Raw genomic sequence first — 72,089 nt, 5'->3', positions numbered from 1 at the left:
AAAGTTTGACCAGGGTACTTCATACACCAGCTGTGCCACTCAACTCTGCCTGTATACAGCCATTGGATTGCCCAGTCGTATGAATTAGCCACTTGTAACACAATGACTAATTGTCCATTAACATCCTATAGCTATGACAACACCGGGAGAGATAATGTGTGGTGTGTACGTTCTGTACATCTGTGTATGAGACAACCCATATTTCACTTACATATAGCAACATCATACATAGCTGACACAGATTTGTGATAGATACACATGCAGAGGCTGTCCAAAGACTCATGATTTGAATCAGACCCATATGTATGTGAAGACCCAAGAGTGGATAACCCAAACAGTTGAAGCACAGGTGTTCGATTAACATGTACAAATATTCATCATAAAGCACTAATCTGCACTCAAACAGTAATCTGTGTTCACAGTCCATGTGCTCACTTATTCACACATACAACACACTAAATGCTGACCATCAAAGAATATAGTCTAAACTTGTGAAACAACATTATTTTTATAACAATAACATTTGAAACTAAAATCATCAATAATCTAAAATACTCTTCCTCAAATATCTTAAAAACTAATGTAAAATCTTAAAACCTATACATTTAAAAAAAAAATTTTTTTATTGATTTTCGTGCAATCATCTTACAACCATGCATCAAATATAAATCTCCAGTGCTATGGTTCTTATCAGGGCAACCTCGTCATTAGCCCACAACATCCATGCCCTATCGATCCCCCCCACCACCCCCTCTACCCCCACCCCCCTTGTCAATGTGCCCTCCACTGTCTCTCCTACAGCGCAGCATAAACCTTCGTGTGATTGCATGCGACTCCTCCTTGAACCCTCCTATTCCTGGCCCCCCCAACCAGTTGAGGACCCAGAATTGCGCAGGACATTGCATGGTGCCCAGGCCATCCCTCTACCCTCTCGGCATAGGCATTCAAACCCTCGCATGCTGTAGGTTGCGCAGGCCTAGCAGTCCACACCCCCGGCCAGTGTCCCCACAATCTCCGCCCTAGTCTCCCCTGCCTGGCTCGCCGGCACTTCCATCTCCTCTCCCTCATTAGCTTCCGACAGTGATTGAAGGTCCGCCACCAGCGCCCCCCACGCCCTGGCCGCCTCTAGCGCTTTATCATTAGCAGCACGTCTGGCTAGCTGTAATCTAAGAGACCCTTCACTAGTCGCCCATTGCTGGAAACACCCCCGCAATCTCAGGAAGCTGGGGCCCCCCCTAGATTTCCAGTGCAGCGTGAGCTCCCTCTTGGCCAGGATTAACCCCAAGTCGAAGAATTTACTCGTAAGTTTTGTGGCTGGAGTGTGTGGGAAGCAGAGTAAGAGGCAAGCCCCCATGCTTGCGTCAACTTGGCGGCCGGTAACCTCATTTAAGCAAGACATAACATCAGCCCAGTATGTACCAAGCCCCGTGCATGACCAGAACATATGACCAAAGTCAGCACCCTCTGCGTTACATCGAGGACCCCCCTATTGCGCCCCTCCAAAGACCCGCTGGATTTTGACTGGCGTACAATACGCCCTGTGCAGGGTAAAGTATTGGACCATCTGAAACCGAACATTACGCGTGCCCTTCCAGGCCCTACGCACAAGTTGAGGCCAGGTCGTCTCCGGTATCTGCTGGCCGAGGTCTCCCTCCCAGCGCTCCCGCAACCTATCTAGAGGTGGCGGTCCATCCAACGCCAGTATCCTGTACAGGCAGGTGATAGCCTTGAAGGTGCCAGCGGCCATCGTGATGTACTGGCAGCCCAGCGATGTGGGGGGTTCCGCCAGGCCCATCCTCCAGCGTTTCTGAATCCCGGACACCAGAGCCGCATGGAGCAAAAAGTCACCCCTCGGCAGATCGAAGGCCTCTTGTAGGTCGTGAAACGGCAGCAAAGTACCATCTCTATATAGGTCCCCTATCATGTGGACCCCGCGGTCCTCCCAGGTGGGAGGACAGTACACTTGCCCAAAGGGATCTCCGGGGCATATGGGGTAGGAAAGCCCGCCCGCTTCTGGCTGCGTAGCCAGCATTGGTGAAGGGTACGCTCCTCCAGAGTCAGCTGGTCCAACCGGAGCCCCTGCTGGAGCACAATGAAGGACAGGACATGTCGCTGAATAACTCTGCCCTGTGGGCCGTCTGGGCCCCTTAACTCCCGCGCCACCACCTGCGTGAGCCATTGTAGCTGTGCCGCCAAATAGTACCATTCAAAATCCGGCACCACCAGGCCTCCTTCCTCCCGCGATTTATGCAGAATGTTCAAAGCCACACGCCTCCTGCCAGAACCCCAGATGAACCCTATCACCATCGACCGCAGCATCCGGAAGAAGGAAAGCGGAATCCACACCGGTAGTGTGCGATAAAAATAAAGCAGGCGCGGGAGGACCACCATCTTCAACAGCGCTATCCGTCTGGCCACAGACAGTGGAAGAGTACGCCAAAACCCCAAACTGCCTCTAATGCCTCTCAGCGCTCTGCCCACATTCCGCTCATACAAGAGTGAGTGGGTGTGGTAAATGTAGACCCCGAGGTACGGTAGGCACTCCGATTCCCAGCGCAATCCCTCAAGCTCCGCAGGCGGAGCACAACGAGGGGTCAAGGGGAATAAGCAGGTCTTGGTCCAGTTAACACGTAACCCTGACAAGTCACCAAACTCTCGGAGCATGGCCCGTGCACCCTGCACCGAAGTCTCCGTGTCAGCCAAGTACAGCAGAAGGTCGTCGGCATACAAGGAAATACAGTGCGGAACGGCGCGCAGGAGCACCCCCTCATAAAATCGTCCCTGCAGTTCCCTCGCTGCCAGAGGCTCAATCGCCAAAGCAAAGAGGAGCGGGGACAAAGAGCAACCCTGTCGGGTGCCTCTCTCCACCAAGCATGTCGCAGATATTGAGCGGTCTGTGCGGACCCTGGCGGTAGCGGAGTCATACAGCAGCTGTGTCCCCCAACCCGAACCGACGAAGCACGCAAAACAGATACGACCACTCCACGCTATCGAACGCCTTTTCGATATCCACCGATAACACGGCCGCGCCCGAGGGGCCTTCCCCCTCAACTTCCATGACCCGTATCAGTCGCCTTATACACGTCGAGGTGTTCCGCGTGGGGATGAAGCCCGACTGGTCTGGGTGTACCAGAGTGCACATATGCACAGACAGCCGCGTGGCCAAGATCCTGCTCAGCACCTTATAGTCCACAGTGAGCATCGAGAGCGGGCGATAAGCCGCTCTTGCGGTAGGAAGCCCGCCCTTCATCAGTAACGGCACTATGATCGCCTCCCTTGCCGACGACGGCAACCTGCCCCGTTCCCACACTTCTCCATACACCTGCTGCAACTGAGGCGCTAGGAGGTCAACGTATGAGGCGTAGAACTCCACCGGCAGTCCGTCACCACCTGGTGTCTTCTTCCTGGCCATGTGTTTAATCGCCGCTCTAATCTCCCCCAGGGATATAGCGGCACCCAGCGCAGTCCCCTGTTCTGAGTCCAACTGCGGTAGCTGTGCCTCATCCAAGAAGGCATCCAACACGGCCGGGAGTACCGACAATCTGCTCCGATAGAGCTCCGAGTAGTAAGCCAGAAACTGATCGTTAATCTCCTTTTGTGAATAAACCAAGTCTCCCGCAGACGTGGCCAGCGACAGTATCGGCGTACCCCTAGATTGGGGGCTGGCCAGCCATGCTAACAGCAAACCGACCCGGTCCCTCTCAGCGTGCGCCCGCACCATGTACTCCAGATAATCAAGGCAGCGAAGCCTCTCAACTTGGGTGGCTACCCGCTCCTGAGCTGCCAGCACTTCCTCCCTACCGCTCCCATCCACATGACTAGCCTTCTCTGCCTGCCGCAGTGAGGCCTCCTCCCGCTCTATATCATCTAGCAAGGTCTTACGTATCCCCGGTGAGGACGAGAGGCACGCGCCTCGTATCACCACTTTAAAGGCATCCCACTCGAGCGCCCTGGTAGTCGCGGACCCTGCGTTCTTCTGAAAATAACGCTCAATGCACTCCCGCACCTCCGCGTTAAACACCGGGTCTTCCAGCGCCAGCGGGTTCAGCCGCCACGTGGGGACCGGCTGCCGCTGCCTGGGCCAAAGGACCGTGAGCAAACAAGGGTTGTGATCCGAGATGGTTCTTGCTAGGTATTCGCTGCTGTGCGTGAGCTCCTGGGCCCCAGGTGTACAGAGAACAGTGTCAAGGCACACGTGGAGGTCATGAGGCGTGGAATAAAACGAGTAGTCCCTGTCAGCGGGGTCATGCGTCCGCCAGGCGTCTAAGAGGCCCCACTTTTCTTGCCAGTTCTTCCGCGCCTTGGCCACCCTACACACCACTGATTGCTCCAGCGGAGGATGAGAACGATCCATCTCCACGTCCACCACCGAGTTAAAGTCCCCCCCCATAAACACCGTGCCCACCAGCAGAGTCGCCAACCTCCTCGACAGCGCTGAGAAGAACGCGGCCTGATCAAAGTTTGGTACATAAACACTGCAAAGCGTAACGTCCCGGCCATCCAGACGCCCCAGTACCGCCACAAACCTCCCATCAGAATCCACCACCGTATTCATGGGCTGGAAGGGGACACCTGCGCGCACCCAGATCAGTGCCCCTCTTGCATGAGCGGAATAGATAGTATAGAAGAGGTGCCCCCTCCATCGCCGCTGCAGCGCTTGCCCTTCTGCTTGAGTTAAGTGCGTTTCCTGCAAAAAAGCCACCTGGACCCCCCTGCGGACCAAATATGCATGCACCTTATATCGCTTCCTCGTGGAGTTGAGCCCCCGCACATTCCAGGTAACACATTTCAGTTCAAGTCTAGCGGCCATCTATAGGCCTGTAGCTGAGTCCAGTCCCATACAACCCTAGCGGCACACTGACAATCCCCTGCAACACGTAACAGCCCCAACTAACCCCCAACCCACCCACCCCAGAACAGGCGGCAAACAGTTGTTACCCATCCAAACCGTACCCCCGTCAACGAGGGAAACTCTGGGAACTACCAGAGACTCACAAGTTATGTGAGATAGAGGGGGTGACTCCACACCAGCCAGGCCAGACAGCAAGAGACCTACCACACCGTGATAGGCCAATCCCGACTAAATAAGGCTCACCCTCCCAGCAGCGCCTCAGACCAATTGAGTTCACAGTTCACTAGGGCCTTCATGCACCCCGGCAATACCCCGGCAAGACAGGAGAGAGTGTCCCTCCCAGCGCCCCAAAGAATGGTTCCCCATCATCCCCCACAATGTCGACCCCGCAGGCTTAGCATGCCCCCTTACTGTACTGTGCTCAGCTTCCTGAGTATCATTCGTCCATTAGTCCATCGGCCGTCTGTGGGGTAACCTGAAGTAGCTCCCCAGGGTCCTTCACCAAGCCCCCATCCGAACCTCCTGAGTCCGCCTCATCAGAGCCCAACCGGGAGCCCGTGTCCAGCAATGGGGCCTCCATCGTCACTCGGCCTGCCTCTCCAGCTCCGTCTGTGACGCCGATGGGGACCTCCTGTTCTGCACGCGTCTCCGGTTGCGCCTACTCCTGCGCGGCTTCGGTCGGTCCTCCGTCGTTACCGCCCAGGTACCAGCACCATCTTTGCCCGCTCGGTACCGTTCCAGCCATTGCCAAGCATCATCCGGTGTGTCGCAGAACGTTGCCACTCCATCCACCAGCACTTTCAGGCGCGCCGGGAACAGTAAGGAGTACTGCACTCCTTCCTCGCGGAGGGCCCTCTTGACCGCTAAGGAGAAACGACATTGTTGGACCTCCTGGGAGTAGTCGGGGAAAAGAGACACAGATGCGTTGTCCACCTTATAAGGGCCAGCCGACCTAGCTTGCCGCAGGATGATGTCCCGGTCCCTGAAATGCAGCAGTCGAGCTATCACTGGCCGGGGAGGGCGGCCCGGGGCAGGAGGTCGGACCGGCACCCTGTGAGCCCTCTCCAGTGTGTTGAAGTGCGTCAGGCCCTCAGGACCACCACATCCCGCAACCAGTTTTCCAGATAGGAGACCATGTCGCTCCCTTCGACATTTTCGGGCAGACCCACCACTCGGATGTTATTGCGCCTATTGCGCCCTTCTGCATCAGCCGCTCTCCTTTCCAGGTGCTGCACCCTGCGCATTAAGTCCTCCAGTGTGGCGTCCGCCGCTTTCTGGGCCGGTTCTAGCGTCTCCAGCGCCAGCTCCACAGATTTGACTCGATCAGCGAGCTTGTCGTGGTCCGCCTTCAGGAGGCCTAGGCCTGTGGAAACCTGCGCAATGTCCTGACGCAGCGCGTCTCTAGTGTCCCCTATGGCTTTGAGGATCTGATCCATCTGTTGCTGTTGTAGCTCCGTAGTCTGGCTGTCCGTCGGGTGCTGCCCTTGAACCTCAGGGGAGTCCTCCGTCGGGTCGGCCGGTACTGTGCCCGTTCCCTTCCGCGGCTTCCCCATGGCGCAACACTGGGTCTCGCCAGTCGAGCCAGGCGCCAAGAGTCAGTCATGCAGCGTGCCCCGTGTTGTAATGGGAGCCGCGTCTCCGCGAGTTCGGCCAAGCAAGGAGCTAGGATTGAGCATACAGGAAAGTCTCTGGGTGGTGCTGCAGGTCCACAGGCACTCGTCGTACCAAAAGGGGCACCGCCCGCCAGGTCCAACGTCAGTCGGCGAGGCCCACCAGCGACGCGGGACTGTCACGGTACCTCGACGGGCACAGGGAGATCCGGCCGGCAGAATCCACACCCGGGGGAGCCCAGTGCGACCCCAGGCCCCTCACCCGTGCACGCAGGGGGCCGCTGTGGTAAAGTCGTGTCCGCGGGCCAGCCCGGCTACTATGGGATGCTCAGAGGCCCTCCTTAATCCAGGGCCCTGTGGCGCAGAGACCAAGGCGCCACCACCCGAGTCCGCACCGGGTCAGAAATGGGCCCCCTGGCCCGGGCGCATTCAAACTGTGAGCCCGCCAGCCATCAGTCCCGCAGCTCGACGGCAGTGACCCCAGCAGGCCGAGCGCCTCTCACCGCTCCCAGCTCCTCAGCGGCTCCGCTCCCCGGCCGGGACCCACGGCTCCGGCGATCCAGCCAGCCGGCCGCAAGGTAGAACCACTCCTCTCAGCGGCAGCGCCCGCCGGGTCCGCTGCAGTCAACGTCCCCCTCCGGGATCACGCCGCGCCGCCGCCTGGGCACGATGACGCCACCACACCTTCTCACCGGGTGCCTTCGCTCCCGGTCATCGCCCAGTTGCCACTTAAATTACACGGGCACTAGTGCAGGGCGCCCGCGTCTACCCCCGCCAGGGGGCCGTCTCCAGGCCAGCGCCAACTGCCGCTCGTCCACGGGGGGCTGGGTCTCCAGGCGGCACCTCAGCAATTGAGGCCGGGGATCCGAGGGTCACAGTAGGCCTCCGGCAAGATGGCCGAACGCCGTAGACGGGGCGACTCTTAAACCTCCGGATTTGAGGCAGCTGAGGGTACCTCCTTGCGGACAACCGCTGCCGAAGTGCCCCGTGCCTCCTAGGGACCACGCTGGGTCGGCGGCGCCGCCAGGGAAGGTCTCGGACAGGATAAGTACCGAGATCGGCCCGGAGCTCGGGGCTCAGGCGACCATGCTCGGCGGAGTCCAAGCCACGCCCCCTCTTAAAACCTATACATACGAACTATGCCTAACCTACCTAACTTAACTTAATTATCCTAAGCTAAACAAGAATCACGTGAGACCACTAAACATCCTCCCCCACCCCTTAACACATCAATGCACAATAGACATACACATACTTATCCTATACATACACTGACTAGAAAAGTTTAAAACACAAATAGATTTTTCAACTCATAACCACACACTAATGCCCACTCTAAATATTATAAAAATCCTCTGTGATAAAAAAAGTTATTAATAAGAAACACCTAACTAACTAGCCTAACTAAACTAACTATGGGTACCTATATTAACAATCCTAACTCTACAATAAAATGAATCTTAATTATAAAAAAATACACAATATATATAACAATATCTACAATCAGCCCTCAGAACAGGCTGGCTGATTAGATGGTCCGGTGACTGCTGCATTGTGGACATTTTCTGAGACATATTGTCCATCTGTTTCTTCAGACCCTCCATCCTTTCTTTCAAATAGTCAACATCCTGGCTTGACATGCCATGTCCAACAGACTGTCCTGACGTGGAGGGGTGGGTACTGACAGCTCCTGGTGCTGGAGTAGGGGCTTTTGATGCTCCAGGATGCTGGCTGGAAACCTTGCCATTCTTGGATGGAACATTGGTGTTTTATACATTGGCTGCCTTCTGCTTGTCATTAACCCTGGGCATAGTTTGCGCAGTCCCGAGAGTGCGTAGTTGCTTGTCCTGCCTGTTTGTGATGTGTTTTTCTTGCCCGCGAACACGTTCTGCATGTTTGGGACGCTCTTTGCGTGCTCGGGGGATAGTATCTCGTGAACTTACCCATGCGGTCGCCTATGGGCTCAGCCATCCTGTTTTTCACTTGTCCCGCCCGTTCGCGATGCCCTATTTCCTGTTCTAGGTCGCATATAGTGTGTTTGTGATGCACATTTCATGTTCAGCAACGCGTCTTATGTGTTTGCAACGCTTTTTGTGTGCTCGGGGGAAATATCGCACAAACTTACCCACGCGGTTGCGATGAGCGCGGCCATCTTGTTTTTCACTCTATGCTATGGTTCTGGGCCTGCTTTTCTATCCTCTCTCTATCTTTGAAATCCTTAGATTTTTACACTGTTTTTCTGATCTTTTATATTTATTATCTTTCCCTCTCTGTCCCTAAATCTATATTTTGTATTTTATTTCTACTTTTACTGTGTTTATTTCAATTTTCTACTGTTTTATATTACTTTCTTCTTTAAGCTCCTACTTCTTCCCCTAACTTTATTTTTTCCTTCTAAATTTTCTTTTCCGCCTCTCGCTCACCCCAGAACCATGCCTAAAGGTACTAACGGCTCCAAGGACAAGGTGCCTGCACCCAAGAGACACCTGCCTTGCGGCAGACAGCGCCCTGCAGGGGTGCAGGCCCGGGAGGTTTTCGGCGAGGCGGAGGTGGCCGCCCTTGTTTTTTTTGTGCAGCACCAACTCCCCTTGACCTTGACAGCAGGCAGCAGACCTGGCTCTGGGTACCCTGCCCAGGAGCGTCACCGCCGGTGGGCGAAGGAGCACCGGGCAGTGTTTCAACACTCGTGTTCGGCGCACCCATAACCAGCTGGCCCAACGGTGGTTAGACATCTTGGACTAGGAGCAGGACATGCCGGACCTGCTAGGTGTCGAGGTTGTGGGGCTTGGTGAGTAGCTAATATTATATACTAGTAGTATAAGTATTGTGTATATTTTTTTTCCGAATAGCAAGTATACTTCTGCTTACATTGCAGGTAAATTATGTTTCAAATCTTCTGTGATTGTAGGACACAGGTGCTCCCAGCTACTCTTATTTGTTTGCAACTTTGCGCTTGCTTGGGCTGATCATGGAAGACTTTACTTAGAGAACTTAAGTTGGGTAATGCTACTGCTAGAGAGATTCCAGTCCTTCCTTTGTCCTCCTGTCACTAAGAAGAGATAGTGGTGGATGGATTGATAGGTTTAGTTAGAACTAGTTGGTAGTTTCTTTAGAGGTCTGCGTGACGCATCCTCTGTCACTGTCAGTGCTGCTTACCCCAGTGCTTAGTAGAACCTTTTGTAGTTGTAAGGATCTCACCGTTGTTTCTGCAGGAGCGTCCAGGAACCGAAGACAGGTCCACTACTTCCCACCAACACCACCGTGACTATCAAACTCTATATCACGAGGATGCCTGCGGGGAAGAAAGGAAACAAAACAAGGAATGGTTTGGGGAAGAAATCTTTGGAGCGATACCCTCTACTGGCTGGTGCAGCGATACCCTCCACTGCCTGGCTTAGAGCTTGGCATGAGCTGTAAGGGAAGGTGTGGAAAAGTAAATTTTGCCATGTTCTGTGTCCCTACGTGTCCTCCATCTTATGTTATGTGTGCATGATTAAATATGCATATGTATCCCCCATGTTTGATTAAAGACGCAATTACAGTTGTGTCCATTACTAGTATGCCAGTTTCCAGTTCTCGTGAAAGCTACGAGTATCAGGCCTATGTAAAGTTACGTTGCCACGTTTCTCAGTGTGCACGTTATTTTATTGTAAAGTCCCCGTTTCTAGGCCTCAAAAGGGCCCGGACACCAGATTCAGCTCCTGTCTTCTGAGTCCTCGCTGAGGAGCGATACAGCCCCCACCTGTATCCTCGACCCTTCACTTACTTCCTGCCTCACAGTGCCCGGCTCAGCCTGGCTCTGCCTCTGAGTCTGCCAAGAGTATGTTATGATTCTAGTTATCAGTCCAGCCCTCCTTATCTGCATTCCTAAGCTACTGAATCACATCAATAGTTTCCGTCATTGTCTAGCCTTTACGTCTCCATGTAAGAGAAATACTGCATTTAATGGTCATTTCATATTCTTCATCACGCACTACATGTAGAATAATGCATGCACCAGTCTTAGAGTCCGTTAGCCTTTACCCCGATAACTTTTGGATTCTATCAACATGTTCTCTAAACATCAGATACTAGATACTGTTTAGGTACATGTCGCCCTGACTCTCCAGACTTCAGTCTCTGCTCCTAGCACAGAGTTCATAGCCCCCAGCTTCTCCTAGTAACACGTCATTGTCAGTTTGCGCGCACCATTAGGTTAGAGGTCCCGGCTCCTTAGGTAGCCCCCTCCATGTTTCCGCCCCATTTATGACATATTCTGTTACGTTTACATCACATGTCTATGTATACGCCCCTGTTACACCCATTTTCACCCTTATCTTTCGCGACTGCTATTGACCACACCCACTGCTCCGCCTACTGTAATTCATTGTAATGTAACTGTTTTAGTATATATATTTGTGCACTGTTATTAAATGTTGCGCCGATTCTGATCCTGCCCCCGGCAGCGCTGTCCATCCTGTTCCCGTGCAGGTTGTCCTGTTCCTGTCCTTTATGCTGTATTAAACCTGCAAACTCCTACTACCTCGAATCTTGACTCTTATTTATTGAGCTATCTGTTATTGCTATGTCCAGTCAAACCTAGATCCGGTATTATTTATTTATATACCAAAAAGGAACAGATTACAAGACAGTAGAGAGATATATGCACATGAATTATGTGTTGGTGGAATAGTTACCTAAATGTCTTCTTTGTATGCAAAATCAAATGGTCGGTGTGAAGGTTAGTATAGCTTCCTAGGCTCAGTTAGGGGTATATGTGAAGACTGTTAATGTTCCCTATAAAAATAAGGAAAAGAATAGAAAGACCTTTAGAAAATGTATGCTGTACTACGATATGCTAGTTCCCCCCATCAACCCCTTGTATCAACATATAGAATAAAATGAATGGGCATTGCCTGGAATCTGTTATGGAACCAAACAGTACTTCTTCACCACATATGTCTAGGAGTCACAGGGAGGGAAAAAAGCTTGTTATAACAAGTGTTTCACAATGTATTAAATATAAGAAAGAGCATCACAGCGCGCTGTTACCGGTCTTTTAAATGTCTTCTGGCTGGAGTGTTGAAGTCAAGAACTGGTGTGTAGTCTTGAAGGAATGCAACCAACGAACAGGATCATACGCTCCTCTGGTATCGGGCCAGACAAAATGGGAATTAATAAAAGTGGGAAAGGGGACGGGCGGAACTCCACTGCCAGAAGAACCCCAAAAGACCAGCGGAACCGCCCAGCCCAGGTCCGGCCGGCCGACGGAACAGCAAGTCCGGCCGACAGGCGGAACCCGACCAGAAACAGTCCGGCTGGCCCTTGGTATTCAATGGGAGGAGTCCGGCCACCGGGAGGTTTTCCAGAGATAAATTTAGCTCGAGCTACGTGGACCGCATAGCGGAGGAGCTCTGGGGAATAAGGAAACTAGAAAACAAAGAAGGAGTTCCAGGACAAAGAGCCAAAGGGAACGAGGAATCTTCTTTGAAGTTGCCGCGGGGAACGTAGATTCTCGGAAACAGGAAATGCCACGGAAGTGACGGGCATCAGCAAGGCTAGAACGCAAAGCGCTGTGATGAGAGGAAGCCAGGCTCTTAAGCCTGCCTGACCTCCTCGTGCATGCGCGCTGCCGAGCCGCCATCTTGAATACTCCGGGAGCAGTCGTGACAGTAGTATGTTTAGTGAGTGGTAAGGCTTAGCAGTGTCACTAGCAGAACATCAGATGCAACCTAACTACAATTTGGTGTATGCACAAATGTATGCATGTGTCCTCCATCTATGCATTTTTGAGGGCTAAAATTGAAATACAGACTTAGTGAAAAATTGGCCCATCTGGAGTATGTGGGCTAGGTCAGGTGGTACATAGGCGTAGTAAGTATTCTGGAATCAGAATGGAACACTGGATTAGTGTTCATAAATAATGAGTAGACGGTCCGTGAATCCCGCAATAATACTACTAGTCAATCTGATTAGATAGGTACATTTTATTGCAATTGTTGTTTCCGAAAATATTTTTGGAGCGTTTTTTAAAATATCTTATTTGTTTGACAGTACACCAATCATTAATGTTTGACTCTTTCTTTATTATATCTTACATGATCAGCACCCAGGGGCAAGAAGACGGGGTCACAGTTGTCGGGACTAGATCAAAATGCCTCCCAGTGCCAGGACTGCTCCTTTACCGAGGGCTCTGCTGCTGCCCAAGTAAGTCCTCCAGTGGTTAATATTAATATTTATATTTCCCTAACTTTTTCTGCACCTTATTTTTTCCCAACTATTATTTCTGTTTCCTAAGTCTAATTTTTTTCAAATCTTCTTCGATCTAAATTGTTTCTAAATTCTTGTTATCCCTGCCTCTAACTGCCCCTGCTATGACTCTCTGTACTACTACTACTATTAGTCTGTCTGTAGCTAAGCTTGCCTAGTTGGCCACTCTTTATTTAAAAGGTTTTAAATAAAACTCAGATTCACCAATAGCTCTAGCCACTGAGTCCAGTCCTTTGTGTTGTCCTCTTCTAGTCTTCTTAATCTTGAGGCTTTTCGACAATTCCCACCAACAAAATGCCCAACCAGATATTTAACTATTTTTGATAGGATATAGTACATACTACTACTGTTGTGTGGATTCTGCACAGCCACATAGAGAACTATGCACAAGAAAAATTTAAATAGAATGTTGGTGATGGGAGGTTGAACCTTCCTCACAGCTCAGTCAGAACCCCAATCCCACGACTGACTAGCTATAGTCTCTCATTAGGTCCCCGAAACCCCGGAAGATGCCCAATGATTAGACAACCAAGAACATAATAAAACCCTTTTGTTCACTCACTCATGTAACTCCACCACATCAAATACCACAGAGTCTATGTGTAAGTTCAAAAGATTTATTTTCAACTAACAAGCTCTGTATGTTGTTCTACAATTCAATTCAGTAATACTATACGAGCCAGCTCCAACAGCAAAATCAATAAGATTAAAACAATGAACATTGTTACAAGTCCATCGAGGACCAAATATCTCTGTGCGAATTCGGGGGACCCCTCACCTTAGAACGTAGAAGTACTGGTTACATCATAAGCTCTGCAAAGCTCTGGTTCGTCGAAGGGAATCTTCCGGCTGTTATGAGAAAAATGGTGTGCATTAGATAGTGAAATGCAAGCATTTCTCAGTCATGCCAAAAAGTGTAGCATATTATGGCTAAGCAATACGGACTGAGTGACCAGAACTCCTTAACAAAGTAGCTTGTTTTTCGACCTCTTGAACGCAACACTCAGACAGTAGCAGTATGAGCTCATGTGGGCTCAAAGGCATCATACACAACAAGCTGCAAGGTAACGTCATGAGCGCAAAAGACATGAAGCTAAAATGGTTGCATGGCTTAGGCTAACTTTGCAAAGAGTAGGTACACTAGAATGACCCTAGGGAGCATAACACTACTCGTATCTACTCTACTCTAGTACCCGATTTGGACTATTGATGTATGTTGTATATGTACGTATTAACTTTTTTTCCAATCTTGCTGGAGGTGTATATATGGCACCTAAAAATGTGTAATGTTTTTTCTAGGCGTACTACCGACCACCAGTGCCAGCGGCGATGCAGCCATTCCAGAGGGAGCAGGAGATGCGGCACCTGCAGGAGCGACAGGGGTGAGCAAGCAGCAGTGGCGGGCGGTGGTAAGTTATATTCCTTACTTATTGACATTACACTAGCGGGAAGGTTGTACACTCACTGTACTGTTGACACTTGGTAAGTATGAAGTTACAGTGAACATTAGACAACGGTTGCAGAAGACACCCTTTACTTAGCAATGGTATTAGCAATAGTATTAGCAGCGTGAGTTGAGTAACCAATGGCCTCTTATATCTGACTCCAACTCAGCTGTGAAAGTTTTATGGAGAAGACTAAAAGTGAGATCAGATGACCTTGATGGATATGTTGAACAAAAAGGGAAAGAAGGGTGGAAGGAGGAAGGACTGGTGAGATGTAAAATGACTGGTAGAGAAGGATATGTTGGAAGCATGCATAGTTGGCTGAAAAAATCACATGCAGGGGGTGTTGAAGGATGAGTGGAAGGTGAAAAAAAAGATGCCTACCTGGGTGGGCGACACCGTATTGGTGAATAGGATAGCAAGAATCGTCAGCAGTATTTGGGTCAAACTCAAAGCCAAGGCAAGCAAGGAAGGACGCATGGGTGGTTGTTGGTGGAACAAACTAAGGTTTGTTGAGAGATTAAGAAGAATGATAGACGTGTACTTTGAATGGAAGGATGCCTGGATGTATTCATCATAGATAGCATAGGTGGAGACTGTCACCGGATGCAGACCAGAGTCTTAGTTTGAAGAGAATGTAAAAGAAACCGCACCACAGTAGCAAAGCTGAGGGGAATATAAATTCTATTTTCAGAATACTCCCTTGACTCACAGTAGTTTGCAAGCACATCATATATATATATTGTGTATGTATGTAGTTTTCAAGCGCCTTCCTACGACTCCGAGGACCACTCCCTAACTATGTTAATTTATTTTCGAATGTGTCAGCCAGCCTGCCAAGGGGGGTGGCCTATCTGTTAGATACACAATCAATCAAAACATTGTACCTCATGTCGCCCCATATATAAGCAATGATCATTGGATCGGATATATAAACTGCCTTGTTTTTGCTGTGAAAAGAAAATTCCAAATAAATATTTAAACCCATCGCAAACTTTAATGAAATCTATCCTTTGGTGTCCATTCAGTAATGTGCTTGGGTTTGGGCTCCACCCCTTTGTCTATTTGAAAGTTAGGAGTTTCTATGGTCAGATTGGGTTTGTTCTTGGTAATCAATGATCAGGACCTCAGAGATCAAAGAAAGAAAAGATTGATGCTGTGAGTGTTGGGGTGGAATGGCTGACACATTGACTTAAACCCACCTTGTTCATACTGTATGTGATGCACTAAGCACAGGCATAGGTAAAATAAAAAAATTGCATGTATTTATGGAAATTGAGAAAGCCACAATTAACTGAGGTCACCTATATATATGAGACTTGGAATGTATGAGCAGATGCAAAGGTTGTGGTCTAGTTAATGACAAACCTTGTAAGCAAGTATACACATTAGTAAACTATATGGCTCTGGAATTCACACAAAAGATGTATTATTGATAAAAGAAAGTACTTCCTTCACACATGCACAAACACATTTTTCCTTAAGGATGTATTAGTTGGCTGAGAGGAGGTCTGCTGCGATTTGTATGCTGGTGTACAGAAAACTGATCTTTAGGTGAGCAAATATTTTTTATATACCCTGGACACAGGTAACTTTAATACTGTGAAAGAAAAGATCACTTGCCCTTTCAGGATGGGAAATGACAGATTTAGAGGAAGGGAATGCTCAACTGGTAAAAACATTTTACCCATGGAAAAAAGTGAACTGTGCAAATGAACATTTACACATTACACATTAGTATTACCTTATATGACATTTTTTACATAGCGTAAATTTCACATGAGCAAATATAGCATATCGGAATCTATGAATGTCAAGATTTTCCATAAAAATGTATGTACATATTTAAAGCTTAGGGTTAACCCAAAGAGAACAGATTTACAACTTACAGAATCTGCTTTGGAAATGGACTTTAGAATGAGCAAAAAACTACATCCTCTAGGAATGTTAATAATTACTATTATGTGCTTTATCTCGTTTGCAAATGAAGTGTCTGTGATTTTCCAGAGCAGTCTCCACTATATTGGTGCACCTTAGTAACTCACTATAATGTTAGATATGTTTGCAGCACATATTATAGGAGAATAATTTGTAATTATCCCTTGCTTTCCTAGCTTCTCTACCTCATCTTGTAAACAAGCAATGGAAATGCCAATAGGTCGGTCTTCTGAATGCATTGTCAGTACTGACCTACAATCCATGTATATTAATGACTGCCCTCCTCCTATCTGTGCTGCTGCTAAAGAGAAATGCCATAACTTATCTAGTTTTTCAAGGCACTTGAATAGCACTGCAATGGCATGAGTGTGTCCCTAAAAAAGTTAAAGTGCCGGCAGCTGGATAAATAAAAAAAGGGCTCATTAATGAGGTTTTGTCATAGGGCAGCTCTGCAGGCCTTCCTGCTGCGCTTCCCTACGGCAAAAGAAACAGGCAGGAATATGCTGTATCTATCAGATACAGTGCATTTCTGTCCTTTTCCCCTGCGCCAGTGCACAATGGGCTGCCGTGTGCCAATGCAGGCACTTTTGCACCATGGTAAAAGGGTGCCGGCCTTGCAGGGATTATTATTTTTGTGCAGGAAGGGAAACCTTCCTGTAAAAAAACAATCAAAAGTGGAAAAACTAGAAGAAATAAAGATATTTCTATTTGTTGTGCCTCCCTTACGCCTCCCCTTGGGAGGCGTGCATTTTAGGCACTGCCTCAGAGTTGCGATTTTTCGTAAAACTGGGGCAGTGTCAAAAAGCCATGGATATTGCTGGGAACGTCCCTAGCAACACCAATTGCAAGGACCTTACACAAAGAAAACTGCATTAAAGGGAACAATATTTGTGAGGCAGCATTAAGTCAGAAAAAAAGTGGCTTAGTGCTCCCTCGTTAATATGGAGCAGGTTCCTGCGCCACAAAATGTCACAAAAAGTGACGTTCCAGCAGCGCAGAGGCCCAAAATGTTCACAACTGTGTGGAGAGCAGGCACTTTTTGTGAAAGCACACAAATTCTGCCCAGTCAAAACATGTACTCCTAACAAGTAGGCAGAGCTCTCCTGGTGATACTCACATAATTGTCTGGCGACAGCTGCGCTGTCAAGCAAGACCATACGAAAAAGAATATTTGTGAAGTTTCATAGGTAATTTCACTTTGCAGACAGAGCAGCAATTCAACGTTATTCACCCATCATCGAATGCCTTCACCTTAGAAAGTCAAAGAACGGTAAGCACAAGAACGTTCAGAAGGCGACGCACGCTTTATATCCATCGCATCATGAAACATATGTCACCGTGGAAGACACGAGAAGAATACAATTGGCAGCGTAGTGACTATTTTGATTCAAGTCAACGTTTGCGCGGGAACTCAGCCGGGCTCCAGCCACTGCTTCGGCGTCGTCCTGTTTTCTTACGAGAAGGTAACACACAGCAGGCAGTGCATGGATCTCCGTAATTATTCATTGGAATCTTGAACAGAAAACAGGCATTTATATGCAACGCAGATAATAGACTTCGAAGACTCCTCGCACCCAAACAGAGCCATTGCTACCATGGCGTGTAACTCTGTTGACCTCTGCTGGAGCAACAAGCTTCTGTACAATTAACAAATTATCTCCCACTGAGATTCGCAACCAGTTCCCTGCACATGGATTCATTTCAGCCCGAGCAAGGGAAGTCCTAGTTTCATTTCGGTCTCAGCAGTGCAACATTGACGTTTTCGGAATGACGCATGATGGTTTTAGGGATTTTCTAAAAATTACTAATGATCAGCGTTCGAAAGAAATCCGACGTTTGCAAGATAATCATGGGAACAAAAATACCTCGGTACTTATGATATCCGTAGGCAGCCAGTGTTACCTAGCAGCATATTTCGCTAAACATATTATGTACATTATAATCCATCAAGATAAACTTTATACATTATATTGTGTACCTTTCTCGTTAAGGTTCATGATTAAAGAGGTTTCTAAATAGTGTAATGTGCGTTAAACATTTGAGATATCTCTCTAAAGGAAAATGGCGTTCCCTATGTCCCAAAGTGAAGAAATCCCAGATGTAAGAATTCAGAAACGCATTGTTAATGTGTCTTGCCAGAGAGATGTATGAGTACTCTCGTCAGTATCGCTTGTGTTTATGTATTTAATCTTACAAGCTGTGCTGTTACATATATTATGCCTTAAGTGCTATGCAAGCACAAAGTACCAGTTGTGTGGCTCCAAGATGTCCTCCCCTATCATTAAGGGGTGAGAAAAAATAGATGACGTGAAAATTATAGAGATGTCAGAAAGTTCGCAATGATGCTGCCAAGTAGAGAAAGTCAATGGCAGAAATTAAGGTATGCAGGGTAGAATTTGCAGCAGATGGTCAGATCTCGAGATATGGGATCTCTAATTAAAAGATAATTGCCCTACCCACTTGTCACTTAGTACAAATAGAATCCACAGATGTTATCATCTGGAATTATTTTGTTTCTTTTCTAATAAATATTGGTATTATCTTTCTGTACGAGGAACTGAAATACTAAACAGACAGTATCGTTATAATAGTTTCACTGTCAGAACAATTCATGAACTGAGCCAGTCGGAAGTCACCTCAACTAATATAAAGTACATTCGGAAATTCAGTTATGTGCGAGTTTAAGTATATTGTCCCTTAGGGACTGGTTAATCTGTATTTATAGAGTAACTTGTTAATTTATCGAAATTAAAAAATAGTAAAACCAGTGCAATAGCTGTTGACCAAAAAAGCTTGCCTTGATTATTTGTATTGGCTCAAAGTTTTTTCCTGTTTTGCCTCAAAATGTGTGTTTATTTGTTTATGTCTTTTGTTTGTTCTTGAAGGATACAGGACTGTGTCCAACTCGATCACTTTGTGTTTGATCAGTACTAATTACCTTGATTCATTAAATTAAATGTCCGTCTGGACGTCTTCAATACAATATAGTACTGATTCCGGTCTATATTTATCGCCATTTGAATTGTAATGTTTGAAAGACCAATTGTTTTTCCTAACTACTATATAGAAGTATAGCACTACATAGTATGCTGCAGCAACTTTAGAGAATACTCTTTCCCTTACCCACTCAGAAAATGAAGTGTATATTCCACTTCCGGAATAAGAGCTCCACTCTTCATTATGGGACCATCTGAGGGAACTACTAGTTCCATCTTACTGCCAGGACCTAAAAGGACCCTCATTATCTATGTGGCGGTAAGGACTGAACTTTTATTCACTATTGCTACTCTCTCTTGAGGCGAACTATTCTACCATGCGCTCAGCACACCTAAAATGGCAGCTCTGACTAATCTCCTCAGCGTGTACTGTACACTTGCTGCTGCGGGTCTATCTGAGGGACATAGTTTAATCCAGCGGAGGAGCATGATGATCTTTGGGGGTGTGCTACTTGAGTGGCAATGGGTGAACAGGGTCTTTCCGTCCCCTCCTGAAGCGATCTGCCTCGTGGGACGCTCACACCCACTACGCATACATATAAGACCCAGCCCACTTGGTCCGGAGTCAGAATCTCGGTATGAAGTAGAAACAGATGTGGGCAGGACTCAGTATTCCTAATGAGGCCCTCGTGTGGGGATGGGTCAAGGACCATACTGCTGGCACGCTTTCAGTTGGAACTCTGTGTCCAGTCACAGGTTACACAGAGGTTACACCAGTTGTCAGAAGCTGGCTCTGTATAGGATATTGCCACTAAGTAGTAATACCGTGCACAGAGGCCAGGGGTTCCCAAAAGTGTACAGGGCTCAATGTAAAACCCAAAGTGCGCTATTATTGGTAGTGTGGACGAGCAGCCTTAGGCCTAACACAGAGGGGAGTGTAAGACATGTATTGCACAACAATTATTAATATTGGACACCCAACTCAAGAAAGAGATCCAGACCAATTTGAAACAATTATACTTTGTTTTTATTTTATTTTAAGACCAAGGTCTTTGCATTATGGTAAGTATGGTTCACATTAAAAATACTTTTCGGGTTTCAGAAGTTTGACAGTGTAATTTCTGAGCAGTTCAATATTATTCTGTGGAGGGAAACAAGTGTGCAGTGTAACAGGTAAGTATGCCACTTACAGTTCCAGTATAGTCTTCGGGTTTCTCGGACCAATACTGCGGGCAATGTCGGTCGTGGGAGAGATTCAGTATCTATGCCGAGGTGATCGGTACCGCAATTGGTATTTGCCATTGCGATCCTCAGAGACCAACAAAGCGGTTGGTTTTCAGCAGGACACCAACACAGTTACCATTGCAGTCGCCAGCGGCCGGCTGCTGTCGATAGGATGGAAAAATTCCACCATCTTCAGACTGTCACTGTTAGACCGTATGGGAGAGGTTGTGCCCTGGCAGGCAGTGCAAAGGGTGCAGGAGGAGGCTGACAGGGCCACTTGCAAGAGGGTACATGCTCTCAAGCACTGGGCTGGGCCCAGCTCGGGTTAATAGGCCAAGAGGATTCCTCAAGGTTGTGGAGGCACTCCTTCTGCAAGATGTTCTTCTGGCAGGGTAAGAGTTGCGTCAACAAAAGTGTTGGTCCTCTACTACTGCAGTCCTGGAGTTCTTTTGAGAACAGTGAGTTGCGTCAACAACAGGGTCTATCTTCACCACTGTGGTTCGAATGTTGCGGATGCCGGGGACTAGAGCCTCTAGTCCGAAGGGAGGTTCTTGGCACTTTGGTGAAGGTTGGAAGGTCTCCAGGGGTTTCTTGGAGGCCTCGCAAGTTTGAAGGAAGAGTAGCAGGTCCAGTGGTGGAACCAGGTACAGTTGGCAGGGTTTTTGCTGAGTTCTGTTGGCGGTGGCTCAGGTCCTGATCTGTCTTCTTTTTTTTGTTTGTTCATCAAATCTATTTTCTAGGTCTGTGAGAGCCACCTAAATACAAAACGTTAGGAGGCGTTTTAGGTGAGTAGCAGGTAGGGCCAATGGGCCCCTTACCTTGGGTGACTATACCCTCTCTTATGCCATCCTCATGAAGAAAGGGGGCATAGACCTAGCCCTATTTGGAGAACTCTCCCCATGTTAAAGATATGAAGGGAATGGAAGTTGTGCTTCACCTCGCCTTCCCCAACTTAAATGTGGGGTTGGCAGAGGGGGGTTACACCACCTATTCTTTAGAATTTTTCCAGCCAGTTTTACCGCCCCAAGTGGGGGTGTAACTAGGGGCTGCCATCTGCTGCTAGAAGCAGAGGCTGGGGGTCCCATTCCAAAGGCAACAGTCCTTTGAAGCTTTCCACATCAAGCACTGGTCCATCCTAGGTGAGGAAGTATAACACCTTTGACCAAGGTTGGTAGGTTTTCAGGGGCCACCTCTGAGGTGTCTTCTGAGTACATGGAACAATAACTACTACACTGGCATCAGTGTGGATTTATAGTAAGGAGTAGGTTGGTACCAAGCACTCGTGGGTTCAGTGAAACTATCATGGTGCTGTGGACTTTGATTTGTCAAGTTCTCAGCTTTGGATTCCCTGGCACTTGCAATATTTGGAAAACGGGCCACCTATATTTTTGGGGCATACCCTCACCTGTGGTATTGTGCACCCGGCCTTAGGGCTGTGAGGCCTGCTACAGGGGTGACCTACCTATGCCTTCAGGCAGCATTAGCTGGCATGGCACCCAAGAAGGGTGCCATGTCGACTTTGTTGTTTTCTCCTTCCCAGGGGCAAGCAAGCTGCAAGGGCAGGGGCATGGTCACAGTAAGGGGGGATCCAGAGGGACCCGCTTCAGCTCCCAGACCTTAGGTACCCAGGGTACCATTCACTAGGTACGTATAGGGAGTAGAATCACCAATTGGGAGTTTGTGTTTTTTAGAAGAATCACTGGCTCAAGGGACCTAATTGGCAGGAACCCGGTGCACTGCATTTGAAACCATAGAAAAACCATGCAATAGTGGGGGACTAGCCAAGCAAAAGAGGCACTTTCTCACACTAGTGCTGCCTTCTTCCTAAAATGGTGGCAACTGCTTGTGCCTAATTTCACTGTACTCTCTGATCTATGATTTCATCCCTGTGACCGTTTTTCTCTGTTTGTTGTGAATTCTGTCAGCTTTGGAGTTCCTGTAAAGAGTGGTGGACGTATTATCTCTCTCCACGGACCTCCCTGTAATTAGTACTGGACCTGTGATCCTCACAAATGTGCTCTGGTCCTTCTGCCAGCATCACTTCGAACCTGGTGTCAGGCTTCAATACCCCCACAGAGTAACATTGCCTATTACTACGTCGTTTTCTTGAGCCGAGATTGTGTGTCAGCGGGGGGTGCTGTATAGTCAATGGGGTTCATTCCTCAGAGTACGCCTAGTGGAGGTCTCCCAGTATGCAAGACCATCGCATATTAAAGTCTATCATTCTATTGGCATACAGTACCGTAGAAGATTTCCTATCAGTGCAGTATCCCAGATAAGAGGGCTAAGGGCTAAACCTGCAAGGACTTACTCTTGCCCCATCCCAAGGTTGGATTCAGCACTCTAGGTTCACGCTCTCACAGGACACTTCTTCACCTGGGCCTACTTTCAATTATCTCTTTTGGGCGCCAACTCATGAGCGCCATTGTCATGCATTGGTGCCCTCACCAGGTCGGAGTGCCACAAAGGAGTCCAGTCCTGTAATGCCTATGTTTGTTACAGCATTGAGCTGCACAACCACACTCAGTATCCAAGATCCTCAAAATGCATCTTCATCAGTGCACATCCCCAACAGTACATGAGCCCAAGGAAAAGGGCTTAAATAAGATTGACTTTAGGTGGGACTCAAGCTCCTAGCTGGGTACCTCGCATTGCAGTATCACTCCCCCATCAAGAATTATTAGACCAACTGTCACATGATGTCAGACATCAGAGACGGAAATATGAAAGACAGAGATACTAATGCCAACCTGAAGCGCTCTAAGCAGTCACCAACCATTCCAGAGTCCCCAATGAAAGGCAGCCCCGATTCCTCCTCTACCTTAGAGGCAATACTCCTTAAGCTCAATATTGTACATGACATAGCCCAGAGCACTAAAACAAACATTAACTCGCTTCAAGTTAAAGTGACAGGGATCCGCAAAAACCTTATAGATCTAACAATAAGAGTGCTAAAACAAGAATAAGTAAGGTGGAAGACTTCACAAATGCTCAATCCAAGCACTGACTAAAGAGAGAGCTCATGGAACAGGAAGACCACAACCGATGAAGCAATCTTCGCATCTTTGGACTGCCGGAAGGTATTGTAATCTCTGCCCTCTCAGCTGCCGATTTTTTATTTACTTGCATTCCAGAAGTCCTATCGATTTCCTTCAGCAAGGACTTTGAGCTCAAAAGAGCCCATAAGGTTCCAACTTTCAAACAAAAAAACACGTCAACTCCAAGACCTCTGATCTTCAAACATGTATGCCACCAATACACGGAACAAATCTTAGCACATGTTAGGAAGGCTCGGATGATCCTGTGGTAAGATCACAAAATCTTCATCTCTCAGGACTATGCAAGAGAGACTGTCATGCATCAAAAGGGATTCCTGAATTTACAGATATGGCTCATAGACATGGAAATTCCATTTTAGTTTTCATGCCCCTTCAAATTTTGAATAACCTTCAGAGTCCAGACCAAAATTGTCTTGAAAATGGCAGATCTAGAAGCCTTCAATGACAACCAATCGAAATCACGTATGGACTCAGACTCTAATCCTGGCACCTCAACAAGTATTCACACTCCCTGATCTCCCAGAAGCTGTCTATCTGCCCAAGTCGACTACACATATATTTATTTATTTATTTATGTCATTTCTAAAGCGTGCTGCAACCCTACGGGCTTCCTGGCGCTGTGAAAGTGCGACTAAAGAACTGAACAGCAGAGGGCAAGTGAGTGGAAACTCTCTAGGGAAGTTTATCCTTAGGTTGTTAGATTTTTCTTCATACACCTTATCTCTTCTCTAGTTCCAGGACACAGGATCCGCTCTGCATTGACATGTCCTCAATTGGTTTATATGACCATATAACTTCACATACATCCGTCAATCCTGACACAAGCTGTGACGTTCTACACTGTTATTGATTTCTTAGGAATCGTTGTAGTCATACGCTTTGCCACTCATGCAAGGCAATGGGTGCAGTTGCAAGATAGGCTCTACCTCAGGGGTCTCTAGCCTTTGCTGTAGGCAGAGCTACATCCTGTCACCGAAAACATGTACTGAGCTACCACCTAATACATGGATTTAAATAACTTGTATATAAAATCCACATAACGTAAACACAGTCCCTAGTGTACCCTGGTTCCACTCCAGTGCCCATACAACATTAATGCCACATGAGCTATATAGCAAATGTTAACTTGTGGGGGTCCCCAAGGATCACTTTTGCTCCTTGTTTATGACTCAAACTGAGAAATGAGAATCTAATTTAGACCTCTGTCCTCATTATCATGCAATACATAAGATTGACACTGCTCATTTTGAGAGTTAGAACACAAATAACCATTAGCAATAATGCATGTTGTGATGTCCATGCAGACTTGATAGCTATCTACAAGTAAGCATGTCTTTGCAGAGACTGGTACACTGCACAGCAGTCAGGCAATAATGACACACAAATTGGTGAATGAAGAGACTGCTTTAGGAAGCTAGGCACTCTTTAAACAAAGAAAGAAGGTACAGAAATAAAGAAATGACAAGTGGGTGAGAAATGAAAGACAGGAAGAAAGAAAGGAGATGAAGAAATAAAAAGGAAGTAGCGAGAGATAAAGGAAATGTGAGGAAGAAAAAAGGAGTGGAAGGAAGCAAGAGACAAGAGGAAGAGAAAAATGCAAGGAAGAAGGAAAGGAGGAGACAAACCAGAAAGAAGAGGACAAGAGAAACAAAAAAAATAGAGAATGAGAGAAGGCAGAAAAAAAGAGGAAGAACAAGGATAAAAAAGAGAAAACGAAAGAAAGAAAAAAACAGAAGCTAAACAGAGAACCAAGAAAGGAGAAAAGCAAAAAGCAATAAAAGAAAGAAATAGAAGTGAAAGGAGAGAAAGAAAGAAAAAAGAAAGACGTATGAAAAGGTAACACGGAAACAAGGAAAGAACAAGTCAAAAAGAAAAAAGAGTGAATGACAGAGGAAAGGGGAGCAAGTAGAGTCCAAGTTGAGAAAGAAAGGTTGTAAAAAGAAGAGTGAGAAAGAAAAAACTAAGTGAAAGAGAAAATCAGGAAAGGGGGTTAAAGCAAGACTGCAGTAGTGAATGAAAGAGGAGAATAAAAAAGAAAAGAACAAAGAGAGAAAGGGAAAGGAAATAGAATGAAGGAAAAAAGGAAACAAGTGAAAGTAAGATAGCAAGACGTTGAAAACATGAAAAAAAGGAAGAAGACAAAGAAGAGAAGTTGAAAATAAAGTTGAGAATGAAAGAAAAAAGAAAGAAGGTGAAAGTGGGGAGAAAAGATGTGAGAAAGGAGAGTGAAAGAAAGCAGAAGAAAAAACAAGTAACTAACAAAACATAAAAAGATTGACAGAAGAAAAGTAGAAAAAGAAAGCAAAAGAAGGAAACAAAGAGGTAGTGAAAGAAAGAAACAACTTGTCTTTCCAGAAGAGTGTGGGCCACGTGGTCGAGCATTTCACAGTGCCGGGACCTGTTTTGCCATGCTGCCTTAGCATTTTGGCAGCTGCCTATTGTCCAACCAATTGACAGATAATTATCATGCACAAGCTACTCACAAGTGATCATTTGGAGACCCTTGCTCTACCTCGTAGATATTTCTCTGCACCCTCTTTGGAGTACTTTTTCCAGCACCTTTTGTATTGACTTAACAGACTACTTGGTACTAGAGCAAGTCTGTACATTATTTTACCTGTAGATAACACACCATCTCTCCTGTCCCAAACATAAGTTACCCCTTGTTAAAGTATAGGAACGTGTCATTACTGTGGCAGGTTCGATACAGGTCACTCTTCCCAAAATTAATGTTCAGACGCTAGCATCAGATGCTTTGTTTTAATGTCTATTCACAGGTGTAACCCTGAGAGGGTGGGAGGGCCACAATTACCTCCTTACAAAGTGGGCAGACGTCTCGCAAGCCAGTTCCGGATAACAGCATGTCACTAGTAAATGTTAGACAGGGACAGACGCTTACTCTCCCTTCCTGAGCACCAGATACTCCCTGTAAAATCATAGGATATGCTTACAATGGATTCTGGTATTGATACAGGCTGCTCAATTGTGGAGGATTCCCCTTCCCTGCCCTTTAGAGTCCCACCAATCTCATCCTGTCAGGGAAAACAATCACCTCACTATCTTCCCCAACCACTAAGGTGGTTAACGTTATTATAAGGTGCGATCTGGCAACCAGGATCTTTACCCGCACATTTACTGGCTCGTCTTAGAGGAACATGTTTTCATTTCAGGAAGTGTGCTTAATGTACAGATTGCAAATGCTACCTTTTGCTCTCCACCAGTAACCTAATATTTGTGTATTTTATTTCCAGGCATTAGTTTTGTTCAGATTTTACACTGTACTTTGCTCCGCATCTGTTTCTAAACTGAACTTTGACTGTGCTCGCCCTCTAGCGTAGACTCCAACTCGGTCTGGACTGCACTGTCTTACTTCAGGCTAATTGTATGGTATGTTCTTCTCTTCACAATTGTTTGATTAAGATGTTCAAGATTTGGTTGCCATGTATGATGACACTTCTCACTCTATCATACTTTCATTCATCCTTACCTGCATAAGTTCTTCCCCTGCTGGCCTCCTTTACCTGTCACAGCCACTTCATCAATGGTGAAACAGTAAAATAAAGCAATTTAATATTCTTGTTTCAGATTTAAAATGCCGTTTTGTTCGATCGTGCAGATGGAGTGAAAGCTCAATTAATCACAGGTACCATAGCATTGAGAATACAAGAATGTGGACTTATAATGGATGAGGGCTCAAGATAGAATAGCACTAATTCTCTTTGTTTTATTATTCCTCACAGACTACACAGTGTACTAATCAGCCCTGATGAAAATCCCTAAAATCGCTATGGGATTGGAAACGTGTCAGCTTTTCCTTTAAATCCAGAAGGGTGCATAAATCAATCCCAATTTCTGGAGAGGGTTTAGGCAACGTATAAACCCCCACAGAAACTTAGATATTCACCCCTGGATGCTTTCTCTGTTTAGATTCTTAGCCAAGTAAAATGTGGTTTACAGAGAGCGTTTTGAATAACTAAAAACCTATCATTGTACTGATGTATTCTTTTTGATGCATTGTATTTTGTTGTTTGATTTAGTCACATGTTTTTCACAATTATTTGTACAGTCACATTCACTTGCATACTTCAAATGTCACAGCTATTACATTTAAATGTTGAGATGTGTATCTTTGAATGCCTTATGTTTTAAAAAAAATGAAATGAGTGCATGAAACTGACATGAATAAATGCTAAATGTTAAACATTGTACAATGTTATAGAAAAGGCCAGCTTTTCCCCACTACCAACTGCGGTGATTGCACTTAACGCCGAAAAGGCATTTGATAAAGTATCCTGGCCATTTCTGCATGTGGTGTTTGAGTCCCATAATTTGGGTGAGCGATTTATCAATATGGTGTTGAGGCTCTACGTGAATACCAAAGAAGACATTTATGTTACCGGCTCCACCTCCACATATTTTGATTTACACAAAGGAACAAGACAGGGATGCCCACTCTCTCCCTGCTCTTTCTACTTACTATTGAACTCTTACTTGAACTACTTAAAGTTGCCCCTGGAATCAAAAGTCTTTAGTTCAGTGCCGCTATATATAAAACAGCAGCATATGTAGATGACATCCTTTTCTTTTCAGAGTACAATGAAATTGCTACATATCATCAATCTCATCCATACATTTTCAGAGGTCTCTGTATACACCATAAATAAGGACAAAACCGAGGTATTTTATTTCAACCCACTTAGGACTCGATTCCGATCCGGTAAAAAAAACCGGCTTACGATTCGTATTCGTAGCCGATTCCGTACGATTGGGAAACTACCGTCCGACCAGCGAATTCCGATCCGTTACCGTTGATTTCCGTACGATTTTCTAAGATCCGTACGATTGACATTCGTATACCCGTACGAATAAGCCTCGGGCAGACCACCGTACGAATCGTAATCAGTCCGTACAAACTCACTATTCCGATTCGGAACGACATGCCTGAGCGAGATACGTACGGGCCTAAGTATTCACGCTTCAACATTCAGTCGTATGGGACATTCGCCTCACTGCAAGCCCCACCAATACATACTACACGCACACCCCTCGGCCAAGCCTACGCGAACACCCCCACCCGCCAAGGGCCCGTACTACTCACTCGCACGCACAAGTACGACACGCACACCCCTTGGCCAAGCCTACGCGAACACCCCCACCCGCCAACGGCCCGTACTACTCACTCGCACGCACAAGTACGACACGCACACCCCCCCCAACAAGCCTACGCGAACACCCCCACCCGCCAACGGCCCGTACTACTCACTCGCACGCACAAGTACGACATGCACACCCCCCCAACAAGCCTACGCGAACACCCCCACCCGCCAACGGCCCCTACTACTCACTCGCACGCACAAGTACGACACGCACACCCCCCCAACAAGCCTACGCGAACACCCCCACCCGCCAAGGGCCCGTACTACTCACTCGCACGCACAAGTACGACACGCACACCCCTCGGCCAAGCCTACGCGAACACCCCCACCCGCCAACGGCCCGTACTACTCACTCGCACGCACAAGTACGACACGCACACCCCCCCCAACAAGCCTACGCGAACACCCCCACCCGCCAACGGCCCGTACTACTCACTCGCACGCACAAGTACGACACGCACACCCCCCCAACAAGCCTACGCGAACACCCCCACCCGCCAACGGCCCCTACTACTCACTCGCACGCACAAGTACGACACGCACACCCCCCCAACAAGCCTACGCGAACACCCCCACCCGCCAAGGGCCCGTACTACTCACTCGCACGCACAAGTACGACACGCACACCCCTCGGCCAAGCCTACGCGAACACCCCCACCCGCCAACGGCCCGTACTACTCACTCGCACGCACAAGTACGACACGCACACCCCCCCCAACAAGCCTACGCGAACACCCCCACCCGCCAACGGCCCGTACTACTCACTCGCACGCACAAGTACGACACGCACACCCCCCCAACAAGCCTACGCGAACACCCCCACCCGCCAACGGCCCGTACTACTCACTCGCACGCACAAGTACGACACGCACACCCCCCCAACAAGCCTACGCGAACACCCCCACCCGCCAAGGGCCCGTACTACTCACTCGCACGCACAAGTACGACACGCACACCCCTCGGCCAAGCCTACGCGAACACCCCCACCCGCCAACGGCCCGTACTACTCACTCGCACGCACAAGTACGACACGCACACCCCCCCCAACAAGCCTACGCGAACACCCCCACCCGCCAACGGCCCGTACTACTCACTCGCACGCACAAGTACGACACGCACACCCCCCCCAACAAGCCTACGCGAACACCCCCACCCGCCAAGGGCCCGTACTACTCACTCGCACGCACAAGTACGACACGCACACCCCTCGGCCAAGCCTACGCGAACACCCCCACCCGCCAACGGCCCGTACTACTCACTCGCACGCACAAGTACGACACGCACACCCCCCCCAACAAGCCTACGCGAACACCCCCACCCGCCAACGGCCCGTACTACTCACTCGCACGCACAAGTACTGCAAGCACACATAACGCCAACACCAAAACGACCACAAGGACCTTGCTAACAAGTCGCACTACCACACTGAACATGTCTCCTGTGTACACACCTTTGACAATCAATGTCCTGGTCACAGCCAAGCAGCCAAACAGAGGACAAAGCCAACACCCACCCCATATAACACCCACACAAAAAATTCAAATTAAGCCACACCCACGATTTGACCAATAAAAGGGACCACACATACAACCCATCATCCTTTGCAACATACCCATGCTTGCGAGGAAACAGAGAGCACACCAACAATTCCAGCCACATACCTTCACACATACACCCTATCACATCTACACCAACACCACCTCCTTCACTATCACAAACACACACCCTAATCCATACACACCATCACACCCTCAATCACATACACCTCACACCATGAGCACACCCAAGAATCCAAAATTCACCAACCCGGAGATGGAGATACTTACTGATGAAGTCATCAGAGTCGACCCACAGCTGTTTGGCGCATTGGTCAGACAGACCAGCATGGCAGAAAGAACACGCCTGTGGGAGAGGATTGTAGACCGGGTCAATGCTGTTGCACCCATCAGGCGCACCAGGGAAGAATGCCAGGCCAGGTGGTACGATCTGCGGAGGATGGTGAAGAAGAAGATGGCACAGGATTACGCCAATGCACACCACACTGGAGGCGGTGGTCCCCGCAGACCTCCTGTATACCAGCCCTGGGAGGAGAAGGTCATGGTCCTACTGCCAGCGGTGGGAGTACATGGAATAGAAGGAGCCATTGAGTCTGGTGAGTGTACAAAAAACACAACTTACATGGGTAGACTAACAACAGTGCCCAGCAGCATGGGGTGGGTGGCCATGACTCCAAGCAGTACACAACCAAATGGTGGGAGTTGCAAGGGGGAGGCACATAGGGTGCAATGTGTAGGGTAAGAGGCTGCTCTCATGCCATATGTCCCAGGGACACACACAAGCATAATGCCCAATGCACAGGGATAGGTAAAGATCACACAAGATACTAGACCACAGCTGCTAAATATTAACATTTTGCTGACACACCTTTCAGAGATGCATCATTTTGTGACAAAGTAAGGCAGTGTAGCAAGAGAGCAAGCACAATCTACCTGTCTCCATCCCTGTCTCGCCCTCTGTCTCTGTCGCCCTCTCCCTCTGTCTCCCTCTCCCTCTGTCTCCCTCTGTCGCCCTCTCCCTCTGTCTCCCTCTCCCTCTGTCTCCCTCTGTCTCCCTCTGTGGCCCTCTCCCTCCCTCTCCCTCTGTCGCCCTCTGTCTCCCTCTGTCTCCCTCTGTGGCCCTCTCCCTCCCTCTCCCTCTGTCGCCCTCTGTCTCCCTCTGTGGCCCTCTCCCTCCCTCTCCCTCTGTCTCCCTCTGTCGCCCTCTCCCTCTGTCGCCCTCTCCCTCTGTCTCCCTCTGTCGCCCTCTCCCTCTGTCTCCCTCTGTCTCCCTCTGTGGCCCTCTCCCTCCCTCTCCCTCTGTCGCCCTCTCCCTCTGTCGCCCTCTCCCTCTGTCTCCCTCTGTCGCCCTCTCCCTCTGTCTCCCTCTCCCTCTGTCTCCCTCTGTCTCCCTCTGTGGCCCTCTCCCTCCCTCTCCCTCTGTCGCCCTCTGTCTCCCTCTGTGGCCCTCTCCCTCTGTGGCCCTCTCCCTCTGTCGCCCTCTCCCTCTGTCTCCCTCTGTGGCCCTCTCCCTCTGTTGCCCTCTCCCTCTGTCTCCATCAGTCAGTGTTTGTCCCTCGGTCACCTCAACGCACATCCCTGAGGCACACACACAGTTGCACACAAGCACTGCACAGGCCTCACAAACTCCATAGAGCTGAATGTTAAGGGATGTCTCACAAGTACCAGCAAGCATCTGCCATGTGCCTGTAAGACAGCCACCATTTCCTGTCAACACTGTACTGTGTCAGGACACACATCTCAGAAAGCTCAATAGTACACAATGGGCACAGGTGTAGGCAGCACAAGTCCCTCCTGTGCTCATTGCCAACACAAACATCAGGACAAGGTCACACATGCTGTGCATAAACACAAATCCAACATAATGGCAGCATGCCACATGAGGGGACAGCCAAAACATGAACAATGGACGCTTGCAATTTGCAAACAAAGTAATAGCATGGCGTGTTGTACACACCCCTTACATAAACTCATCCCCGGGAGACAGGCGTTGTATTGCAACACTGTTCCAATTGCCATGTACCACAACAAAACACGTACTCATAAGAATATGCATACAACTCTTACATGCACATAACAGAAGCTCCAGTCCATTGTGGCCCTCTAAAAAAGCTAGTGCCCCATCTCATTACCTTTGTGGATGTACATAAGCACCAACATGGACATGGGTATTGACAAGGTGATGCGTCTCAGAGAAGTGCCAAGTTCTAAAGCCATGATCTCCAAGTGGGTGTACAGGTCCAGCGGTGTTGCCATTGTTTGGCCAGTATGGAACAGCAAAAGACATCCAAAGTAGTAGCTGACATGCTAAATAATGATGCTCTGTCTCTTACATCAACATGCTGCATCTAAACTCTGTGCATGCTTGCCGCACACATAAGATTTTTCACCACATCCAGGATGTTGCGTGAAACTTACAAATTCTTTACACGTGTGGTGCCGGCAACACAAGACACAGCAATGGCTGTGTCAGTCATTGTCAAGAGATTGGAAGAATGTATATACCCCATCGTACTATTGTGTTTTTCTACCACTAAATACACAACTGTACAATGTCAACTATGTATAGCTTGTGGAACAGTGATGCTGATAATGGATAACAAAACCACATGTCACTTGATATAGCCCTAACAGTGTCTCTCTCTCTCCCACACACAGGGCAACGTGCGGATCGCCCCCCCAGCCAGGGGGGCCAAGGATCCCAGTCCCAGGCTCAGCAGGACCCAGACCCCACCGCCAGCGCCGTCCCTCAACGCACTGTGGATGACCCCAACCAACCTGGCTCCTCTGGATCCCAAACCCCTGCAGCAACTATACCAGCTACATCTCTGCCAACCACCGGACCTATTCCCACCACATCCCAGCAGACAGGTCAGAGCCCTGCCCATGATTCACAAGAGAGCCAGTCTGAAAATGAGGGACACCCTTTGTCGGGCGCCCCTGAGGTTGGTGACAACCTCCACCCTCCCAGCACTCGGGGGGCCCGTCGATCGGATGTGCCCACAAGCGCAGGCCGTGCTCATGTGGGTCAGGGTGGTGGGAGTGGCGCAAGGCGGAGGCGAGAATCTGGCCAGTCAGCTGCAGGGACCGGTATGGCTGAACTCGATAACATCCTTGAGGCATACCGGCGGGACACCAGTGAGGTAAACCAGCTTGCGGAGACCCTCAACCAGCTCAAAGAACAGCAGGCAGAGCAAATAGCCAGGCAAGACCTGCATTATGGACGGGTGGAGGCACACCAGGCTCAGCTCTTGATGGTGCATAGGGACATTGTCCATGTGCTACGTCAGATGGCTGCCAACATGCAGCCCCCTCCCTGTGTCACAAGGCCAGCAACATCACGGCAAAGTGCAACACCAGCCACAGGGAGGGAGGAGAGGGAGGAGGTTGAACCCTCTGACGTAGCGTCCCATGCACCGTCCATGCCTGCACATGAGGGTCCCCCAAGGAAGGCGGGTCGTCCACGCCGAAGGCGTTGAGGGCCTGTGGCCCATGGACTTCTCCCAGGACACTGGACCTGGCATATAGCCCCTGGGTGCAACAGCATCCCCTACGAGACTCTCCCACAAGGACTTGCTGGTCACAGTCTGCCCAATGATGTCAGGCACTGTGGGCTGGACTCTGTTGACTGAAACAGTAAGCCATCTCATCTCCAGCAGTGAATTTTGGATTCCCCCCCCTTTCTGTACAGCACCTATTCACGTTTCATGCACTAGAGCACCCAATAAATAATTTAAACATCATACGCATTTGGTGAGTAATCTTTGAAACAGCATACATGTATATGTGTCAGCAAATGTCATAAATGCAAGGTATACAACAAACAGCAGTCATCCACACACTTGGATCAGAATCTGAGTGAGGACACACATTGGTCAGAAATTTCCACAAACTACATACATGGATGGTAAGACACACCTGTGTGGGACAGTCAATGCTGGAGGGGGGAATGAATCCCAAACAGCTAGCACAGGCAGGCCCAGGAGAGTCACTTTGAGGAGTACATGTCAGTGTCACAAAAGTAGTAGTCCATGTAGGGAGTACCTACAACTGTGTCCTCAGGTATGTGAGCTACCATCAGCATGATGCATTACTGTGTATGTGATTAATGCCGCACAGGATGACGGTGGCAGGACAGACTGTGGGCAATGGGCTGGAGCACTCTACACAGGCACACCTGATTAGGTGACCTACCCCTATGGAGCTACAAGTACTATACTACTGTAATGGGAACAACGCATACAGAAAAACAACACACACCAGACAAATACCAACCCCGGAACCGCCAAATCACACCACACCCAAGAGACAGGGTCATGGTGTGTGTCCCATGTGCCAACTTGACTGACTGTGACAGCAATGTTGAAGTGGTGTGAGCATGTTGTGTTCTGGCACGTGACTGTAAGCTAACAGTTTTCGGATCTAGTGGTGTTGACAAGCTAACACTCTACAATAGTGTGCCAATGTAAGGTGTGTGTGTGTTGGACACGCCACATGACCTGGTGGTACGTAGACCCAATGTCATGTGAATCTGCATAGTTGTGCCAGTATGTGTTGCACACACACGCATAGCAGCAGCTATGACTGAGTACACAGCATTTTCATAGCACGAGGGTGAATGTCTGGTGTTGTCTGTGTGTAGGGTGGCCGGAGCATGCTCTATTAATGGATGGAAGGAGGGTCATCCTGTAGGTGTCTGTGTTCCTGGATAGTGTGCGCTGCATGTTGGCTGTGTATGCAGCTGCAGCAATGAGTGAATAAATGACGGCAGGAGGGGTGTGACTAATTGCTAAACAAACACATAACACAAGGGCAGCCGCAATGCGCAAAGTGACATGTGGATGTGAAGGCAGGAGTGTCTGCCTCACTCAGGATCACTGACTACTAAATGGCACAGTAAACACCACACATCACAGTCAGTGGATCAGGGCCCTTACGGTCAAGTGGGGCACAAGACACACAGCGTCTGCAGGTGTATACAAGAGCTAGTGTGTTCAAATCCAAACTGCACCAACAAAGACATCTACCTCACACACAACATAGTATTATAGCCTTCACCCACCCCATGTGTGTGGACAATACACAGTTACACACCTAACAAGCATGAGGTAACTAATTTGAAAATAGTATATGTGCACATTAGACGGACATGTGTGTAGAGACACAAGCAGGCACTAGATTCTGTAGGAGTCAGACGTCATGCACAACATGATAATCTACATTGTGAGCCCATGGAGCTATCACAATCATACATGTGCATTGTCAATAAGTCCAATTTACACTAATCATGATGTCACCTGTAATGCCGCTTTACGAATACCTACAAGGCTGTCAACGACTGGCCGTACCTTTCTTCATCAGACTGGTGTGATGCTCTAAGGGTTCCACCTCCAAATAGCCCATTGGTCTGAGTACAAACAACAGACACAAAAGGGTGATCAGGCGAGGGAAGGAGAGGATGGGAACTGCTGGGAGGGAGACCTGAAACAGAGGCAATTAAGCATTAGGACAACATTCTCATGTCACAGACACTTCTAAAACCTCATTAGCTACACTCTACCAGTCACACCTGTGAAGTGTACTGTCTGGTGACAAATAATGATGATTAATCATGCCATCACATCAGATTCGATGCTGTGACACAGACACATAAAAACTGGGACAGTCTGTCATCCATTAGAGTCATGTGTAACGCTCACAAGTGAGCACCCATGCAAAAAGATCTATGTAGTATAAACACATTCCCAGGCACAGATGAGGTAGACATCAGTAACAAATGGAAACATATGGAAATCAAACTACCGCTAACTCTAAAGTCTGTATGTGATATTGGTAAGCCATAAGGGCCCTGTAAGCTAACTTGAGCAAATCCACTCCAGCTGTTAGTATCACATATGACGAGGAAGTTAATGATCGACATGCAATGAAGGCACTCTGTAGCCAGTCTTTTGGTGTGGCAAGTATGCATCACAATGCTAAACATGATATGCATGTACAACAAATATTAAGTGCAAGTGATGTCCATCCAAGCTACATAATCAGACCCTACCATAGCACAGTCATGGTGCCGGCGACCAGAGATTCATGTGAATGACCGCACTCCACTGGTGCTACACAGAAATTCACATATGCATCTTTCACACTTTTTACTTTGTCATGCTAAACATACATGGCATCATGTGCATCTAAACATCACGGCTACTCACTGTGAAGGCTGGCGTTGCAGTATTCTCAACCTGCACTGAGGTAACGACATGACAGTGACATGATATACTGCTGCAAGGGGCAATGCATCCATGTTAACTGATTCACGGGACAGTTGTCTTAAGATGTGGAACATACACTGGGCAACACCAACACCACATGCTTTCATGGTACTCACACTGGACTGGCCCACAAGCTGGAGGTGAGGATCCAGTCACATTCTAATGCACACAGTGAGGCTGCAATCCCCCACAGAGTCCGTGGTTGTGACCTCTGACACAATGTCATGCCATGGTATGTGCAATGTTGCTGTGGCAATGTCTCCACACATTGATGCATTCACCAGAGTATCAAAGTACAACAGATGACAGAAGGGGTGACTATCCTGTCATGGGAGTGGCCATACATGTCATGAGGTACATAATGGAGTAGCATGTATGCAAGATGACACCACATGCACATGAACATGTACCACACATTTCTACACATACCAATGCTAAACAGCCTCATATGAGTCCTTACCCAAATTGACTCCTCCACATGTTCAAGCATGCTCCGTTGATGTGGCTGACGGTGCAATCATAATGAGCAGTAGCAGGATGACCACGATGTACCCCAACGGACAACAGGCAGGGCGAGCTGTGGATGAGAGTGGCACACAAGGGGTCACGGTCGGTATAATGTCATTTTGACAATGTCTGTTGAATAGCCTGATGTAGTATGACACCTGTACATTCCGAGTGCACTCATAGCACGTATGTGTGTAGCATTCCAACTGAACATGTGACACAGCACAACACACATCCAATTGATCTTGCTTACAGTCTGTTGCATACATAGCATGCTACCCATGCTACTCTATAGTCCATCTTTTACTGAAAAGATGAAAGGACTCACCATCATGAAAAGAAGTTGCGGATGAGGTGACCGCGGATATCATCTTCACCCTCCTCATCACTGGCATCCTGGCCAAGGCCTTCATCCTCAACGGGCGGATGTTCCAGCTCATCAGGATCCAGGTAGAGTGGCACAGCCTTCTCCACTGCCATGTTGTGTAGCATGCAGCACACGGTGAAGATGTCACACACCTTGCGTGGGCTGTATTGGAGGGCTCCGCCTGTCTTGTCCAGGCACCTGAAGCGGCTCTTCAGGAGTCCAAAGGTCCGTTCGATCACCTGCCTGGTCTTCACATGTGCATTGTTGTAACGCTGGTCTGCAGCTGTCCTGGGGTTGCGTAGCGGAGTCATTAGCCATGGCATGTTTGGATATCCAGCGTCTCCTGCAATTTGACAACATGTACAAGAGTCAATCATATGATGCAGATCATGAAGTTGTGACATACTGACATACAGAGCTCACAGTGTATACTCACCAACTAGACATGCCCGGTGGTTGTGCAGCTGCAGCATCATCTGTGGTACCCTGCTACGCCTCATGATGAAAGCATCGTGGCACGATCCTGGATAACGTGCACAAACATGTGAGATAATCATGTTGGCAAGACACACCACCAGGGCATTTATCGAGTGGTAGTGTTTCCTGTTGCGATACGCTTGCTCCTGAGCCTGTGGTGGGACAAGAGTAACATGTGTACCATCAATTGCACCAATTACATGTGGCATACGGCCCAGGCCATAGAATTGCCCCTTGACATCTGTCAACTCTTCTGGAGTAGGGAATGTAATGAAATCATCAAGGTGGAGCAACATTGCTCCCAAAACATCACTCAATACCCGGCTAAACATGGTCTGAGACATCCCTCCCACATCAGCTATGGTAAATTGGAAGGTACCTGTGGCAAAGAAATGGAGGGCTGCCATCACCTTCACCTTGGGTGTCAGTGCACTTGGATACCTGTGGCGTGGTTGTAGGTGAGCCTCAAGCCTGCCCGTCAGGTCCTTGATCAACTGTCGGCCGAAGCGATATCGACGGATGCAGTTGCGCTCCCTCATGGCTTCCAAGTCAGGCAACGGCCTTTCCAGAGGGGGTGCCCTGCAAGACACAATTTTAAGGAAATGTCTACAACTGTCTGACTAAGACTATAACAATGTACATGGCACAAGCAACACCTCTTCAAATGATGTAGACAATTTGGAGTGTGGTGTGGGATACACACAGATGCCAGCTCCCACACACTCCTCCGTGGCGAAGGTAAATACCTGTAGTGTGTGGAATGGATGTGACATGCATACAAGCCTTCAGATGTACAGGTCTAAGTGACCATGACAATGTATCATGTCAGTGAGACACGTCATGTCAATGTCAGTAGGAGGTTGCACACCCAGAGGGCAGACTGCAATACACACACACACCACATGTGCAATCATTTGCACTGTTCAGCCTTAGTCATGTCGCGGTGTGTACTTTCAGTGAGAATTACATGACCATCATCATACATCATGATAATTACATTTGTCACTGACGGTCTGTAATGCCATCACACATGTGAACGGGTCATTTACACACGTGGCATGGTGTGTGTACATTAGTCACCCTGCCATCACAGCAAGGACACAACATATATGCTCCTACAGCAGATGCACAGTACTTTCAAGGACTAGTTACTTACCTTTTGTGAACCAATATCTGTAAGGAACAGTAGGCAGTAGCAAAGTGTCACATTTCTATACATACATAGCTTAGGACTAATTAGCCTCCCTGGGTGTCATTGATCTGACCAGTGAGTGGTGGCTATCCAGGCCACACCGGAACAAAAGTAGTGTTGTTGATTGGCATCCGACAAGGGCGTGGCCACGTTTTGGCTGTACCTACAACGCATACACTGGCAGCTGTTACACAAACATATCCCACAGAGAGTGTGGGTAGCAGGCAAAGATGCATGTCAAGTAGCTAAACATCACTCCCAGAGTCAGGGAGGATGATGACATCTTTGCGTAGTGCCTGTACCTCTTGGATACCCTCTACAGCGTAGGTAACGTGAATGTGTTCTGTGGTTTTGAGGGCTGCATGCAGATGCTTCCTGGGATGGGGTGGTAGGACAGGGAACATGGTCAGTCCGGGTAGGGCAGTGGGGGTCTGACAACGTGCCTATGTACAGACAAACATGCTGCGTGGCTGTACAAGCTTGCAAAAATACATACAGTACTCTCATCAAGATGAGCCTGCAGAGGCTCAGCGTAGCGTTAGTGTAGTTGAAGGACCTGAGTGACAAGTTGGTCCTCACCGCAACAACAGGGAGATGAAGGGCCATGGTTACAACCGCCCACATAAACACTACACTGAACGTTGCCAAATCATCCAAATACATCTTTTGAGTTGAGACATCACCTGTGTCTGGCTAGGTGTCCACAACACTCGCATCCCCAGTCCACCTGTCCTGTGGTGTTGGGACTGACACTCACGTGCCAGTGGGTCTTCTTGACCCTCCCAATACTCATTAGCGCCAATTGTAATGAGGTGTGGCCAGCTCATTGATGTTTACATTCCCATGCAGCATTAAGAGCGGTGTTCTGCCACACAGTTACCACGGCGGAGCCGTACAGTGTGTGTTATCGGGGCCAGCACCACCCCAGAATGGCGCCACGGCTGACACCTGGGGGAGATCTGGCAGTGAGGTTGTGAGTTGCACCAGCGGGGACCTGGATGAACATTCCGATCATGTCTGTCACAGCGGTTCTGGGACGTATGCACCGCCTGCGTCCGTCACTCAGCGAATGATGGCGTCAGGGGCATATCAACTGAGGCGCAACTGCCCCCTGACGGGTACGGTGGGCCAGAAGCTGATGCATAGTCACTGGCCGGGGTGAAGGACATCATGGACATGAGGAAGTGCAGTTACTCCTCCTGTGTCACATGCAGGGCTGGGACCGTAGGTCGTGGTGCTGGCTACGATGGCTGCTGTTCTGATGGAGCCGTGTGGTCGCCGTCACCCTAATCCCATGCAGCATTGCACTTGCATCATGGTTATTTGTCAATGCAATTACACATCTCTGACTTTTGTTGTTTACCTGACAAGTGTCGCCTGGGGAATGATGTACTAATGAGGGGCTCACATGTCTCCACACCCACACACATGCACTGGTCCTACATCCCAACCATGAGCTATTGTGCTGCTGTGCCAACTGCTGGAGTCTAAGTGGCTTGTGGGACATATCACACCTGGATTCATATGTCAGCTCCCCGCAATTGGAGCAGCTCTTGTTGTTGTGCCTGACGTGAAAACCGTGGAGACACAGACGGTGAGGGTCACTCACCAACATGAGGCCTTTTCATTCCTCACAGGCTTTGTAAGTGACATCCCTATTGGCACGGTCTTGAGTATGACAATAAAAGGTAAATGTTCTGAAGTGTTAGTACAATGATTTAGGGTACAAAATGTGTAAGCTTTAACTTAGACCGGAGCTGCGTTGGTGTTGAGAAACAAACAGAGGACCTGACGTGTGGACGCAGAGGTGACATATGACTACTCAGATAACGTCATCAGGGCAGACACAACGCCAAGGATACTTGCAGAGCCAGAGGAATTACACACCAACACACAAGTGTACGGTATTACGGAAATTGCCATGTCCAGGATGACATGTGTGGATATTCTGAGGTGAGTAATACTTTACTGACCTCTTCATGGCATATGCTAACAGCATGCACAATGTAGCACAAGGCACACACATGACGTGGTCACACAGGGTCATGCTGTGCGGCTATGACACCTCTGTGACAGTGGGCATGTTCCTGTCATCATGTGGCAGTTCCCTGTACTGAATTGTGGCCCATTCGAGTGTTCATGTGCCACGCTACATGTTGCAGACGTCAATCGTGTTGAAATTGTTGAATGCATGTGATGCACATGTGCATCATGAATGATGACATGTTGTGCAAGCTATTTACACATCAACTGAGGCACACGGTCACAATCCCTGTGCTTCTTCAATGTCTGCCAAACCTGGCACATACTGATGTATGTGTGCCATGCTGATGTATGCATCCACATGGTTGACATGAGTGTAGACTACATCCCTGCTGTGTGATTTCCTAGTGTGACTCTGCCAATGGTGACATGAAGGTGGACAGGGACGCAGCCTACACAATCGTTCACTTGACCATGTCTGACTCAATGTACCCCAATGGTAGGGGCCTGTGTACGCATCGTTTCCCTATCGCCTTTAGGCTCTACGCGAGCTGAGCGTACCCCAATGGTAGGGGCCTGTGTACGCATCGTTTCCCTATCGCCTTTAGGCTCTACGCGAGCTGAGCGTACCCCAATGGTAGGGGCCTGTGTACGCATTGTTTCCCTATCGCCTTTAGGCTCTACGCGAGCTGAGCGTACCCCAATGGTAGGGGCCTGTGTACGCATCGTTTCCCTATCGCCTTTAGGCTCTACTGAGCGTACCCCAATGGTACGGGCCTGTGTACGCATCGTTTCCCTATCGCCTTTAGGCTCTACGCGAGCTGAGCGTACCCCAATGGTAGGGGCCTGTGTACGCATCGTTTCCCTATCGCCTTTAGGCTCTACGCGAGCTGAGCGTACCCCAATGGTACGGGCCTGTGTACGCATCGTTTCCCTATCGCCTTTAGGCTCTACGCGAGCTGAGCGTACCCCAATGGTACGGGCCTGTGTACGCATCGTTTCCCTATCGCCTTTAGGCTCTACGCGAGCTGAGCGTACCCCAATGGTAGGGGCCTGTGTACGCATCGTTTCCCTATCGCCTTTAGGCTCTACTGAGCGTACCCCAATGGTAGGGGCCTGTGTACGCATCGTTTCCCTATCGCCTTTAGGCTCTACGCGAGCTGAGCGTACCCCAATGGTAGGGGCCTGTGTACGCATCGTTTCCCTATCGCCTTTAGGCTCTACTGAGCGTACCCCAATGGTACGGGCCTGTGTACGCATCGTTTCCCTATCGCCTTTAGGCTCTACGCGAGCTGAGCGTACCCCAATGGTAGGGGCCTGTGTACGCATCGTTTCCCTATCGCCTTTAGGCTCTACTGAGCGTACCCCAATGGTACGGGCCTGTGTACGCATCGTTTCCCTATCGCCTTTAGGCTCTACGCGAGCTGAGCGTACCCCAATGGTAGGGGCCTGTGTACGCATCGTTTCCCTATCGCCTTTAGGCTCTACTGAGCGTACCCCAATGGTACGGGCCTGTGTACGCATCGTTTCCCTATCGCCTTTAGGCTCTACGCGAGCTGAGCGTACCCCAATGGTAGGGGCCTGTGTACGCATCGTTTCCCTATCGCCTTTAGGCTCTACTGAGCGTACCCCAATGGTACGGGCCTGTGTACGCATCGTTTCCCTATCGCCTTTAGGCTCTACTGAGCGTACCCCAATGGTAGGGGCCTGTGTACGCATCGTTTCCCTATCGCCTTTAGGCTCTACGCGAGCTGAGCGTACCCCAATGGTACGGGCCTGTGTACGCATCGTTTCCCTATCGCCTTTAGGCTCTACTGAGCGTACCCCAATGGTACGGGCCTGTGTACGCATCGTTTCCCTATCGCCTTTAGGCTCTACGCGAGCTGAGCGTACCCCAATGGTAGGGGCCTGTGTACGCATCGTTTCCCTATCGCCTTTAGGCTCTACGCGAGCTGAGCGTACCCCAATGGTACGGGCCTGTGTACGCATCGTTTCCCTATCGCCTTTAGGCTCTACTGAGCGTACCCCAATGGTACGGGCCTGTGTACGCATCGTTACACCATTCAATGTGTAGCAATGGCAATGTCACCGTACTTGTGTGTGGATTTTTTAAATTTCATAGGGAACAACTAAGGAAACAGTGTACTGTTCCAAATGCAACCAGGTTGTCATGGATACGGAGTTTTTTACACTCCTACAGGTGTCCTGGAAGATTCAGTTAGGAAAAAGTATACAATGTTGCGAAAGTTGTTGTTCAGCTCTGGCTCTATTTTCAAACCATGCATATGTGTGTAATGGGCTTAGGTGTGATGTGATTGGATGGAACATAGGATGCAAATTATGGTGGCCTATCACACACTACTCCTTGGACTCACAGACCCTCTGCAGCACAGATATAAGGCAGCATGTGGCTGTGGGAGGGCACTTGCCTGCACAACATTGGTGTGCTAACCACAGCTGCTGTCTCTGAATCCTCTGGCCCTGATTAGCTGAACATGGAGAGGGCACCTGCATTCACTGATGGTGAGAACAAGGCCCTTCTGGATGCCCTCCTGCCCAACTTCAGCAAGCTGTATGGGAGACCAGGGGATCAGGTGAGTGATGTGTGCAATACCTTGGAGTGTGCACCTGTTGTGTGTGTGACATCATAGCCACTGTGTAGTAATACTGGATAGATGCAATGTTGTTGTGAGTGAGTGCCAGGGTGCACAGTGTTGTTAGAAGAGAGTTATTTGTTGTAGTGTGGTGTGTGACAGCATGTCACGTGCTGCATTGCACCCAGATATAGCATGTCTTGTTCAGTGAGTGTCATGCTCAAAGAGTGTTTTACAGCCCTCATGTAATCTGTAGATTTACAATGTAATGCTAAGCAGTTTTGTTAGCACACAGGCCACATACTCCTGGACAATGATGCTAATGTGTGTGCCATACGTTGCCCTATTGTCATCATGTATTTTGTGGACATATGGGTGTCTTGGGAACATGCACCAGGTATACTGATGTTCTGTAACTTTACATTTGTGACAGGTATCTGCCTATGAGAAGGGTGAAATCTGGGTGGACATCGCCAGGGCTGTCCGGAGCGAGGGGGGGCCTCGCAGGAGGCTTCGAAACATAAAGAAGAGGTGGCAGGACATCCGGTGCTGGAGCCGCCGCATCGCCCGAGTCCAGCTGAAGCTGGAAGCTCCACGCCGGCATGGCGGCAGCCGGCAACTCACCCCCAACATGCTCCGGGTCCTGGAAGTGGTGTTCCCAGACCTCCATAGGCAGTTGCAGGAGGGACAGCAGCACGAAGGGGGTAGGTACATGTCTGTTTGTAGTCATGTGTGTGAGAAATGGTACCTGAAGAGCTCTACGGCATGGTCACACTCCCATAGTTTGAGTGGTGTAGTCAGACAGGCAGTTCATGCATTGGAATTCGATTGTCCCTCTGTCAGCAGCTGCTTCTTTACATGCCTTGCCCTACTCCACAGTAGAGGTTTGCTTTGGCTAATGCTTGTTTTTGACATGTACTCCTATGGTGCAGTGTCTCAAGTTGCATCTTCCTTTGCACATCTTCATGTTGTAGGGGGGTATGTCACACCTGTTCGTACCTTAAATGTAGCACCACATGTGCACTATGTCTGCCCTTCTTCATATTGTGGCACTGTTCTTGAGTCTCAACAAGTGTTTTGTGCACAAGTCAGCCTCAGTGGCCTTTGTCCATGGTACACTTTCTAATTATCTTGTGTTAGCTGCAGGTGCACAATGTACATGTGCTATATTTTGGACTTCTGCATACTCACACTGGGCAGTGCGTGTGTGCATATTCTCTCCATCTGTGGCATGTTCTTTGTACATGGTATTGATGGTTTGCCACACAATGTGACTTTGGATGTACAAAGCGGTGATGGCAGTGTGAGGTGATGGAAGACTTGTTTCAGGTCCCAGGACGGCATCACATGGCAGTTTGCCCAGGACTTTTCTAATGTGGCACAGAGTCAAAGCTAATCAAACATGACCAGGTCTTGATTTGGGTGGCAGGGTTGGGTAATGAACTGTTATGCATCATCAGCTATCCTGTTGTCAGGCAGTGGATCATGATTGTGTCTCTCATACAAGTATTTTACTTGCCTATACCTTGTCTCCTACCTTACATTGAGCTGTGTGTCTCTGACATTTCTCCACAAGTAGAATTGTCATTATGAAGAGTTATGTGTCATGTGACTCATGATGCATGCCATGTTGACGAAAGAGGCCATATGATTTGCAGCTGATATGTCTGATGTGTACAGGTGACTGATATGTTTTAATTCTTCTCCTTGCTCACAGCATCATCATCTGAATCTGGAGGAGACAGAGGCGCGGACCAGGCGGAGGGACACACCGACAGTGCCACCTGCTGGGAGGTGTCAGAGGGAGGCAGTGGCACAGAGTGGGAGGAGAGTCTACAGGCCGCACGACATGTGACTGACACATCGTACCATGCCGACGAATCCGAGACAGACTCTCAGGAGGGGGGGGAATATGCAGCAATGGTCACTCATACATCTTTGGCTGCCCTCCCCTCCTCCAGTCCCATCTCCAACCTCCCACTCCTTGGTGTGCCTAGGGTCCGTGCTAGCCCCCGTGTCTCCTTTGTTCCCGGCACCGCAGCCCCTGCCCCTGTGTCCCCTGCTGCCCTCAGTGCTGAGACAGTGGACCTACTCCGGCAGATTGCAGTAGGTCAGGCATCCATGCTGTCTGTCCTCCATGGACATACACAACTGATTACACAGGTGGTGTCGTTCATGGAGGGCATGTCATCAGCCATGTCTGATCTGCGTCGGAGTGTGGCTGCCATTGAATCAACGCTGACGGCAGCTATGTACACCCAGCAGCATCTGTCCCCCCCCCATCCTTCCGAGCCATCCACCTCTGCCTCTCACATACCTACACAGCATACACGCACACGCCACAGGTCAGACACACCCAGCGCACACACACAGCATAAGAAGCTCAAAGCTCCACGCACACAGTCTCAAGGGCAAGTAGGCACACCCACAGGGAGAGGGGAGACACCTCACACACACATCCACACACCCAGTAGGACTGACTCACAGCCCTGTACCTCCACCCCCAATGTGTCCCCGGGTTCTGGTGGTAGTTTTTCCGCCCTGGCTGAGGTGTGCAGCCAGGTTTTTGAATCTACTTTCGGCGATGCCCCAACCAGTGTGGATGAATCCACTACACCTGCACCCACTCCACCTGTCCTTCCCTCTCCTGTCCATGCGGTGCCGGAGGATTCCACAGATGGTGCCCCCATAGTCAGCACAGCTGATTAAACGCCATGTGCAGGCATGTTTGGGTGAGATGACACCCATGGAGGCACAAGCTATTGCTGAGACTCTATTGGACTGGCCATTGCCCTTTAATGAGCGAGGACTCTCATTTGCTTTTCTTTTGTGATTCCGCTGAATAAAGCTGATTTTTTCTTTTCAGATTTGTAGTTTGTGTGATGATGTCTGTGACTGCTGGGTGCCTGGGAGCTGGTGTGATGTTCACATTTAGGTCTACTAAAATGTGTCTATCTCCTGAGGGTAATGAGGTTGACAATGGTATGTTTATGATGTACGAGCTGGGCAGTGGTGGGCACTCTGATGCTGGGCACTCTGATGCTGGGCAGTGGTGGGCACTCTGATGCTGGGCAGTGGTGGGGACTCTGATGCTGGGCACTCTGATGCTGGGCAGTGGTGGGCACTCTGATGCTGGGCACTCTGATGCTGGGCAGTGGTGGGCACTCTGATGCTGGGCACTCTGATGCTGGGCAGTGGTGGGCACTCTGATGCTGGGCAGTGGTGGGCACTCTGATGCTGGGCACTCTGATGCTGGGCAGTGGTGGGCACTCTGATGCTGGGCACTCTGATGCTGGGCAGTGGTGGGCACTCTGATGCTGGGCACTCTGATGCTGGGCAGTGGTGGGCGCTCTGATGCTGGGCAGTGGTGGGCACTCTGATGCTGGGCACTCTGATGCTGGGCAGTGGTGGGCACTCTGATGCTGGGCAGTGGTGGGCACTCTGATGCTGGGCACTCTGATGCTGGGCAGTGGTGGGCACTCTGATGCTGGGCAGTGGTGGGCACTCTGATGCTGGGCAGTGGTGGGCACTCTGATGCTGGGCACTCTGATGCTGGGCAGTGGTGGGCACTCTGATGCTGGGCACTCTGATGCTGGGCAGTGGTGGGCACTCTGATGCTGGGCACTCTGATGCTGGGCAGTGGTGGGGACTCTGATGCTGGGCAGTGGTGGGCACTCTGATGCTGGGCACTCTGATGCTGGGCAGTGGTGGGCACTCTGATGCTGGGCACTCTGATGCTGGGCAGTGGTGGGCACTCTGATGCTGGGCACTCTGATGCTGGGCAGTGGTGGGCACTCTGATGCTGGGCAGTGGTGGGCACTCTGATGCTGGGCACTCTGATGCTGGGCAGTGGTGGGCACTCTGATGCTGGGCACTCTGATGCTGGGCAGTGGTGGGCACTCTGATGCTGGGCACTCTGATGCTGGGCAGTGGTGGGCACTCTGATGCTGGGCACTCTGATGCTGGGCAGTGGTGGGGACTCTGATGCTGGGCAGTGGTGGGCACTCTGATGCTGGGCACTCTGATGCTGGGCAGTGGTGGGCACTCTGATGCTGGGCACTCTGATGCTGGGCAGTGGTGGGCACTCTGATGCTGGGCACTCTGATGCTGGGCAGTGGTGGGCACTCTGATGCTGGGCACTCTGATGCTGGGCAGTGGTGGGCACTCTGATGCTGGGCACTCTGATGCTGGGCAGTGGTGGGCACTCTGATGCTGGGCAGTGGTGGGCACTCTGATGCTGGGCACTCTGATGCTGGGCAGTGGTGGGCACTCTGATGCTGGGCACTCTGATGCTGGGCAGTGGTGGGGACTCTGATGCTGGGCAGTGGTGGGCACTCTGATGCTGGGCACTCTGATGCTGGGCAGTGGTGGGCACTCTGATGCTGGGCACTCTGATGCTGGGCACAGGTGGCCAGGGGGGGGTGTCTCAGACACACACTCTCATACTTACACATACAATTACTTAGCAGACGTATGTCCCACACGTCTATTGCACTGGTGTTGTGCGGTGAGCTGGATGACGTACATCGAGCTGGATGACGTACATGCAGCACGTATAACACTGGTGGAGTGCGGTGACGTACCGTACCCCGAAGTCGATGACGTAGGTGCGGTACGTCTCCGTATGACACTGGTGTTGTGCGGTGACGTACCGTACCCCGAGCTGGATGACGTACATGCGGCACGTATAACACTGGTGGAGTGCGGTGACGTACCGTACCCCGAAGTCGATGACGTAGGTGCGGTACGTCTCCGTATGACACTGGTGTTGTGCGGTGACGTACCGTACCCCGAGCTGGATGACGTACATGCGGCACGGTGCGGTACGTCTCCGTATGACACTGGTGTTGTGCGGTGACGTACCGTACCCCGAGCTGGATGACGTACATGCGGCACGTATAACACTGGTGGAGTGCGGTGACGTACCGTACCCCGAAGTCGATGACGTAGGTGCGGTACCTCTCCGTATTACACTAGTGATGTGCGGTGACGTTCCGTACCCCGTGGTCGATGACGTAGGTGCGGTACGTCTCCGTATGACACTGGTGTTGTGCGGTGACGTACCGTACCCCGAGCTGGATGACGTACATGCGGCACGGTGCGGTACGTCTCCGTATGACACTGGTGTTGTGCGGTGACGTACCGTACCCCGAGCTGGATGACGTACATGCGGCACGTATAACACTGGTGGAGTGCGGTGACGTACCGTACCCCGAAGTCGATGACGTAGGTGCGGTACGTCTCCGTATGACACTGGTGTTGTGCGGTGACGTACCGTACCCCGAGCTGGATGACGTACATGCGGCACGTATAACACTGGTGGAGTGCGGTGACGTACCGTACCCCGAAGTCGATGACGTAGGTGCGGTACGTCTCCGTATGACACTGGTGTTGTGCGGTGACGTACCGTACCCCGAGCTGGATGACGTACATGCGGCACGTATAACACTGGTGGAGTGCGGTGACGTACCGTACCCCGAAGTCGATGACGTAGGTGCGGTACCTCTCCGTATTACACTAGTGATGTGCGGTGACGTTCCGTACCCCGTGGTCGATGACGTAGGTGCGGGACGTCTCCGTATTACACTGGTGTTGTGCGGTGACGTTCCGTACCCCGAAGTCGATGACGTAGGTGCGGTACGTCTCCGTATGACACTGGTGTTGTGCGGGATTGTGTGGTGCAACGTACCCAGACATGACGGTCGTGCAATGGAGATGTGCTCGTATGGCAACACGTACAGGTATGTTGGTGTTCGTTGTACTCACCTTCTGCGCCGTCGTCGGTTTCTATATACGAGGTGGTGGGCGTACAGGATAGGGATGACACGGACGATGGCGTTCATGTCTTGCTTGTCGTGTACCGGGTGCCGGGTTTGACGGAGTGTGGGTTTACGGTAGTTTAGAGCTCTCGTAGCAAAAGAGCCGTACGGTGTGTGTTCGACACGGATCGTACTTCCTGGGTCGGAAGGCGCGGTCTATTTACGTACGGACGCAGCGTGGTGCGTCAGCCGACTGCAAATCGTACGGATTTTCGATTTGTACGGTGTTTTGTACGAGTCGTACGGAGCCACGCATTTATTTGTGATCGTACTTGCTGAATCGTACGGGGACGCCTACGGGTGCTATTCGTACGGGGAAAAACGCTCCGAACTGCAATTCGGAGCGCTTTTTACCGGATCGGAATCGACACCTAAGTCTCTTTTCCCACTTAGGCGACTCAGAACTTAAATGGCTGTCAAAACGGCTTAGATATCTGGGAGTTTGGTTCTGTAAAGAACTTGCTTGCACACTACTTTTTAATGAATCACAGACAATCCCCAAAGTTAGAGATCTCCTGACCGCTTGGTCACCCAAATGTATCTCCTGGTGGGGTAGACTTCAAACACTCAAAACGATGATCACTCTGATACTGAACTTTCTGTCATCCATGCTACCTTTTAAACTATCCCCAGCCTCCTTTGCGCAAATAGATAAAACCACCTCAAAGTTTCTTTGGAGCAACAAGAGATCAAGGATCTCATACATTTCCCTCAGGAAAAGCTTTATGCGGGGAAGCTGTAACCTTCCAAGTGTGAGCCTATACCAATCAGTCTTCCTCGCGGCCCCCCAAGGTGTTGTTTGGCTAATCCCAGAATCACCAATACCCCACTCTGGTTGAAGATTGAACGGGATATATGTTCCCCTTTTAGTACATTTCTTTTATCACAATGTCGAAATGTATCTCAACTCAATCACACCGTATACCTGCAGATACTGCAAAAGCGCTAAAGATGATAGACAAACATTTGCCAGAATCTATTCATAATTTAAGATTGGCGTCATTATGGCTCAATCCAAAAGATAATGCTGAGGTCACTCATATCATTCCACTCTCATGGGCCTCCAAAGGCATCAAGCTAATCTGGGACCTTTGGAGTGGAGTAGTGTGGCTCACTGGTTAGAGGCGGCAGACCCAGGAGCAGAAGTCGGCCCGGGACCAGGGTTCAATTCCCAACGTGGCAGGGTCGTGGACTTGGGTCAGCGGACTCGATAATTCTCGCTTCGGTGCTTAATCTAATCAGGGGTTCCACTCGGCAACTCTGGGCATTAGCTTGCCTAATCTCCACAATGGCCCCATCAATTCCGGGGATGTCTGGCTCCACCTTGGGTATCCCCAGCAGGGACCATCCCACAGGGAAAGCCAGGACGGGTTCCCCAGAGTTATACAGTGCCAGGAAACCTATGGACGGGTAGCAGTGCGCTTTACAAGCTCAAATACATTTACAACAACAACAACGATCCGCTCCCCTTTTCAGCTCTTGCCAAAACGCATACTCTCTCCAACTTTGACATTTACAGTTTCCTAAAGATTAAAGTTAAGCTCTCTAAAATCAATATTACTCTAGCGACTCACCTCGCCCTATTGCAACACTCTGGACACATCGTCTTCAAAATTTACAAGTTCCTATCTGACCCCAAAAAATCACAGAATTCAATTATAAACGCCAAATGGGCCAAACATTTTGACATAGGGTTTTTCAAACACATCATGGTCAATAGCTAGCAAGAGATTGGCAAACTTTTTTCTGTGCAATAAAATTGTCCCCTTCTTATTCAGTCCAAATTCTTTATAATGAATCTCCTGCTTTGTTACCTTTGCTATAGGACGAAGAGCTAATGTGACACTGATGGTAGTCGGTTAGGGGTTCTAGGTACTGAGGTGAGTTTTTGGGTCCACCCCAATTCACTTATGTCCTGGGTGTCTGTGCCCAGTTCTGTATGCAAGCAGAATCCCTGCAACAATAGCAGTCACAGCGCTCATTCTGTCACGGCTGGATTAGTGCAATAGTCTCTGTATCAACATCCATAAGAGACATTTGGTCTGACTCCAGATTGTGCAGAATGCGGCAGCCCGGCTGCTTACAGGTACACCCAGGTTTGTGTTGGTGAGGCTGAGACTCAGAACTCTCCATTGGCTCCCCGTTGAACAACAGTCCAGTTTAAGGCCTTGTGTATAGTTTTTAAGGCCCTTAATGACATTGGTCCTGACTTCCTGAAACATTCTATACAGTGGTACGTTCCTGGAAGAGCTCTGCGCTCTTCATAAGCCAAACAAGTGATCATACCCCACTACAACAAGACTAGCTGGGTGGTAGGAGCTTTCGTCACTGCGCCACTAAGTCTTGGAATTGCCTGCCTTTCCATCTTAGAAATCTAATTGAGCTACAACCCTTCAGGAAAGAATTAAAAACATGGTTATTTATTTAAATGGTCATCTCAATTAATAGCCTTAGTTTCTCTCCAGGTTGGTAGTGCATAGTGCCAGGACATCTCAGGGTAACAGAGCACTTTAGAAGTCTCAGTAACATTAACATTAACATTAACATTAACATTACTCCGCACCACTCTACTCAGTGCCAATTCACTCTACACTACTCCAGTCTAGGCCACTCCACTCTACACTGCACAATTCCACTCCACTCCACTCCATTCTGTGCCACTCTATGACACTGCACTCTATGCAAATATACTCTATGCCAATGCACTCTATTCTGTAACACTCCATTCTATGCCCCTACACTATATGTCAATCCATCGCACACCACTCTAATCTACTCTGCTACACTGCCCTCGATGCCACTGCACTTTACAGCACGTTACTCCATTACTCTATGTCACTTCATTTTACCCTGCGCCCCACTCCACTCTATGATATTTCACTCTACTCTGAAACAATCTACTCTATGCTACTGCACTCTACACCACTGCACTCTATACCACTCTGTGCCATTCCACTCTACGTCACAGCACTCTACGCCAATGCTCTCTATGCAACAGCACTCTATGTCACTGCACTTTGTGCCACTGCACTCAACTCTGTACCACTGTAGTCTATGCCACTACTCGCTACACCACTCTACTCTATGCCACTGCACTTTACAGCAATGCACTCTACGACATACTAGTTTGCAACACTGAAATATCTACCACTGAACTCCACACCACTCTAATCTGCTGTACTGCACTCTATGTCACTGCACTCTACAGCACTCTACTCTATGTCACTATACTCTGCTCTGCGCCATTCTATGCCACTGCATTCTATGACACTCTACTGTACATCACTGTACTCTATACAACCCTACTCTACTCTGCACCACTGCACTCTAAGCCATTGTATTCTACACCATTGCACTCTATGCCACTGCACTCTACACCACTCTACTCTACACCACCCCACTCTATGCCACTGCACTCTACTATGCACCACTCTAATCTAATCTATGCCACTGCATTATATTATGCTGCATTGTACTCCACTGAATTCCATGCCTCTGCACTGGACGCCACTATATTCTGCAACACGCCAATGCACTGTACACCAGTCCACTCTACTCCACACCACTCCAGTTCACTGTATGCCACTGCAATCTACTCTGCACCACTCAACACCATTGCACTCTATGTCACTGCCCTCTATGGCACTGCTCTCAACTGTGCACCACTGTGCTCAATGCCACTGCACTGTATGCCACTCTGCTCTATACCACTCTTCTTTACGCCACTGTACTTTGTGCCAATGCACTGTACACCACTGCACTCTATGAAAATCTACTCTGCAACACAGCACTCTATGCCACTGAACTCTACTCCACTCTACTCTGCACAACTGCACTTCATGGCAATGCCCGCTATGCAACTGCACTCTACGCCACTATACTCTGCATCACTCCACTCTATGCCACTGCACTCTGCAGCACTCCACTATATGCCACTGCACTCTATGCCACTGCAATCAACTCCACAATACTCTACTTTCAACCACTCAACGCCACTCTGCTCTGCACCACTCTATGCCACTGCACTCTATGCCACTCTACTCTACTATGCACCACTGCACTCTATGCCACTATACTTTATGCTACTCTACTCTACTCTGTACCACTCCACTCGTTATCACTGCACTCTACGATACCTCACTCTGCTATGCAGCACTCTAATCTATGCCACTGCATTCTGTGATGCTGCATTGCCCCCCCCCCTGAATTCTATGCAACTGCAGCCTATGCCATTGCAGTCAACATAAGTATAGTCTGCAATACTCTAAGCTAATGCATACAGCACCAGTCCACTGTATTCTACCCTACTCCACTGTACGCCACTCTACGTGACTAAACTTTCTGCCACTCCAATACTCGACACTCTATGCCACTCCACTCCACTCTACACCGCTCTTTGCCATTCCACTCTATGACACTCCAAAACACTCTCTTCCACGCCACTAACTTTTAGCCATGCTGAACAGCAGCCACACTGATGTGCAACATGGCTAAAACACATTGGGAAAACCAATAGCACCTGCATAGGCGAGACCTATTGGCTTTGCCACAGCTTGTTGGATGCTTGCTTGTAATCACTGCTATTGGAAAAGTGGAATGGCCGTCAAAATAGTGGGGTAATCGTATTATGAGGAGAATGGTGGATGGTGAAATTGGAAACAACTGAGCTTGAAAAATGCAGATTTTTCTAGCTATGTTGGTAAAGTTCAGATTTTAGTAAAGACACGGAGGTGAAGATTATGCATACTCCAATCTTGTTAGTACATTCACAGAAACCACATGAACAACATGATTTAAGCTACATAGCCCTAGATTCCTGTAGTTGTACACAAATTGAGGTAAAACATTAAATTCGCCTATAGCGCATATTAGGCCATTTGAATACATTCACATCTGCTTTTTCATGCACAAGCAAATAAAATTCCTGTAAGAAATTGAAGAAATGTAATATTAACAGAAAATCCAACAGGAGGAAAACAACTTCATTTTCATCTGTTCTAGATGATTCCCCAAGGTCTGTTGCCAAATCAGCCGTCTCCTGTGACATCCTCTGTAGGCAGTCAGAGTCATATAAACAGGCACTTGGAGACACAAAATAATGCACTCACTAATAAACTCATATTACTGTAGCTGGGGAAATCAAGGTAACTTAAAAATTCAGATAGAGGAGGGTTAATATTTACCTCCTGTCTTTAATGAAATCAGAACTTTTCTTCTTTTCCATACCTAAGAAAATCTACATTTTATGGCATGCCCATAGGCTCCATTATGCACATAAATAACTACTAATGAAGCATGAACCACTAGTTTGCTGTAAAATGTCCTGAATTTTGAATCTCTGATCTCATCAACTGATCTGAAATTGTCTCCCAACAGTGCCCCAGCCCAGAAGCTTTTATATACTCTATTGCACCCCTGATGGAATGAACTCCACAAGCATTCCCAGCTCAGGCCATCATCCAATTATTCCAACTAGCTGAAATGAAGGCAGCGATCAGAGCATTAGGCTTTCTAAGAAATATCACAGGCAAAACGGAAGGGTTTCCTAGATTTGCCGTTTTAATTTCATATTCATCAAAACAACATACAATGCATAATTTCAAATGTGCACCAAAATATAGATACACACCCACAGTTAAGAAATTCTTTGTAAACTCCTGTGGGAACATAACTGCAAAGGGAGTAGAATGTCTGGCAGAGATACACAATGCTCAGACATCAGACACTCCTATAAAAGAAACAAGAAAAAGGAGAGTAGTCAATTTCACTGGCAGCATTTTCAGAGAAAAATAATCATTATCTATCCATGTTTAGAACAACTGGAGTGCTAAATTTACATTGCATATTAAAATATATTTTGATTTGGTAGGATTAAAATATCTGATACTTAATGGTTCAAAACTTTTTATTCTGAGGAGCCAGACAAGCTAGGAAACTAAGAATTCTATGACGTGCCAAAACAGGATGAAGACATTTTCTCCATGCGGATCACTGACAGAATATCGATGACCACAATATCAAGTTACCAAAATATCGGGACATAAATATTGTTGTCAAAAATATCGATGTAGAAAATATCGTTTTTTTTATATATAAAAAAGTATGTAAAATAAAGTAAATAATACATTTAACTTAAAAAGCATTATTTAAATGTATTTGTAAATGTTAATTTTTTTTAATAAATACATTTAATTAAAAAACATACATATATAAAAAGTATTCCAGCCAGGAACTTCGTCAATACACCATTGAACTGTAAATAATAAACGAACCGGACCCAATCAGGTAAATTTGCAGGTTTTTAATAGTGCAACCTCTCGTCCGCCATGACGCGTTTCGGGCCCTGAAGCCCTTGATCACATGACATGGTCATTTACACCTCGTGATTTTAAAGTGCAAACAGGGGTCACATGACCCTGGGCCTATAGATATAAACAACATACTTCTACCTATTCCAGAAATTTCAACCGTAACCAGTATATTCAGCAACATTGCATTAATATATACAGTACGTGATGTTCACAATTCAAAACCTCACAAATTTCACAATAAATAAATAAATACACCTATATATAAAATTACAAATATTAGATAACGTCCATTTCATTTAATAATGTTAAATCTACGCCAATATTTCATCATATATATATACACACAATTATCAAAAGACTGAATACCAATATCAATTTCATTGAATTCATTAATTTACATTGATAAGAGCTTGTGCAAAATCTGCCTATAATGTACAAATGTATGCCGTTTCAGAGTCTATTTTAACTGGGTTTAAAGTGCAAAAAAAGGGGAGGATTATTAGTAAAAGCCCCAGTGGGATAAATTTAATTGTGGATAACTGCAACTACACTGCCCATAAAGTCCTGTTACACCCTGTACAACTAAAAATAAAAAAATATTTATTATATATATACAGTTGCCCCTAGTGATAAATTAAATCATAATCTAAAAAGCAGTTTTTTTGCTATTAAGTTTGATGACCTATTTCGCAAATTTATTTGACTATGGACTACTTCGTACAGATATATACAACTTACTGCTTTCTGTTGCTGTCTACAAGCATGTGTACAAGTCCTCTGTCGCGTTGAGGCCATTGGGTGTCTTGGTATCGAGCTCCAGAATATATCTGGTCTCTAACAGTCTCAAATGTGCCTCCCTGTTGCCCCCTCTACGGAGTGGCGGCACCATATCTACAGCATAATAGCTAAGGCAATTGAGATCACCTCTGTGGCAAGAGTTGACATGTCTCGCCACAGGGTATGCTTCATCCTTGTTGTTGACCGCTCTCATGTGTTGGAGTATGCGCTTGTGGACCTGTAGCTTGGTGCTACCCACATAACGTAGCCCACAAGCACACTCCAACACATAGATGACAAAATCAGATTTACATGTCATCTTCTTGGTAATCAAGATTGGTGCCTCACTGAATGGGGACATATAAAACATTGTATTTATCCCCATGGTGCATGCCTTGCACACAGCGCACTTAATGAATCCTTTACTCTTCATGAGCCAATTATCTCTGTTCATCACCTCCGGGCTGCTCTTTACCAGCATGTCGCTCATAGATCTAGCACGACTATAGGTTATGGCTGGGTAAGTAGCAAGTGTTTTACCTATCACGGGATCCCCCATGACTATTGGCCAGTTTTTTCGAACAATCTTTTGTATTTGTTTGTGTTGGCGGCTATACCCAGGGATTAATCTTGGTTGGCCGCCCACATTGATCGTCGCCTTGTTACTTTCCTCGGTATTGCCTTCAGTGCTGAGCAGGGTGCTTATACTGTTGGCTCTCAACATTGCTTTTTCCACCAAGACCTCTGAATAGCCTCTTTCTGGAAACCTTTTCTTGCTGCTAAGTTGTGCTGTCAAGCAGGTATCATTTGTACTTCAGATTCTTCTGATCCTCAGCATCTCCCTGTAGGGGATGCTTCGGATCAGGTGACCTGGATGCTGGCTGGCCGCATGGAGAACCCCGTTACCCGCGGTCTCCTTGCGGTGTAACTCGGTTTGCAGTTTGCCTCCTTCAATATAGACTTCCACATCTAAGAAGTTAACCCTGGTGTCACTTATCGTGCCAGTGAATTTTAAATTCAAATCATTGATATTAATATCTGAGATGAATTGTTCAGCTTCTCTAGACGACCCCCTCCAAATTATAAAGAGGTCGTCTATGAATCTGTACCATGACACTACTTTGTTGGACATGATCTCTGCGAATGCGACACCCAGGATCTGCTCCTCCCACAGCCCCATGTGTAAACATGAGTAACTGGGGGAGAAGCAGGCCCCATCGCAATTCCTCTCAATTGTTGAAACACTTGATTTTGAAAAAGAAAATAATTATTTGTTAGACACATTTCCAACATTTCCTTGATCATATTGTTGTGTTCCAACATGCATACAGGTCTCTTATTTAGGAAATGTGTGACTGCTTTCATACCATCAGCATGGTTAATACTAGTGTATAGTGCAGTCACATCTAGTGTGATCAATAGATACTCAGTGTCCCACACTATTGTCCTGATTTTTGCAAGAAGTCCATGGTATCTTTTATATAGGATGGCAAAGATTTCACAAAGTCTTGGAGGAAATGGTCGATGTAACGGGACACATTTTCGAAAGTCCCACCCCTGGCCGAAATAATGGGCCTCCCTGGTGTCTTAATCCGATCTTTGTGAATTTTTGGAATTAGATAAAACACAGGGCATTATTGGATGATTTGTTTTTAGAAATTTCAGTTCATCGCCACTCAAAAGTCCTTGTCCTCTCCAGGAATACAATTTAGTATTAAACTTTTCCCAAGCCGTTTTTGTAGTTTGCCAGTCACTCCTGCTGTAGCATTGCCTGTCATTGAGTTGTCTCAACGCTTCCTCCAAGTATAAATGCTTTGGCCAGAGGACGATATTGCCTCCTTTGTCTGATTGCCTGATGACCACCTTGTTGTTATTTTGAAGTTTCTTCATCAGGCTGCCAAATGCATTGTTATATTTTGCTGTTTTTTTATTTTTCCTCATCGTTGTTCTATGCAGTTTCTTAAGTTCTGCTATTACCAAGTCACTGAAAACATCGATGTTGTCATGTGTCATCACCGGGTTAAATGTCGATTTGGGCTTGAATGAAGTGTTCCCTGGGGTGTTAGTCTTTGTTAAACTGTCATCCTCCTGGGTGCCCTCTATGTCTCCTTCTCTTAGAAGATCCACCAAGTCACATTGCAACTCATATTCTCTTACCGACATTGTTGTCAGTTCCCCCCCGTTTCCTGTGTTAATGTCAGGGGGTTTGCGCGTTTTATGTTGGTTGACCAGGTAAATTTTTCTTAGTTTTAGCTTCCTTACTAATTTGAATAAATCCATCCTTGTCCGCGCATAATTAAGTGTGCTTGGTGGACAGAATGATAACCCCAGCGATAAAGTACGCAGTTCTCCCGGACTCAGCTGCATATCAGTTAAATTCACAATAGTCATATTGTCACTTACTTGTGATTTCATCAGCGATTCCATCTTTTGTAGGTTTTCTTTTTTGTTACTTGATTTTTTGTTTTGTTTTGCTGCCCTACATTGCCTCCGTTGTTTGCGCCTGATGTTGCGCCTTTGGTTGTTTCGGAGTTTGAGGCATGGGATCGCAAAGATTGTTTGTGCTTGTGTCGCAGACACTCCACTTCCTGACCTAACGACCGCTTTGTAAACCCCAACTGCCCTGCTGTCGCCTGCTGTTCTGCCTCTGAGTCACTGCTGGGTACTGAACTGATATCAGTTGATGATATTGAGAAACGTTCAGGGTTGGTAGTCACCTGCGATGTTTGCGGAACATGATTTGTTCTAGGGGGATCATATTTCCTCGAGAACGTATAAATACGTCCGTTCTGATAGTCTAATTTGTCCCTTTGAATTGAAAAGGTTTTTCTCTTTTTAATCACGTCCTCTTCCTTGGCCAACCTTATTAACATTTCATCTCTCATTTTTTTCTCCAGTGCGCCTTCATTCAGTGCTTTGATTTGTTCATTTAATTCTTTGATTTTTGTTTGGAGCTTTGCGCCATCACTTTCAGCGTATTGGATAAGGATTCGTATTAAGCGACTGGAATTGTCCAAATTGCATTGTGCCCAATCTTGGAACATGTTGGGGTCCGGGTTCTCAAAGCTGAGGGCTAGCATAATCCGCAAGCCACGCGGAACACGTCCCACCTCCAAGTAACGGGAAAGGGACTTCTGTTCCCACCACTTTGATTGTTCGGTTCGCATGGCTTTTTCTAATTGTTTAAACAGATCTTTTATGCGGCTGCCCCCAGTCTCCGTTATCGTAGCTGGCCCCACCTGCTGAATGTTCGTTATCGGGGCGTCATCAAACATGCTTACTGCTGCCTCTTCTCTGTTTTTGTTCCTGACCATGTCCGCGGCGTCCATTGCGTTGCACTATATTGTTCTCTAAATTTATTAAGCACCCACGCAGTCGAGCGTTTTACCTTTTTAAAATAATTGTGCTCTTCTGCGTGGCCTGACTCCCGTACCGGCTTGCTGTTTTCTGCAAACACTCAGATATGTCCGTCGTGCCTCTCGGTGCAGACTCAATCACTGCCGTGAGAATCCGACACTTCCGGCCACTGGTTCCAAGTCGATGTTGCTTGCCGGGGGTTTGAGCGGTTGCTCCTAACGGAGCTGAAGTCGCTTCCGGGTTACCGTCCGCTTGCTTCCTTCCGCTTAACCCGTAACACGTAAAAGTATTACATATATATTTACTGAAAAACTATTAATAAATAATAATTTTAATTTATTTTAAAATGTTATATATATATATATAAAAAATTATACATAAATGTACATACATACACCTGTGACATAAAAATCAATAAATAAACATAAATGTATTATAAATTAAACCTACATTTTGCACTGTATTGAGTGCAACAGTAGAGAAAGTGTTGGATAGCGGAGAGAATAAAATTACTATTCCCACTCCAGCAAGTGCAACAGTAGGGAAAGTGTTGGATAGCGGAGGGGTAAAAATTAGTATTCCCACTCAAGCGAGTGCAACAGTAGGGAAAGTGTTGGATAGCGGTGGGATAAAAATTAGTATTCCCACTCAAGCGAGTGCAACAGTAGGGAAAGTGTGGGATAACAGAAGGGGTAACATTACTATTCCCACTCCAGCGAGTGCAAAACTTGAGAAAGTGTTGGATAGGGGGGGGAATCATTTACTATTCCCACTCCAACATGTGCAACTGTAGAGAAAGTGTTGGATAGTGGAGGGTAAAAAATTAGTATTCCCACTCAAGCGAGTGCAACAGTAGGGAAAGTGTTGGATAACAGAAGGGATAACATTACTATTCCCCCTCCAGCGAGTGCAACACTTGGGAAAGTGTTGGATAGCGGGGGGGGAATCATTTACTATTCCCACTCCAACATGTGCAACAGTAGGGAAAGTGTTGGATAGCAGGGGAATAATTTACTATTCCCACTGCAACAAGTGGAACAGTAGGGAAAGTGTTGGCTAGCTGAGTGACAAAAATTACTATTCCCACTCCAGCGAGTGCAACAGTAGGAAAAGTGTTGGATAGCTGAGGGTAAAAAATTACTATTCCCACTCCAGCTTGTGCAACAGTAGGCAAAGTGTTGAATAGTGGAAGGTAAAAAATTACTATTCCCACTCCAATGAGTGCATCAGTAGAGAAAGTGTTGGATAGCAGAGCAGAATAATTTACTATTCCCACTCCAGCAAGTGCAACAATAGGGAAAGTGTTGGATAGCGGAGGGATAAAAATGACTATTCCCACTCCAGCGAGTTCAACAGTCGGGAAAGTGTTGGATAGTGGAGCGTAATAATTTAATATTCCCAATCCAATAAGTCCAACAGTAGAGAAAGTGTTAGATAGCAAAGGGGATAATATTACTATTCCCACTCCAGGGAATGCAACAGTAGGGAAAATATTGGGTAGCAGAGGGGTACAAATTATTATTCCCACTCTAGCAAGTGCAACAGTGGGAAAGTGTTGGATAGGATTGGGGGATAAATGAGTATTCCCACAGAACAAAATTCAAAGTTAAAAACAAACAAAATATCAACTACAATACAAAATATAATACAAAACCCAACAACAAAAAATATATAAAAATGTAAAAATTAACAAAACATATACAAATATTTCAAGGTAGCAAAAATCTAAAATTAACATAAAAGCATACATTATTTAAATGTAAAAAACAATTTTCTGACAAATACATATTTTGTAATAGAAATGTATCTTAATCCAAAAAATAAAAGTTACATAAATGCAATATATTTATTTTCTACCCTATAACACCACACAATTTACAATTTAGAATACACAAACCAAAATGAAACAAAAAAGTGTACCTCCAGAATTAACACAATTAATTATCAATTATACAAATATTAATAATTTTAAAACACATTTACAAATGTAACAATTAATGTTCAAACCAAACATTACAGCTATTGAACCTAAATCCCCCAACAAACTAAAAACTAAACAATTACCACAAATATTTATCAATTAATAAATGATTATTAATGATCAAGTATGAATAATTAATAAAAAAATTACTTTCCACTCTCTACTCTACAATAAACACCAAAACACACACCTGAAAATATTGACAGAATTTCCATAACTAATTTTTCATTAATATACTAATATCAATTAACAACAAATCATTAATTATTTGTTTTTAAATTAGGTCCCACCATTTGCCACAATAAACCCCACAACTCACATATCAAAATTATTACACAATTGGCATATTTACATATTACTTATTTAATTAATATTTATTTAATTAATATTAATCATAAATAAATTACCTCCCACCATATTCCCCTATAAATGCCACCACCAATTTCGTAAAACCTGACACAATTAACATAATTAATTAATTATTAACAATTAAGCAAAATATTAATAATTATTAACACATTAATCCACACAATTAACACTACAAAACAAAATGCATTAAATATTGAATTAAAAATCTAATAAATGTATTAAGATTAAATTACTTCCCACCCTACTCCCCTATCAACCCACAAGCCACTCCTAAAAAATAACACAATTACCATCATTACAAATTAATTAATGATAATTAACAAACAGTTAATAAATAATTATCAGTGAATTAATTCCCACAAATAACAATATAAAATATAAAGAACATATTAATTACTAAAAAATATTAATACATTAATTATACATAAATTACTTCCCACCATATTACCGTATAAACCCACAACCAGCTCCTAAAAAAATGACACAATTAACTAATTGTACCAATTAATTAATCAATAAAAATGAACATCCCATTATTAATTAATTGTAAATTAATTCCCACCGTTAACACTATAAAATCCAAAATAAATAAATACTAATAAATACAAATTAATATTCAATTTAATATAACTAAATTACTTCCCACCCTATTCCCCTATAAACCCACAACCCGCTACGGAGCTAAACGCAAAATTTAATTTAAATAAAATTAATAACTTCTAAAAATGTAACACATATATTAAAAAACAAATGCAATACTTAGCCATAAAATAGAGCACATACATTTAAAATATTTATGTATCTCGATAATTTACGCTTGATATTAGTGCAAATCGACATTTCCTACTGGATATTCTGACTCTTTACCTCCCCAAGCACTAACTAGACCGAATTCCCTAAGCTGATCAGTCAGCTATGGACCACTGTTTTGCCAGTGAAGACTTGATAAGCTTCATAGATGACTCAAAAAGTCTTGGGAGAGATTATCTTACCCTGAAAGATTTCAAGGCATCAGCAAGAGATTGTCTGCAGAATCAGCTTATGGATGTCCTACCATCGATTCAGCAATAACCACCCATGGAAAGGAAGACGCTCAGGTGTGCCCACTGATAGTTCCAAGAGGAAAAGCATAAAGATATCCTATAGGCCAAGTGTGAAGACAAGCATCTTGGGGAAAATGTACTAATGTTTTATGTAGCACAACAACTAAAGTTGCTGCACTGCATAGGGTCAAAACAGAACCATATCAAGTCTTATATGGATTTATTTTTCTCTCCACCTGAGTGGACACACATTAGGTGACCACACGCCAACGTTAACACCCTTGTAACATATTGCAAGGAAATGTTTTTTCTGTCAAACACCAGTTTTCTACTGGAAAGTATTATTCCAATAAACTATGCTTTGACATAGTCTAACACTTTTCCTACTTTGTATGTGTGCCGTATAATGAACCACACATGCAAAGCTGGAAAATGTTGGAGAATTTTTAAACTTGCTTCACTTTTACGCCTGGTTTAAGGAGGTATAATTTTGTAGTGCAAATCCATGTTTATGTAAATATCAAGGACCTCCTGAGAATTAGTGTAATTCCTACGACAGGGTAAACATATATTGGAAAATAAAATTCCCAGGTAATCTTAAACGTGTGCAATGTAGGTAATCTAAGGTTCTGATGACATGTATCACAAACCCATCAGTGATGATTTTAAAATATAAATGTATTTACTTGAAAAATTAAATCTTATTGCTATTTAACATTTGTTGTTCTCTGAACTCATTACCTACATTGCACACGTTTAAGATAACCCGGGAATTTTATTTTCCAATATATGCAAATGCATGTTTGCAAATATTAGAGGAAAGAGATTTGTGTTAACCTCCATGGTCCTCCACCTGCCCAATAGGACCCACATCTCCCACCACCTGAGATACCTCCACTGACTCCCCATCCAGAAGAGATGCCATTTTAAGCTTCTGACCCATGCCTACAAAGTCCTTCATACCAAGGACCAGCATGCATGAACCACTGCCTGAACTTCTAACAGCCACCCAGAGACCTCCGCTCACCTCACCCTCATACAGACACCGCACATCTGCCGCTGTCACACCGGAGGAAGATCCTTCTCCCACCTTGCCAGCAAATCCTGGAAAGCCCGTCCCCACTACCTTAGAGCATCACCCTTATTGGCAAAATTCAGGAAGGGACTCAAGAGCTGGTTTTTCAACTGAGATCCTCAGCTCAGATTGTCTGAGGCACATGTAAAAAGTTTGCGTTCTTAAAAGGGTTCAAATATGACCAGATAACAATTACTGTGTATCTCCACTGGAGGACCCTGCCTTGTTTTGCTAGACTTCTGTCTCCTCTGTTGTTGTGGGTCAAGGGCCTTCTTCAAACCCGGTTTTAGATTTAGATGTGGGCAGACACTAGTGATTTCCCTATGACACTTCTATATGCACCTCCCAGACCACCGAGCCCAAGTTTAGCGTAGTTGAAGACTACTGCCATCTTGGCATTACCTAGCACTATGACATTGTGTGTCTGTTTACAGTTAGACAAACAAGATCTTTTGAAAAAGTGACTAGGATTGACCATGGGAACCTTAACCTCATTGTTTAGGGAATGCCCAGAAGTCACCAGCACCAACTAGCTAGAGTCATCCATAAATGTAGCACCCTAAGACATCATCCTTTGTACACTTTCTAGACCTGCAGAAGATCAGCAGAGGGCTGAATCTACTGTCCTACTGTCTGTGACCTGAGGGGAGCCCTGAAGGACTGGAGATGCTCCCTCTTATACCCAGGACAAAGAAGCGGATTACAAGGGCCAGTTCCCTGTCCTACTTTTTGGATACAGAGACATAACAATCTTCAATAGGCCTTACCCTGGAAATACCCAGCTGATCAGTAGCAACTGGACTAAGACTAGACTTTGAAGGTTGGCCTCTGCTAGACACTTTTAAGTGTCCTGCCCTGAGGCTCTGGGGTCGTTAGAAGAGGACACCTGTGGTTGGGTGCCAGAAGAAAGTTTGTAAACTTTTGATAACTTCCAGAACTTCAGAAACCTCCAGAGCTCCAATGGGACTCCATAGAAAAGGAATCCAACTGTCATTTCATCTTCACTTTGGGGTACAGGAGCTTAGCCCAGAGTCTATTCTGCAAAGATGGATTATTGAAGTGTATAATACCAACACTCGAAATCATCAAACCAGAGGCAATTTTCTTAACGCTACAAAAAAAGAAACAATTTTTTCATTGTCGCCTTGCTTCCTAAGGTAAAACTTGTAACGATCAATCGCATTGCAAATTATAGGTGTAAAATATACATCAAGGTCAGTTAAGGCATGCGTAAAAACATCTCCCTCATCTACTGGCTGGGGTTTCTTTACCATGCAGTATATATTTTCAATCCACTAGGGCCAAGACAATGTAATAATATAGATTTTTTCCTTTCAGGAGACAGATCATCATTGTCAAATGTGGAAATATAATTAACCAAACTCACTTTCCACACATTTCAAAGTAGATTCTCCCTCAGTTTTCAAACATGTCTGAGGTGAGGTAGTTTATTATTAGCCATTCCTACGTAACTATTACACAATTTGACTTTATAAAACTGCAAGCATCAGAATGAGCACCACTACTGAGTAATGCAATTAATTTTAAAGTGATGCGTGTCACTGTCCGCTCTAGTGGCCACTTTTGCCGGGTGTGCTCACCTGACGGGGGTTGTCTCCACGGCCTATCATAGCAGCCGTTCTCCTGCTTGCCGATCCGGTTGTGCCCTGCTTTAGTGGGCAGGGGTTGCGGCCGTGATTTACTGCAGCACGTTTGGTCCACGTTGTTCCCGGTTCCCTGGGGCAAAATTGGGCCGGCCGGCTGCTTTTTCTAACACCCGCCCCTTTTCCTGGTTCCGCGTAAGCTCGGGACCTCGGGACTTTGTTTGTTTCTTTTCATTGTGCACCCGTCCTCTGTGAGTGCCTGTTCTGGTTGATGTTTGTGGTGTTTGATCCCAGAGTGTTTCCTGTGGCTATCAAGGACTCGGTGCCTCTTCGTCCACTCCTCCTTTAGATGCCCTGCGCCTGTTGATCAATGAGGCGGTGGCAGCTGCCTTCCGAGCTCGGGAGGCTGCTGGACCTCTTGCCAAGGTGCCTTGTGGGTCTGTAGATCCCCAGGTCGCTCCTGATGACGAGATGGGTTTTGATGAGGAGGAATGTGTCCGGGGGCGCTTTGTTCAGGGTGTAGAGCTCTCTGACTTGTTCGCCCACATACAGGATCATTTGGGATTCACTCCTCCAGTATCGGATGTCCTGGAGGAGAACTTCTTTATGCAATATCACCAGTCGACTCCTGAGTCCTTCCCCTTGCACTGTGCTGTGCGCAAGGTGCTGGATCATGAGTGGAAGAAGGTGGATAAATCCGACTTCCCTCGCTTCTTGTCTAAGCGTTATCCTTTGTAGGGTTTTGCTGCTGCATTCCCACGGGCCGTCAAGGTTGACAATCTGATGGCTGGTCTTTCCTCTCAAGGTTTGGTCCTGTCAGATGACGCCCTAACTGCGGACTCTGTGGATAATAGTGTTGAAGGGACGGCGGTGAAGCGTTCCTATTCTGCTTTCAATTTTTCTGTCAGGGCGACTGCCTATTCTAATTACATGGTCCAGTCCTTCCTCAGGGATTTTCAGGCCATGTCTCTTCTTTTGCAGGATGGGTAGAATGTCTCCTCTCTCTTGGCCCTCATGGAGTTGCCGGTGCGATACTTGTCGGATATTTCCTTTGACAATTTGAGTGCCGCTGCGGCTGCTTCTGGTGCGTCAATAGCTGTGAGGCGTCATATCTGGATGCGTTCCTGGAAAGCTGAGTCTTCTCAGAAGTCGGTCCTGCTTAAGATGCCCTTTGTGGGTTTCGAAGTGTTCGGGCCTCAACTTGAGGAGATGGTCAGACAGTGGGCGGAGAACCGCAAGCTTGTGGCTCTAGTCTGTCCTCCTTCTCAGGGGCGAGGTTTTGGCTACCGTCATGCCTTTGGGCCTTCTGCTTGGGGTTCTTTGCAGCCCTTTCGTGGCAGGGGTCGTGGCCGGGGGCCCCTGGAGGTGCCAAGCCCAGGGTGCTTGCCAGTGTTGCTGCCACCACTTCTTCCTCTTCAAAATGACTGTCTGCCTTTGCTGGTCGCCTTCAATCTGTCTTGAACCAGTGGTTGTCGGTTCCGGATGCCTGGGCGGTTCAGACCATGTTGGAAGGTTGTCGGATCGAATTCTCCTCTCCTCCCCCTCCAGTCTTCCTTATGACTCCCCTGCCCCGTCTTCTTCTGCGAAGGGAGGCCTTGCTGGACGGTGTGCGCCTTCTGTTGGAGAATATGGCTATCGTGGTGGTTCCTCCTCTGGAAAGGGGCGAGGGTTGTTAGTCGATCCTCTTTCTGGTCTCCAACAAGGATACTTCGGTTATGCATCCTGTTTTGGATCTGAAACGGGTCAATCGCTTCATCCCCGTCGTACATTCAAGATGGTGACTATGTTGTCCATCCTGCATCTGGTGCTTCCTGGGAGCTTCCTGGCATCCCTGGATCTGATGGATGCTTATCTGCACGTCCCGATCCATCCGGCGGATCAGAGGTTTTCCGGCTTGCTGTGGGTAACCTGGCATTTCCAATTCCGGGTGCTTCCCTTTGGCCTTTCATCGGCGCCAAGAGTTTTCATGAAGCTCTTGGCCACTCCAGTGGGTATTCTTCATTCCAGAGGGCTGCAAGTTTGTTCCTATCTCGATGATTGGTTAATTTTTTCTCCTTCTTTTTCTCAGGCTCTGTCGGATGTGGACCAGGTGTGTCATCTACTAAGGTCCTTTGGGTTCCTCACCAATCACCAGAAGTCCTCCCTGGTGCACTCCCAGACCCTGATGTTCCTGGGGGCTCTCTTCCACATGGATCTCAGGATGGTGTTCCTCTCCCAGGAGCGCCAGTTGACTTAGTTCTGTCACCTTTCTTGGGTTCTGTCCCAGTCCCAGGTGTCTGCCGATCTCTGGTTGAGGAGTCATGGGGAGATGGCATCCACTTTGCATCTCCTTCCTTGGGCCATGCTAAATTTGCATCCCCTCTTGCATCATGTCCTGTCGCACTGGGATCCTGCCTCCCTGGACCACGAGGCCCTGATTCCCATCTCTCCTCGGATTCGGGTGGATCTCCAATGGTGGTTGTCCCCTCATTCTCTTTCCCAGGGGTTCGATATTCTTCCTCCTCAGAATGTGGTTTGGTTATCCACGGATGCCAGTGCCATGGGTTGGGGTGTTGTGATGGGTGCCTCCAAGGCTCAGGGTCGGTGGTCCCATTTCGAGTCTCTCCAGTCCTCGAACTGAAGGGCGGTTTGGTTGGCTCTTCGGGGGTTTGCTCCTCTCCTACTGAGCCGGGCTGTCTTTGTACAGACCGACAACCAGGTTATTCGGGCTTATGTCAATCATCAAGGGGGCATGTGTCGGTCTCTGTTTCTCCTCTCCAGGATGATCGGGCTTTGAGCCAAGCAGAATCTCTTGTCTCTGATGGTGGTCTATTTTCCAGGGAAGGAGAATGTGCCTGCGGACTCTTTGAGCATGGTGTCCCCCCCCTCGGTCACTATGTGTCTGTCCCTGGATCTGTTCGATCTGATTGTCCTCCGGTTCCACCTTCCTTGGCTGGATCTTTTTGCCTCGGAGGATTCTGCCCTTCTTCCTCGATTTTGCAGCCTCGTTCCCTCCCGGTTGGCATGGGCGATTTAAGCTTTCTCCATTCAGTAGTCGCTGGGGCTCCTGTTTGCCTTCCCTCCATTTGCTTTGATTCCGTGGGTCCTCCGGAAGATTCGGTTGGACCAGGCGGAAGTTTTTCTGGTTGTGCTCGAGTGGTCTTGTCAGTCTTGGTTTCCCCTGCTTCTGACCTTGTCTGTGTGCCCCCATTGGAGGTTTCCCCTGTGTCCCTCCCCTTTGCAGGGTCCTCTTCTGAGGGTTGCCTCCCTGCACTGCCTCCGGCTGGGGGTTTGGCAATTGAGAGGTTGAGTTTGTTGTGTCAGGGTTGCTTGGTTGAGGTTGCCCAGTGCTTCCAGTTGTCACGGCGCCCTTCCACCTTGAAGTCCTATGACCGTCATTGGAAGAACTTCTCCTCCTGGTGTCTTGGGAAGGGTCTCTCTTCTTCCTCCTGTGAGGCTGTTGGGGCTCGCTGTCTCTTCCCTGCGTGCGCAGTAGGCTGCCATTCTTGTCTTTCAGGGTTCCTCTGTGTCCTCTGTCTCACTGTTGGTGGCTCGCCTTTTGCGGAGCTTTTTGCTTCAGCGTCCTGTCTCTGACTCTCCTGTGCTGGCCTAGGATCTTCCCCTGGTTCTCCAGGCCTTGACGGTCCCCCTTTTTAGCCTATGGTCTTGGTGGACCTTAGGTTCCTTGCTGCTAAGGTTCTTTTCCTGGTGGCCATTACTTCTGGGTGGAGGGTTGGTGAGATTGGGGCTTTGATGGCTTTGCCCCCCTTTTTGCGCTTTTGTGTTGACAAGGTCATTCTCCGTCCAGGTTAGTTTTTTCTACCCAAAGTGTTCTCAACTTTCCACTGTCAGGAGGATATTGTTCTCCCTTTCATTTCTGGATCTTGCCACTCAGGAGGAGTTGGTCCTCCATTCTTTGGATGTGCTGAGGGCTCTCCGCATCTTCCTAGATCAGACCTCTAGTTTCTGTACGGTTGATTCCTTATTTGTCACCTACGGCCTCTCTGGGCGGGCTCTTCGTACTTCCTTGTCCACCTTGACTCAAGGGTCCTGAGGTTTCGGCCTATGATTCGGCCCACTGCCCTCTCCCCTCTTCTGTTCAGGATAGATCGACCAGGGGCGTATCCTCCTCCTGGGCCATGTTCAAGGGGGCCTCCTTGAGAGACATTTGTAATACTGCCACATGGGCTTCTCCCCATCTGTTTGTTTCCCATTATCGTCTTCAGTTGGGGATGGCGGCCACGGCTGCCTTTGGCTCTCATGTTTTGTCTGCTGTACATGGTTTATGATTTGTACTGCTTTATGTTGATTAAATGGTCCTGTTTTCACACATTGTCGGGTCTGTTTTATTACAATCACCGTGTGCTTGGGTATGGGCTCACTGTTAAGGAATGGGACGGGAAGACAGGACGAGGAGGTAATGCCCGATTACTCACCAGTAATATTCATTACTCCAAGTCCTGGTTTTCCCGTCCCATTCCTGAGCCCTTCCCTCCCTCCCTGGTTTTGGGTTTTTTGGGTGATTGTTTTAATTTCTGGATTTTTCATTGGAATTCTCAGGATGTTTCTATATGACGCACTCCGCCCTTTATTGTTACCTGATGGTGGCGCCATTTTGGGGGAAGTGTGAAAAGCTTGGCTAGGTAATAGGTTTCTGTGGAGCAGACTAACTGCTCACTGTTAAGGAATGGGACGGGAAGACCAGGACTTGGAGTGATGTATATTGCCAGTAGTAACCGGGCAATAGATCTTGACTGCAGACGTAAAGCGGCATAAATTCCACAGTGACACGCAAGGAGTAAGGTGTATATATCAAGCGGGAGCAGTTGCTCGCAAAGAGTATAGTATGCGTGTCACCGTGCGGGCAATAAAACTTCCCAAATGAATATGGCTGCCTAAATGCACGCTCTTGTGAATGAGTCCCTCTTTTCTGTTTCGGACCAGGGACCTTCAGAGACAAAACAGGACATGCGTGCAAGCAACAGAGTGGACTTCAGGAGATGCTGCCCGATAAGCGCATGCGGAACCAATGGTAACCAGGAAAGCTGTTATAACAGTAGAGTTTTGAACATATTAAAATTGCTGACATCCAACAATGATGAACAGTATAATGTCAGCTTATAAGTTAAAAAAGTGCCAATGCCTTCATTAGAAATGTGCCAGTACTTTAAAGCAGCTGTGCTACAAGATCAAAACAGTCTTACAGTTCTTAGACTTGGCCGCAGGCAAACCACGTGACTTCTTAGGGTCTGAGCCACTCATTATCAACTTGTTAAGTAATGTTCCACATGATTTGTAGAGTGAAAGTACTTTAGTAATTGCCTCAACTCCTGCATTGGCAAAACAACTCTCCTCTTCAGCCCGCTACCCTGTGCTCCCATTACCCTAGGGACCCACATTCCAATCACTGCCTAGTGAACATTCTAAGCAACTTTCCTTGGTAACCTCTTGATCCTCAATGCCATAAACACAACAACACTTACCTTGGTTAGCAACTACTTTTTGTAGACTGGGAACTGGCCTCCTCTCTTTCTCTGTTGGATCCACTGGGGCACTGGAACTGGATAACCAGGCCCAAATACTGAAAACTGCTGTTGAAGTTGTTTCAATCTGCAGAAAGTTTATGGAGTCTACCAGCTCTGGCAAAAACACACTTGTCAAAGACATGTGCCAGTGAAAACCATTCTTTATCCAACAAGGAGAAGGCTTGTACATACTTGCCCACTTCTTTAACGAGCTGTCTCCTTAAGAGAAAACCCTTGGATTCTGGCCAAACATAGGGCCGAGAGATTAAGCAGCTGTGGTTTACTTTGTATTAGAACATTGGAATGTTGGGATCTCCTTTGAAGACAATGGAGTGCTCCGTGCTGCTATGGGCTGGTAAAGGCCCGCAGTACAACATTCCAATGTTTTACAAAGACCTCTCAGAGACCGAGGGGATTTAAATCCCCTCGAGCTTCGAGAGGCCTTTGTTTTATTTGTTAGAACTTTCTGCCCCCTAGTGGCAGAATGTTCTAATAGCCTTATAGCTCTTCGTAGCAGGGCTATACCGGCTATTAAAGTCCCGCTCCCTTGTTAAAGTTCCTCGCCTTCGGCTCGGGCCTTTAATGCGGGAGCGGACCTTTAATAGCTGGTATAGCCCGCTACGGTGGGCTATAAGGCTATATTAGAACATTGGAATGTGGAGCACTCCGTAGAATACAATTGAGTGCTTCGCGCTTCTATGGGCCAGTAAAAGCCTGCAAAGCAACATTTCAATGTTGCTCTTGTTCACAGCTGTTGCTGTGAACAAAGGCCTCTCGGAGCCAGAGAGGATTTAAACCCCCTCGGGCTCTGAGAGGCCTTTGTATTATTTGTTAGAAA

At 47.4% G+C, this 72,089-nt stretch overlaps 1 protein-coding gene across 1 annotated transcript; it reads left to right on the top strand.

The window, feature by feature from the left end:
* The first annotated feature begins 18,155 nt into the window (after positions 1-18,155).
* Positions 18,156-46,120, top strand: LOC144762502 (uncharacterized). Its single transcript, XM_078647723.1, has 3 exons — positions 18,156-18,239; positions 43,845-44,115; positions 45,129-46,120. The coding sequence occupies exons 1-3, from the start codon at positions 18,156-18,158 to the stop codon at positions 46,118-46,120; spliced, it is 1,347 nt and encodes a 448-aa protein (XP_078503849.1).
* Positions 46,121-72,089: the final 25,969 nt, after the last annotated feature.

Source organism: Lissotriton helveticus, chromosome 6 (genome assembly GCF_964261635.1).
Source record: "Lissotriton helveticus chromosome 6, aLisHel1.1, whole genome shotgun sequence".
In the NCBI taxonomy this organism is placed as follows: domain Eukaryota; kingdom Metazoa; phylum Chordata; class Amphibia; order Caudata; family Salamandridae; genus Lissotriton; species Lissotriton helveticus.
This window is presented reverse-complemented; position numbering and strand designations above follow the sequence as displayed.

Coding starts and splice junctions, on each gene's coding strand:
- LOC144762502 (XM_078647723.1), top strand. CDS start 18,156: ATGGCGTTCCCTATGTCCCAAAGTGAAGAAATCCCAGATGTAAGAATT. Junction 18,240..43,844: donor ATGTGTCTTGCCAGAGAGAT/GTATGAGTACTC, acceptor CATTTGTGACAG/GTATCTGCCTATGAGAAGGG. Junction 44,116..45,128: donor GGGACAGCAGCACGAAGGGG/GTAGGTACATGT, acceptor CCTTGCTCACAG/CATCATCATCTGAATCTGGA.